Source organism: Amphiprion ocellaris, chromosome 3 (assembly GCF_022539595.1).
Source record: "Amphiprion ocellaris isolate individual 3 ecotype Okinawa chromosome 3, ASM2253959v1, whole genome shotgun sequence".
Lineage (NCBI taxonomy): Eukaryota > Metazoa > Chordata > Actinopteri > Pomacentridae > Amphiprion > Amphiprion ocellaris.
The window spans coordinates 17,355,837-17,416,784 of record NC_072768.1 but is presented as its reverse complement, the minus strand read 5'-3'; the positions used below and the strand labels follow the sequence as shown (position 1 = coordinate 17,416,784).

Sequence of the window (60,948 nt, the reverse complement as noted above, 5' to 3'; positions counted from 1 at the left end):
CCCTGCAGGAAACAGTCACATCACTGGGCAGCTCCTTCAGTGACAGACTGCTTCACCTGCGGTGTCTAAAGGAGAGATACTGCAGGTCCTTCGTTCCTACTGCAGTCAGATTGTTCAATTAAACCATGCAATAAAAATGTGAACAATACAGATATGTCCTATAAACTTTTATATTTCTTCTCTTAAAGAAGAAAGTAGCTATTTATATATTTGTGCATTGTGTGCTGCTCTTTTTTTTTTGCATGTTTTTTCTATCTGCTGCTGTAACATTGAAAGTTTCCCTGCTGCGGAATTAATAAAGGTTTAATCTATCTATCTATCTATCTATCTATCTATCTATCTATCTATCTATCTATCTATCTATCTATCTATCTATCTATCTATCTATCTATCTATCTATCTATCTATCTATCTATCTATCTATCTATCTATCTATTCTAATCTAAATCCAACCTTTGCATTAGCTCTCCGGCAAGAACAAATCATTGTGTTTGTTCAGTTTGTGCAGCAAAATTCTGAACTACAGCAACCAAATATCTAGCTCGTCACTTTGTCAAGGACGTGTCATAAATGCTCCAACAGTTTTCCACTCAAACTGTCCAGACCTGGTCCAGATATGTGGTCTGCGGTCTGTCCGGGTCCGTGTTGTCCAGCAGGGGTCGCTGCAGTCGTTGTTCTCGATCCGTCACTGTTTACGGAAGTCCGAGTGACGTGTCACTGTCCACCGAAGCATTGTGGGAAGGAAAGTGGAGCTGACACGGCCGCTGATGGCAGACTGCTCAATTTAGCAAATTTCTTCGCCAAGTGAGCAGCCGAGAGAAGCAAATATTCCGGCTAACGATGCTGCTCCGTGAAGCTAACGTCAATGGGCTTTGAGGAGGGGGACCGTATGCCGGTGTCATCGCTGCTCTGCTGCACGGCCGCTCGAAGCACACAAGTGGGATACCGTGTCAATGGACCGCGGCGTTTTTATTTTCTCCAAGGGAGGCGAATAAAGTAGCGACGGATTATATCCCCGCCGGTGGATGGGTGGGGGGCGACTGCGCTCCCGCATTCCTTAACGTTTAAAGTTTCGTGAGATTTCTGTCGAAGACGCCGTCAAAGATGTCGACGAGCAGTCCCGAAGCGGTGAAGAAATTGCTGGAGAACATGCAGACGGACCTGCGGTCTCTGTCTATGGAGTGCAAGAAGAAATTCCCTCCAGTCAAAGAGGTTAGCCGGCTAGTTAGCTGCACCGAGCCGCTGCCTCGGTGTTCAGCTGCTCGTCCCGTCTGTTAATATGCTTTTATGTCTCTAATAATGTCGCTTTTACACACTCGGTTGTTTCCCCACCGACTGCTGGGCCTCTGCTGTCTGCTGTGGACACTGACTGGTCCTCTTACTGTACGACTGAATTAAAAGTTGTGTCAGCTGCTGGGCCTTCATACCTACTAGGCGGTTAGATACAGGAGTAACCAATGCTTTTGTGTCACGTTTTGGTTAATTATGTTAAACTGGATAACAGCTAAGTAAACTCATTTGGCTCAGGTTTGTATTTACATAATAGCGCATATCTAGCTACCTGTTTTGACTGGCATCAAGTAATTTCTGAGATGCGTTCACTGGATCCAGTGTTTGGACTGGCTGTACCATAGATCAAGTGAGATTACATTTATTTTCACATGTGGCTGAACCAGCAATTAAGATTAGCTTGAAGCTTCATTTAAAATGTAAAGGAGTGTTTAAATGTCTGCCTTCAGGTCACAATGGATTAAATGATAGTTTAGTTAATAGTTTACACCTCCTACTTTGCACTGTGTGATCACCCATTATATGCAGTGAGCTGCAGAAATCATAAATACATGTATAAGCTTCACATTTAAAGCCAAACATGATATTAGCATGGCTACGTAGATTCCCCTTCTTAGAAGCCAGTTCTTGTGATTTGTGTGAACAAACATCTGATAAAGAATATATTTTAACATGCATCACCTCACAAAGAGAATGTGTGTTTTGCTTGAGGACTTTAGTCATAGAAGACCCCCACAGATGTGTCTGGGATCTGACCTTGCAAGTTGGTTTCACAACAGGCTTGCCAGTATTGACGGAGCCAAGAGCGATTTCATACAAGCGTTTTGTTTTTATTCCTTGAAATGACTTACTGTGCTCTTAGTGCCTGCTGACTAACTTTGTTGTGTTCCAGCCTGGGTGACATTTCTGATGACTTAATGACTTACTTGGAGAGCAGAATAGTACAAGGAGGTCCATTCACGGGGCTTATTACAGAAGTATGTGTATTGCCAGATTCACACTTAGAAGACAGTCAGCACAGCTTTCATGACTCCACTTCACCCCAGATACTGCTCTCTTTTTTACTTGCTCAGTGTTCAGCAGTCCATGGAGCTGGGTCACAGTTCATTTACATCTGTAATGTAATTATTTTCTTATAATATAAAGAAATAATATAATGAACATAATTGAAGTGTTAGGCTGATATTACTGGACAAACACAACCCCTATTCACTCTCTGTCATGGTTTGGTTGCATTGCATTTCCTGACTGTGTGGGTATATATTATATTCCATTATTTTACTTGTCACGGAAATGCACACAGAGAACGGCGGGTGTTTGCCAAAGTTGTCTAATTCAGCTGACGCCATCTCAGTCGGCCTTAACTCCCTGTAATTCCCAGGTATAGCATGTCCACTGTTTGCTTGCATATGTAACAGTGGTCACACAGGTCATTTGATGAAATGCTCTACTGCATGTGGGGCTTTTGTGGCGACAGAAATCAGCTCAGCTGGGCCATGCATATCAGGCAAGACCAGCTTGGTTTGTTTTACCTCAGGTCTCACCTTGGATAAAAGCAATGTTAAAATGAAAAAGAGAAAAAGCTCAGCAAGTGCTTCCAGTTCCTTTGTGTTCCTCTCACTACAGATTCAGTCCCTTGACTTCAGTGCTGAATGATTCAAAATGACAGATTAAAAAAAGCTTACAGCTGATATCACATCTTAGGCGGCTTGTTGGCCCACGCCCGTGGGCCTTATGAAGCATCTGCTTCAAATATTGATTTAGTATCACCTAGGTTTTCTGGTCCTGACCAGCATCCTTCCCTCAGGGATCAGAGCCGTGCAGAGATCCTCTTTGATGTTGCCCACAACCTGAGCTCACTCACGCTCTGATTGATGGTGTTGTGATACGAATAACCTTTCCATTCCAGACTGTCATGGGTATATTTGCTGAGATGTTATTGTGCAACAAATAAGCTGAGTGCTGGTGGTCACTGTTTGAATTTAAATTAATTGTTTGGCTGTTTCAGCCCACCAACGTAGACTATTAAGAATTTAAATTTATTTAACAGAGCTCCTTCATGTCATATGAAAAAAATGCATTTTTATTTGCCTTACCTACATTTTCTGCAAGTTTTTATTGGTTTAGTTGCATTTTTTTTTTTTAAGAGAATCATGTTTTTAGGTAACTTAACAAAACTAAATACTAAATTGTTGTATGCCTCTTGCAAAAGAAGAATGAAAAAGCTCTGGCATCTTTTCCCGGCCAATCGTCTCACCAATTCCTCCTCTTCCATTTCTCAGTTCATCTCCCACAGTGACACTGCACCACAGCCAGTGGTTTCTCAGGGTTAAGAACGGCCATGAAGAATCGTATTGATTTTTTTTTTGTATCATAACATCACACTCAGAACCCGTCTTCCATTGAGTTGCAGTCAGTGAAACCACATCAGCCAGCCAGCCCTCCACTCTCTGTACATGAGTCAGGTCCTGTATGTAGCTCACAGTTAAATGTGCCTGCTTGTGTGGGGGAAAACCTGCAGATTAATGAAAGGGCAACCTTTGTATAGACTGCTTAGCTCAACTCATTTGCTAGACAGGTCATGTAGGCTGCACAGACACAAAGTAACAGCAACAAGCAGGGATGATTTGGCGACATTGGAAATCTGACTGAATAAGCCCTTTTTCGCAACATGCAAAGTCAGTTCCAGAAAACTGCTGAGTTTAGACACTCTCACAGCATGTTTCTAAGGAAGTCAGTCTGTGATGAGCTTCACTAATGTTGCTTTTCAAAGACATGAGCTGGTTCGTGGACGTGGTCAGTTCCGCTTTGAGGGTCTCCACAAAAACACGGCTCTTGAGAAGAACTGAAAGTATTGAAGACTTCCTGATCTTTTCTTAGTTTTTCTTGGCACTGACATTTCTTGGATCCCAGAACCCAGTATTTAGTGTTACTTTCTACTCAGTGTTGTGATTTTTTCTGATATGTAGTGTATCTGCCTGCCACAGTTATTCCTGTCTTTTTTGGTACAGTTTTTGGACTTGATATTAAAATTATGTAGATGATCGCTATATTACTGGTTGCTAAAAGGTAACCAATGATTAAGGTGGCAAATATGTGTCTTTTTTAGAGTAAATGCACCGAAATTAATTTTGTTATGACTATATTTTGGGAAATTAATTATTTTATCAATCTGTAATTAGCAAAATTGTAAATTTAAATTCTGAGGCTTTAGTTTCCCAGTTCCTATGATTTATTTTGGTCAAAAACTGAGAAACAGTTATGTTTGCGGCCATCAATAACACATCTCAAGAGTCTTTCATGATGATTATGGCAAGTATTTTGTGCTATATACAAAATGATTTTGTAGCAATCATGCAGTAACTAATGAGTTTTGTCAAGATGCTGCTTGAATGCTAACAAAATAAAAATAATCACCTTTCTATTGTAGTTAAAATTATAAGGTTTAGAAACTTTATTGTATAGCAGAGCAGTATTTTAGATATATGACTACTTCACAATACAGACAAAACTCCAGAAACTCTAGCTCTTCTGAAAGACTGATGAAAGATATATTTTATACAATAACCCCGCTGCTGCTCTGTGTACATAATGACATCATCAGGACGGTGGTATTTCCTTCCACATGGCAGTGGTGACTTCATAATGCTGACACTTTTCAAAGAGAAGTAATAGATCTCAGGAACATGGAAGCTTAAACAGCACTTTCTATGAAGTAGGTGGAAATATGTGTTTACATGGAAAGAGAGATTTCACACTTTTCAGTCAGCAGTGCGAATCACCCAATGGGAGATTTTCTCTGTGGAGAGTTCCATGGTTTTGTGCAAAAGCACTGACATTTTTCATTTGGGAGCAGTCCTTGTAATGGGTTTGAAGTTGGAGCACATGGTTCTGCTGGAGGCTGAACTAAGGAAACACAATCTGCTACTAATTAGAGGCATTTATTGGTTTGCTGGTTCTTCTTGACTGAGTCACAGATTTTACGACGAGGAAAACAGAATTTTCAGGAGTTGCAGTAGATAGGTGAGACTTTTAAAATTATTTTTCAAGGAGCTTTTATGCATCTCATAATCCTCAGCCTCAAGAGATTTCAGAGAATTTTATCCCATTAAATCACAACTTAAAGTTATCACTTTTTATCATCATCAGGGTCAACAATCCTCGCGTATACTTTTAGTAGTCCTTCAGCCCAACCATGCAATTAATTTCATTTCTGCTTTTAGATATACATCTGTACAGTGGCAAAGCCTGGCCTTTTGATAGGTACAAAGAATTCTGTCATCATAACTACAGTGTTTGAATGGGACTTGAAACCCTTCTCATATCTTTGCGATTAAAGAAAGAATTCCTATCTTTCTCGCTGTCCTTGTGCTACAGGATGAAGAATTTCTGAGTGAGTCATTTTAGTCAACTAGATTGTCAGCTGGTATACATGTTGCAGATGTGTTGTGATATAAAATTGTTTGTAAAGCATCACAGGTTCAAAGGTGAAAAAATATATGAAAACCAGAAGCACAAGTCCTCACAATTATTTTAATTATTAATTTGTCCAGCCAGAAGTGATGCCTGTAAATACATTGTTTTATATGACCAACACTTTAAAGTCAAGTAAGCATTCAATTAACAGTATAATACTAACAGCGAGTCATATTTTGACATGCCCGCAAAATAGTGTCAGATTTTTAGTATTGCATTAATGTTCTGTTAATTGACTGATACATTTAATAGCTAATAATTCCAGCCAGAAACTCTTCAGGCCAAAGTGGGTGTATTTGACTTATATGACTTACGTGATTGACTGATATTGGGTGTACTAGACTTTGCAGTTCTGACTCTTGCCTTTTCACTTATAGCTCATAGCTCCAGCATATTATGGGCTCTGCCACTGGGAATATCAGAAGTAGCAACAGGAGGGTTGCAGTTATTCAGGACTGAAAATACGCTTCTCAGTGCCCTGTACAGACCTACAGCTCTGTTAGAGGAACAAAGGAGAAGAGGGAGGCTAGCATTGAAAGAGATTAACTTTTTAAGGAGCTGCAGGCTAATAGGCAGTTCAGTTTCTATGGAAAGCCCAACCCACTAACCTGTGGTTGCTTGGTTACTGGCAGTTTGGCAGGTTTTTAATTGCTGACCTCCACAGTGGCTCGACCTTGTGGCCGTTCCAGTGGTATGTTAAGGTGATACAATCATGTTGTTGATGAAATATTACAGCTGCTTCAATGTACCGGGCATTTGCATGGTTGCAAGCGTGTCTGATCCAAAGGAACTCAGTTGTAAATACAGTATGATTTAATATCATACACTTAGAGAATTTCTGAGTTGGAAGTTGTGTTGTTGTTTTTTTTTTCACTAATCTGCTAAGATCATTTTCACCGTGTTAGAGTAGAGATCATCACTTAATTAAAAAGGTGTTTAGAATTTGGGGTCATCCTTTATTTCTCTACAGACGCTTTGGGATGATGCAGTTCTTGAGAAGGGAGTCAAAGCTCCAGTCATTTGTAACACATGCAGACTCAGGATGTAGTCAGACCATGTAGTCAGTCCATAAAAAATGCATCAAGGTAATGCAGGCCCATTGGCCGCTCAGTTGAGAATGTTGGTCCTACTACTAATGTCAAATGCTGTGATTTTTCCAGAATGCAACACTAACTGACTACCATTGTTCATCTTTTGCTTCTTTCTTGCCACTTCTGGGCCTTTTACACAATGAAAAAAATAGCACATTGCATAATTTAGACAGGTTATGTGTAGGGCTAAAAGTGGTGTTTTCTTATGATAATGATGGGGAGAGAAGGAGAGCCGATGAAGGTAGAGTAAAACTGAGAATAGGTAGAACCGGTAAGGGGAGTACTGATGGGGAAGAATGCTGGGGAAAGGAGGAGCAGAGGTTGGCGAGAAACAGAGAAGATCTGGACAGGCTTGTTGTGGCTTGCGGTTGTGGTAGGGAGATAAGAACAGCCTCAGTTTTGACTGCTAAGATGTGTTTTTCGCACACTAACACAGAACAGGTTGCATTAAGTCTGTCGACATGTCATCCCCTATTCTTGCTCCTTCTCTCTCTCTGACAGTCCTCCTTCCCCATTTTCCATTTCTTAGCATCTCAGCACTGCAGGACACCTCACTGGGGAAATCACTTTCTCCTAGCACATCCCTCTCAAGCTGAAGCCCATTCTTAGCACATTCACCAGCCTTCCTGTTTCTCTGCAGCCATACCTTCCTGTTTCTCCCCTGTGGCCATCTTTACAAGAAACTGTGTATACCACCAGCAGTAGTAATCAGCACTTTTTGATATGTTACATCAAACAGTAACCTAAATGTCAAACCCCCCCCCTCTCTCTTTTCCTCCAGGCCGCAGAGTCTGGCATCGTGAAGATTAAGACCATTGCAGCCAGGAATACAGACATACTGGCAGGTGAGTGATAAGGGTGCTGTTTAACCACAACTGAGAGGTGTGATTTGCTCTCTCCAATTTGAAAATGATTGGAGATTAGTTTGTTTACAATCTCTTTTGAGCTGTTTAACTTTAGCATGATTATATTAGTTTATTTTCAGTTAATATGACTAATGATAACACTTAATCTTTTTGCTGTTGTGTTCACATTGACGTTATCACAATGTCGCTGTCCTCTAAAGTACATGGCTGCATAAGCAAACGGCAGAATGATATTGCCCGCTGTATTTTGATGTTATTGTGTTATTTTGTGTATGCAGTCAGCCCGTGGTGAGAAATGCCAATAGCTTTGGATTCCACAATACAAGTCATCGTGTCATATTGTTTGAAAGACGAATGAGGCCTGTATATTAATATGGTCGCAAGACTCGAATTGAAAATATTTTCAGTGCTGTCTTGACAAACAAGTCCAGCTTTTGGTAGCATTTGCCGAGTTGACACATTGTTGACATTTTCTAAGTTCCACTGATGACTGTCTACATCCAGCTGCCCTTCTGTGACTGTAAACTGTACACCAAGTCACTGCTGACAGGGCCATTTGTCTTTGTTTCTGTATTGGATTTGCTAGTTGTCACAGAGCTTAGTGAGTTATAAAAAGGCTGAATGGCGAAACCTGTTAATCAGGTGTAAATCACTGGAGAAACACCAAAACGATGGTGATACTGATATAGGTAGATGGATGCAACTCAATGGTTCAATGTGAGCTGATTACACAACACAACAAAACAATCCATGTTGGCTTTAAAATGTTGAAATCTAAAATGAGTCTTAAAATGTTATGTTGTGTTTTGCACCTGTATTTTTAATATTTTGCATTGATTTGAAGGCATTTTATTCGTTAATTTATTTAGTTTATATGTGATTAAGTGAATCACATGGCAGCGTCTTCCATTACATCCTGAAATGTGTTTCGCTTCGCAAGTTGTGTCTGTGGACATATATTAAAAAAAAAATCTACAGAGATGTTTAGTCTTTATCTGTGTTCTTTTCCTCCAGCACTGAAGGAGAACAGCTCAGAGGTTGTGCAGCCTTTTCTGATGGGCTGTGGCACCAAAGAGCCAAAGATCACTCAGCTGTGTCTGGCTGCCATCCAAAGACTCATGTCCCATGAGGTGGTATCTGAGGTGAGTACCATGAGCTGGCCGGGCATTTAAAATGCTGCTGCATACATACTGACACTATATGAAAACCTGTGTTCAGAGTTTAGATGTATACACATTAAAGTTGAGCATAATGTAAGATGAATTAGACAAAAATACATTAAAAATATTGCACTAATTCATTAAAAACAGTAGTGTGATTGCCAATATATTATGCTTTTGGGCTGTTCTTCATGCACGTTATTCATTTTGTTAGTCTTGTAAAATATTATTGAAGTCTTCTTTTTAGTGAGCTGGTTTGTTAACAGCTCAGTAAGACGTCTTTGCTCTCATCGGGATTCCTCACCATGTGTCATTGCACTTTACAAATGATACAAGGTGACTGTCATTTCCAAGAGTGCCAAGTCAATACTCATGTCCTTGTGGAGAATGTTGTTCCCTTGTAGGCGTTAAGAAAAGAAATTTCTAGAGAACAGGAATTTTTAAAAAAAAAACATCTCTATAGAGTTTGAGATGGGCTGTGTGCTTCAGGTAACAGAATGTATAAAAAACATTGTTTTGGTTTTTGTTTTGTCCTCGTCAATCTTGCTTTGTACCAAAGTTTAGCACCGTTTGGATCTGATGGGTTGTGAGCTACTGTTCATTTTCAACTGCCAGCCATCAAATAAGTGTATATTGATAAAGACCTCAGGGTTCTGTGTCCACTTTCAGTGTACACATACACAAATTTAAGTTCACCTGCCACCTAAGCCACCTTTTTTGATATCCCAAGGGGTAGTAAATAAAGATCAATGCAACTCATCAATAACCAATCAGACAATGTAAATATTAGAACGGCCAATTAATTCCTGTCACTGCTGGCTACATCTAAAAGGCACCAACCCCCTCTTCCATGACTCCTATTCATGGAGCCATCTACAGAATTTCTGCATTTGAGGAAACCATTGGCCTAGAAAATGTATTACTAAGCTGCTCGCACAGTTTTACGTGATCTGTATGAGCAGTGGCAGTTAAACGAACCTGAACAACAAGGTGAAATAAGGTATCCGTCTTAGGAAATTGGTGACTGTAATAACTTCTTAAATGGAAAGGTAGTTTTATATAAGCTTATGTGATGGGTGAAGTGATTTTGAGCCCTTTTAACAACGATGCTGATGTCAGACCTGAGATGAGAGCTGTTTCCAAACTGGTATTCTGGAGCTGCAGAGCTGCCTTGTTAATAAAAGTAAAAGACTGATATTAAGGGCTTATTGAGCTACCCCCGGCTTTCTATATTTCAATGTCAGTCATTTGTTTCATTATACCAAAATAAGTTTCAAAGGCTGTTCTTTTGGAAGAGGAGCTGTCGTGTTCTACACTACCAGAGTGGATGTGTTTTAAAAATGTCCTGACAGGCTACATGGTGTCATCCTAATCAAGTCTCTTTTCAGCCCATACTAAGCACATCTGTGTTTTTACAGATCCAAATTATTATTTAAAGATATTTCTGAATAATCAGTGAGCTATAACATATTAGAAAATATCTTATAAAAAGGCACATCTCAATTTCCCAGAGCCCAGTGCGGTATTTTAGCATTGCTTACACTTTTATTGTCTGCATTTATATACGAAACAAATAAAAAATATCCTCATATAATAGAATGATAAATCATTTTTGCCTATCTTCAAAGACACTGGCGATGATAAATGTAGTTTTCCTGTAGGTATATGAAGCAGATTTTCTCAGCAAGTCTGAAGTTTTAGAGTTTCTTTTGCGGTTTAAGATTGCACTTTGTCTTTGTTTAGTTTCACCCTCTTCTAGAGTTCTTTGTCCTTGTCTTGGAGTGGCTGTCGTCACACTTAGACCCAAGAAACATCTAGGACACACACTTCACATATTCTACGAAACACACGTTTCAGATCTATACAACATTGTATTTGTCTCTTTTTCTTTGCAAGCTGCACTCTGCCTCATACTCTGTACATCAGCATTTATAAGCTGAGGGCCACAAAACACAAAGCCAAACCTCTTTCTGATTCTTGCGGTGCCACTGGAGAGAACCCTGAAATATATTTTGTCATGTAGACAGAATGCAGCGATAGTCAAATGTCATTTTGTTTCCTTGGAGAAAAGAGAGAAATCTGTTTAAATGTCTTGAAAAGAAATACTGTAATAGGACAGAACAGACACTGAATTACTTCTGACTGATGGCACCGGTAACGACATCTGATGGTGCGAATCACCCCAAGAACAAAACTGTCAGCATTTCAAAATCCTGCCATCAACCTTTACAAAAACAAAGCAAAAACATTTCTGCATGGTAAAATGTGACAGAAAACAAGGTTGTTGTCACTGAATGATTCTTTGACATTCAAGAACTGAGTTAACTTTGAGGCAAACACCAACTGCATCCCGATAGAACTGTTAGCTGCAATGTAGAATAAAATCTCTGCACAAAGAGAAAAGGCCAGGTTAAATCCTGAAGTATCTTGAATGTAGCTGTGAAATAAAAAATATTATATAGAACATACATATACAACACTTGACAGATGAAATAGATTCACTGATAATATAAATCAATGTTATTTGCAAAGGATGGAAGTCAAAAGTTCACCTGTGACTCCAGCCAGTTAGTATAAATAAAAACAGCTCACGGCGGAATGCATGTAGAGTAGTTTTATTGTGGACAGCTTGACCCAAGGAAGGACATGTAGTGTCACTTGCGGTCAACATCAACATTAACTGGCAGCTAGATCTGTTGTTTTTGAACTCTGATGTTGTGACCCCTAAGCAGGCACCACCAGCTGGGCCCACAAGTGTGTGTTTATGTGCGTCTATGATTGAGGGCAGTGACTTCAGGCTGAACTCTCACTTGATTTTTTTTTTTTTTTGTTACAAGTTAGTAATTCTGGGACTGCCTCCCATATTCAGCCACAAGTGTGTGTCCATCATCACAGCAGTGAAGATGTACAAACACATTTTTGATAAAGATCAGTGCTTCACTCTAAAGAGTTCTTGTGTACATAACAGGCGGCGGCGGGGAACATCATCAACATGTTGTGGCAGCTGATGGAAAATGGTTTGGAGGAGTTGAAACTTCTACAGACGGTCCTGGTCCTGCTAACGACCAACACAGTTGTACACGATGAAGTACTTTCAAAGGTACAAGGCAGACACAGCAATGTATCAGACAGACTGTTAATATACAGTATATACATATGTCCTTCACTCTTGTATCTATGCTATATGTACACACTCAACACTGGCAGATATCAATGTAAGTCACTCATTTTCCTTAGTGAGTCATCTTCTCTGTATTATTTATCTTTTATTCCACCCAGCATTTTTGATGTGTGGTATCTTTGCTTCAGTGTGTGCAGCGTCTTAACTCATAGTCAAACTATGTAAACTATCTTCTTGTTAAATCATACTTCTCGTTAATATATTGAGAAACAAAACTTTAAAGACACCCTTTTGCTACATGAAGATACTTGGACCTAGAATAACTAAGGCGAAATAAATTTTTTTTTTACCTCTCTTAAAGATGGACCTCATCTGAAGCAGAAACTCACTTGGGTTCAGTTTATAATATATATAATATTCTTGTTTTTTCCTTGCCCAGGCTATTGTCCTGTGTTTCCGCCTCCACTTCACCAAGGACAACATCACCAACAACACAGCAGCTGCCACCGTCAGACAGGTCGTCACTGTGGTGTTTGAGAGGATGGTGGCTGAGGATGAGCGTTTTAAAGGTTAGACGGCATTGATGTTGTCTGAAGAAAATGCCCAATCTATATAGTGAGGGGAGGTTCACTGTGGCATTAAAGGGATGTTCAATATTTGCAGATAAATTCAAAGAACTTAAAAGCCACAGTTAAATTCTCACAGATTTAACTCATTTTAATCTTGTATTCTCACTTAGTTGCTTTATTATGTAATATATTAATTGTATTTAACCTCAAGGCATTGTGGAGCAGCCTCCTCCTGTCCAGGGAAACACCAACCGGAGGTCCGTTAGTACTCTGAGACCCAGCGCGAAGGATGCATACATGCTGTTCCAGGTACATCCACCAGGAGGCGATCACCCTCCACACATGCCCTTCTTTCATCAGCTTCTGTGGAACTTTTAACTAAGCTGGTTTTCAAACATTGCTCATGATCTCTTCATATGTAATCTAGAGATAAGAAATTCAAAACTAATATTATTGGCAGCCTTATTACCTTGGATTTTGTTGAAAATAAGAACGAACTAATAGTTTTTAATTCTGCAATGAACACAGATTAGCGCAAAGTGATTCAATGGTCCCTTGTGTCTAAGTCTCATGTTATTTATTTATTTTTTTTACCCACGCTGTACATTTGTGTGATGATGCTTATCCTCCCAGCAGAGCTCAGTGAATGTACTGTTTCAGCCACTGTAAGGACTGAACACTCCATTGTTTTGAATTCTGTTGTGTGCCTTCTTGCAGGACTTGTGCCAGCTGGTGAATGCTGATGCCCCCTACTGGCTGGTGGGGATGACAGAGATGACCCGGACATTTGGCCTGGAGCTGCTAGAATCTGTTCTGAATGATTTCCCTGGTGTTTTCCTTCAGGTGCACACATTCTTAAAATGTTGTGGTTGATGTTACGGACACAGTTATGCGCTTTAGTGCACTGATCCAAAATGGTCTTCAATGAATAATGAATCTTGATCTATGCTCGATCTTATCCCAATGTCCTTTGCTTTTTTTTTTTGTTTCCTACTCAGCACCAGGAGTTCAGTTTCCTGCTGAAGGAAAGAGTGTGTCCCCTTGTCATCAAGCTTTTCTCCCCCAACATCAAGTTCCGGCAGGGCAGCAGCAGCGCCGCCTCACCTGCCCCTGTGGAGAAACCTTACTTTCCCATCTGCATGAGGTTGCTGCGGGTGGTCTCAGTCCTCATCAAGCACTTCTACAGCTTACTGGTAAGGGACCAGTCTGCAGTGATGGTCGACAGGCCAAAACCCCTGTCCGATGGATGATTCATGTCTGAGGGATTTGCTCAAGCACAGAGCTGATACACTTAATTGATCTGGCCTGATTAGGATTGGATTAGCGTCGCAGTAGTTTTGTCTTAGTTCTGCACCAGGCACTTTAATGAGCTTAGCTGCATTTGAGTAATTCAGCATTGCAGCTGTTTTCATTTAGCGGTATTCTTTCAAGTCTTGAGATAGAAATTTGTCTTGTTGCCCATGTCTATGAAGAAGAACCCGCACATTGTGCGCCCTAGAATAGCTTCCTCAAAGCCTGAAAGGATTCAGGGATTTTGCCTGACAGTCTGTCTTTGTTTAGCTGGCCAAATTTTTTTCCCAGTCTTATATGTGTATGTTTGTTTTGCAGGTGACTGAATGTGAGATCTTCTTGTCTCTGCTGGTGAAGTTTTTGGATGGGGAGAAGCCGCAGTGGCTGAGAGCAGTGGCTGTAGAATCTGTCCATAGGCTATGTGTGCAGCCTCATTTATTACGGTAAGTAAAAATAACCTTTTTAAAAAAAATGGTACGCTTTTCAAATAAGGAGACTCAGAACTTTAAAATGTTGCTTTTCCTGTCTTGGTTACATATTACCTTATCTTGTACACATGCACTGATCAAAAAACTGGGATTGGTCCTAATATTGCCGGCAATCACTCCATAATGAATCCTCAATTAGAAGTCAAACAATGCAATTTATCTGGTCATGATACCTAATATTTTTGTAATTATTGCATTGTCTACTGTTAGACAAAACATCAGAAGCTAAGCTTAGCAGATCAACAGACTACAAATGGTTTAAATGGAATAAAAGATTTCTAACTGTGACACTAGCACAGTTCTATTAGTAATTAGTCAGTGACACAATCTATTTGTTGATAAAGTGTCTGCTAACTTTTTAGACTGGTGTGAAATTTGACAGATCTTTATGGTTGTGCAACATTAAGATGATATTTTCAGGTTATCATGCCAATATTTAACATGCAAAATTATTTTAAGTTACTGTAGTTAACAGCTACTATGTATAACAGAGACTGACAAAGTGAACCTGATGGATGTTGAGCCTTACAGTCTGACAGTATAGCTTAGTCTGATGAAATCTGAGTAGAGCATGATAGCATACACCTGAGCTTGAGCCAAGCAGAGTCTGAACTGTCTTAGAATGACATTTTTATATTGTAGTTCTGCACTATGTCAGACACTCATTTGGCCGATTCGTTGTTGTGTCTAATCTGGTATCACAAAGTTCAGAGTTCTTTCCTTTTTTCAGTTCTTTCTGCCAGTCATACGACATGAAACAGCACTCCACTAAGGTATTCAGAGACATTGTCAATGCCCTGGGATCCTTCATCCAGTCTCTCTTCATTGTCCCCAATGTGGGCAACGCTGCTGCTGTCAGCGCACCTGCAGGTCAGTTGACTGATTTTTAGAATTAAAAATGTTCAGGATTCCTGAAGCTGTTTTCACGGAGCATTAAGCCATATATAAAGTTCTGTACAGTAGATGTCAAAAAGATGTGTGTAAATGCATGTGAATTCCAGATCTGTGAGATAAATGAATAAAGATATTATCTTAAACGTACATATCGTGGTTGATAAGAAAACTCAAAATGTGATCAATATACCTTTTGTCATTTATAGTACTTTTTCTCATTCTATATCACCTTTCTGACTAGTGCACTCTTCCCGTACCTCATTCCTCTTTGATTTCTTCTCTAGGTGGGTCAGGTTTGGGGGCTCAGGGCACAGCACAAGGCGGCCCAGGGACAGGAGGAGTCAGCGGCACTCTGACCACCCAGGCAGCGTTTGAATACCGTGGAACCTGGATCCCTCTTATGACTGTCAGTGTTCAGGGCAGCGCCAAGGCGACATAGTAAGAACTGTTACTGCTTATGCTTCAAAAAGCTCCACTTTCCGACTTCCCTTTCTTTATTGTCTTCAGTGTGTCAACAAATATGTAATTCTTGTCTCATACTCAGAGCAGGTGAACAGTTGTAGGAATGACCTATTCTATGCTGCAAAGTAGCATAAATATAAGTAAGGTTGCAGGATTATTGTTAAGCTGTATTCTGCAAGCAGTGATAAAGACTTTTTCCCCAAAATGCAGGGGATCGTAGTCAGGCAGAGATCAAAGGCACTATTGTCATTAGTCTGTGGCATTTCACAGGGAAGTGAGGTTTAAAATACAGGGAGTCACATTAGCCAGAGGCCTTCCTCTAACAAAGACGTGTTGTTTAAATTATCCTCTCAGGCAGTAATGGTGTGTATTTGCTGTAATTAGGTTTCTTGCTGGTAGTTTCGAAGGCGGGATGGAGTGTAGCTTTAGAGAGAGGTGAGGCTCAGTAAAAAAGTATAAAAGTATACACCCAAGTTAAGTGAATACTTATGCAGTCAGTTATTTTACTCTTTATATTTTAATTAACTGAAATTAGATATTATTTCACTTTAACATGAGTCTTTTTTTTTTTTTGAAAATTATTGTCAGAAAAGTTAAATTCAGTTGACCAGTATTCAATGTTGACAAGAAATTAAAGGGGGAAACTTCATGCTAACACATACACTTAACTCACCTTTTTTCCTCTTTCCCTTTTCTCCCCAGTTTAGAGATGCTGGACAAGGTTGAGCCCCCATCCATCCCAGAGGGCTATGCCATGTCGGTGGCCTTCAGTGCTCTGCTTGACCTGGTGAGAGGCATCACCTCGATGATTGAAAGAGAATTGGCCGTGGAGGAGGAGGCAGCAGCTGAATTCAGGGAGGCGCACCCTGACCAGGAGTGGAAGCCACAGCCTGGTGAGAATGATCAGAGGGAAAGTGTAAGGAAGAAGAAAATCCTGTACTGAAAAAAACTGTCAAATTAAATATATACAGAGAAGTAGAGGTGTAGTTTGAACAGGTGCAGCAAACTAAAAAGCAGCATTTTTGAGGGAGATTTATGGGTTTGTGCAAACTGTACAAATGTATTTATAAAATATGTATTTTACTGCCTGATTGTCCAACCAGTTAGAATCCTGGGTGGTAGAGCTTCTATGACCCCTGGTGGTCGGGATTATGCATGTATATCTTTACATTTTCAGACAACGTATAAGAAATGGATGTCGTCCAAGTGGTACTGTCCAAACTGAAGTGAAATATTTCCTGAATAAAGCCAGTAATAGTCTGTTTCTCTGTCCCAGGAGCCCACCTGGTGTGGGAGGAGATGGTCAGTGCCTGCTGGTGTGGTCTCCTGGCTGCTCTGTCTCTGCTGCTGGATGCCAGGTAAATACACCCACTGCCTGTTCAGGGAGGGATGTTTTGTAGTCAGCAGTCGTGTTATGTGTTTACAACCAATGATTCAAGTAGGAGAGAGAGTTACCTTATGCTACACATAAGAAAAAAAAATCACCTACATAGTATGCAAAACAGTTGGCGCTGTGTATTGTGAGTGAGTAAAGTTTTATTTTGTGCTCCAATACTAAAAATTCCACAGGAGGTTAACTTGGATTTGAACTGTTTCCATACAGTGCAGTTTAGACCGAATGATTTAGGAGACTATGTGCTATAATATAAAAGCATTTTTTTAAAGTAGCAGTTTAAAAAATGTAGTTTACTAGCAAGTTTGCTATTTTCAATTAAAAATATATAGACTGAGTCTGGATATGTCACACATTTTCTTGTTTTTCTCCTCTGTGTTAAATAATCTCATCTTCCTTTGAATAAAGGTGTGAATCACCCCCAATGGCATTTATTAAGATATTACTACTTGTTTAATGCCACAATACACATGACATGAGAACATATAATACCACTGTGAGTAGCAGGCTACTTTTACTTTTTCTGTCTTCTCTCTTACTTCCCTTGTTGTCCTCCTCTGTCTTCAGCACTGATGAAACGGCCACAGAGAACATCCTGAAAGCGGAGCTGACCATGGCCTCGCTGTGTGGACGTCTAGGCCTGGTGACACCTCGTGATGCCTTCATCACGGCTATTTGCAAGGCCTCTCTGCCACCACACTACGCCCTGACTGTTCTCAGCAGCAACACCGCCAACCTCTCCAGCAAAGGTATTAGTCTGCAGTTGCCACTTAAAGCTACATGGAGATAATAATGTAAGCTATACCTCGCAAGTCTGATCTGATCACCTGCACACATGCACAAATACAATCAGAAATACCTGGAAAACAGTGCAAACCATTACAAATCCCCCCTCTATCACCCTGAGGATGGCCTCCAGTCATGTGAGTTTGTTATATTAATGAGCACTTCTGATCTCCTGTATGGTTAGATGTGCTCAACATGTAAACTGTTGGCATTCTGCCTGTCCCTGTTGCCCTTCTCTTATTGCATTAATCCATAACTTTTCACTGTGGCTTCTAATTAGAAACACCAAGGAGAATGTGTCTGGGGAATGTAGACGTGCACACACAGCTGCTCTCAAACCAACTGCTCAGACATTCACTATTTGCATATCAGCTTGTAGAGATAAAGCTGGCAAATTGGGTCTCGACTCACGATGGATGTTTGCCTTGGAGTTAATTAAGAAAGCTTTTCTTGCATGTCGTAAGCTTGTTACAAAATCTGTTTGTGTGTTTCACTGAGCCCCATGGAAAGACTAGACTCCTGTGTTTTTGTGTGCGTGTGTGTGTGCGCACATGTGTTTGTCTGGGTCTGTTCTCCACAGCCTACTCGATCCAGGGCCAGAGTGTGCAGATTATCAGCCCTTCCAGTGAATCCCATCAGCAGGTGGTGGCTGTGGGGCAGCCACTCACCGCCCAGCCCCAGGGCACTGTGGTGGTAAGGACGCACATTCACATACACACAGTTTTGAAGACTCAATGGTTACACTTGATATTTAACATTTTAATTCATATAGCAGTTTTCCAGAAAGAAGGCTTGCAATTATACAAACAATAATCTACTAGTAAAGCGACAATAGTTGCAAAAAGAAACCAAACTGTAGCTGTTGGAGAGGATACCCCCTCTCTAAAGCAGAACTCTAGTCGTGACCACAAAAGTCGAATACAGGACAAGACAAATTCAAAGTAAGTGGCGCCAAGTCAAGACAAAGTCCAAATGGGCTCCAGACCAAAGTCAAGACCAGAAAAACAGCTAAACAAATCAAACCCTGAACGATGACATGAGTGACACTAAATTCAATCCTGTAATTATTAATTTAATACTTGATTATATACCATAAAACAGTGTAATCAATATAGTATATTTTATCTACATTGAATCAGAATCACTTAAATGTTTAATTCACAAAAATGCAGTCCCATCTGAGCTGGTTTCTCTGAGCAGTTACACACATACTCAGGTAAAAGCGAAGCTATTTGTTTACCAGGCTGTTGGTGTTATTAATATGCATAATATGCACAACACCCACTAATAATACCCTCATAAAAACAGACGCTTTCTTTCTCAAGGCACCGTTCAGGTAAGGGACAACGGTTATTAACACAGGCACGTCAGGCATGCTTGTGAGTCTAATTTCCCTTGAGGGCAATAACATTTCAAAATACATGCGCAGTGACCTTGACCCTGACTTGGAATAATGATGCTGCAGTCAGAATTTTCCCCATAGTAATGTTAATATATTGTGTTTTTTTAGCTTTACGCTGCGCTCATGTATTCCCCCTCCCTCGGTTTGTAACTGCAATTCATATAGTTATGACCGATATCATATTGCATGACTAATGGATTATAATTATAGACAAACAGAACCTTTTAGCTTTTTCTACTATTTTAGTGGTCTGTTTTTGATCAAGTGTGTCAGCTAAATGCCTAATAATGTTTGCATTAAAATGTGCTGTATTATAACTGTTCCTGTGTCAGCTGACTGCCAAGAACATCCAGTGTATGCGAACCCTGTTGAACCTGGCACATTGCCACGGGGCAGTTCTGGGCACCTCCTGGCAGCTGGTACTGGCTACACTTCAGGTAATACAACCAGCTAGTACCACACATTAACTTGTAGCCGCACACAGCCATAACTAATTAGACAAGCCATATACTGTATAATATCCATTACATTTATACATGCGTTAATGTATACTTGCACAGTCTGTCAGGAAAGAAATGACCTCCAAAGAATAGCTCCTATAAACCAAACTATGAAATTCTATTATGTTGCTTGTTTTTAATACTTTTTTGTTTGTGTTTTTGCTTTGTGCAAATTTCTCATTTGCATATCTTCATATCAAGTGTGAGGAAAAACAAATATCTAGCAGCACGTTGGTGTACAAGTCGTGACCTTCTCAGTTGATGTGATTTTTAGTTTATATTCCAACTCTCCTTCATCTTCTCACTTTTCTCTCCCAGCACTTAGTGTGGATCCTGGGGCTTAAGCCAGGGGTGGGTGGTGCCCTGAAGCCTGGTCGAGCAGTGGAGGGACCCAGTACAGTGAGTCTTCTATATAAGCTCTGTATTTAGCATGCATTGTACTCTTTGCTTCTCAGCTCATTGTTTAAAGGGATCATCTAAGCGTCTGTGTTTGTGTCTTTAACCTAAACAGGTGCTGACCACAGCAGTGATGACAGACCTGCCCGTCATCTCCAACATCCTGTCCAGATTATTTGAGAGCTCCCAGTAAGGATCGATGTTTTATCTCTGAGAATGAGCACTCAGTATAGAAACTCCAATTACTTACTCTGAAGCTTTTAAATAGATATCTTTAAAAACGCTGTAAAGAATACTACGTGTTCAAATCTGACTTCTCAGCATTTTAATATCAAGTGAAATATGTATATGTGATCTATCTGTAATATCTTCTTTTTCTGTGGTCCAGGTACCTGGATGATGTGTCCCTGCATCACCTGATCAATGCTCTCTGTTCGCTCTCTCTGGAAGCCATGGAAATGGCTTATGGAAATAACAAGGTAAAGAGATTCTGCATTTCACTGATGTTCAGGATAATTTTTTTCATATGATTTTGTTAAAATCGCATAAAATTTTATTTGATCTTGCATTTGGTATACAAGGTGTCCAGTAATTGTCTACTTTTCTGTTACTGCACATATTTCAGGAACCGTCTCTATTTGCGGTTGCCAAGCTGCTGGAAACTGGCCTAGTGAACATGGATCGTATTGAGATCCTGTGGAGACCCCTGACAGGTCATTTATTGGAGGTAATTTCTAGTTACAACTAAAGCAAACGAGGTGTAGCTAAACTCGTATTTATAAAACAGCGTCATTGTGACTGCATTTCATTCAAATGCAGTAAAAAAGAAGATAGATACAATTCTTAGTAAATGAGGTATAATTCTGTCAGCGAAGGTTGCACAGTAATTTAACTTCTGTCACTTCGAACATGTAATTTATTTTTCTAGTTATGCATTGATCCGACATGAAGTTACTTCATTTTACCTTAGGTGATACAAATACACAGAATCTGATCTGCTACATTAGTGCTTGATAAATTTCCCACAGCTGATAGTCTCACTGGAAGTCTCGTTGAAGATTTCCGCCAAATCTCTCAAAATAATGAATGTCAGAAGTTAAAAGAATGTCAGAATGATGTAATTGCCCCTTTCACCCTTTTGGATTACTTTACCGAGTCATGAGGCTTGAATAATAACATTTTTCCATGGAGACTGGAGCACATGAACCCCTTAAGTAAAAATAAAATTGTTTCTCCAAGTGGTTTCAGTCTAGCGGTTAAGACTTGAACAAGAAAAATGTCTAAAAGTAATGAAAAGGTGAAAGTTATTAATTTGTGTTACAGTTTGTTAGAAATTCTGAGTGATGGACATAATTTGTGCTAGACTGAAGTGCATGATTTTTTTTTAGCTCATACATTTTATTGAAAGCTTTAGTATGTGATTGGTTTAGTATATTTGCACATTCATTAGCTACTAATGGGCTGCTCACACAAATGGATTTTAAAAGCAGAGCCAGCAGGAGGTCAAGGTGCTATTCACTGTGAATGAGACCCCTGTTTAGCTTAACAGACTCAAAATATTCCAGCTACAGTACAGAAGAGGGTTGAGAAAGAGTCAGCTTTATAAAAATTCACTGGTATAGAGCTAGTTGCAGCCAGGCAGGAACTAGTTGCCATAAATGATGCTGGTACCAGATCTGTTCCAGTACTGTCAGAGGACAGAAATGCCAGCCTGATTGAGAACTTTAACATCATTGTGCTTTTACAACTGTTTCTGCAATGTTAAAAGATTGACATGCTCAGCCCAGCACACAGAACTAGAGTCTTATTAGAGGCCAGATATTGCCAGTTGTTTGTATCCATATGTGTGAACTCACTGTAACAGATATAGGGTGCACTATGTACTTTTTGTAGTTGTAAATTCTCTTTTATGTATCTATAAAGGTGTGTTTGGAGGTTTTCTTCTCACTTTCTGTATCTATCTCCCCTCTCTTTGCACACGTGTTTGTTTTGCAGAAGGTAAGCTCAGATTCTCTCCCCCATAAACATCAGCTTCTCCCATCTCTCTCACAACATTCCAGTCTGTTCTCTTTTCCTCTCAATCTGACATTTACATGTTGGAGTTGAGAGTTCGCAGTGTCAGAATGTGTCCACACTACGTTTGCTCCGCTATCAGTGTTTGATCCTGCCTTATTGTGCGACGTTTGTCAATGTGAAGCCCTGATTTGTCAAAGAAGCAGAATCTAAAGCTGTACCTGCAAAGTATGCTTAGATAAAAATGCCGGGTATCTTTCTTTGCGTGCTTCTTCAAATTCAGTGCTTTCATATTTCAAAGAAAATGTGCATCGCCTTTATGTATGTTTTTTTTTTTTTTTTTTTACAGATATAGATTGTGATTAAAACTGTGATGAAAATGTGATTCTTTAAGTGGATACACATGGATCATATGAGTTCCAAAGCAGTACAACTACAGTGTCCATTCAGCAGTCTGTCTTTGTGCAAACCTATTTTTCCCCTGTAGAATTTAAAAGTATGATGCCATAAAAATTGTAATTAGTTGATGACGATGGATGATTGTGATCTTGGATGAGCTAAAATGTTTTTAGTGGGATTCTTCAGGTTTCGTACCAAACTGTTGTACTGGTTTCTGCTCAGCCTGGCCTCTCCATGTGTATCCATACTTCCATGATTACCACTGTCTGTCACAGCATAATCTGTTGTCACAGGGGATCCCAGTCTCGATCACACAGTTTGTGGTTTATTTCACCTACTTGTTTCACACCCACCCACTATGACCACTGCTGGGAAAAACTGTTCTGAGCAGCTTTTGCGTCAGATCTGTCATTGTGCGCACGTGTCTGCATTTGTGTATGTGATGTGTCCTGCAGGTGTGCCAGCACCCAAACTCCAGAATGAGAGAGTGGGGGGCTGAGGCTTTGACAGCGCTTATAAAAGCAGGGCTTGCCTACAAACATGACCCTCCACTAGCTCAAAATCAGGTAGGAAACAACACAATCAACACATGATCAACAATACAAAACAAGAAAAATGAAGTTCTGCTTTAGACAGTTGTATGACAATGTTGAGTACAAACTAAGTCAAAAGCAACATTTTATTGCTTCTAAGGTTTCTTTATTTTATTAACGTCATAGGGACACTGGACTATTTTGTTAGACAGAAGCACGGTTTGTCTTTACTGGGTATCACTATAGTGCTGACATTTGAGAAATGCCTTCCACCGTCACACTGTAAGTCAGAACAGATGAGTGTCTGCCAAATGCTTAAAATGTGAAAAACAGAAATGCTACAGTCGCTTTCTGCTGTCTTTCACAAACACAGAGCCCATGACCTTCACCTTAGTGAGACAGATAAAGGGAAATGCATAAAGCTTATCGAAAAGAGGACGGTGGAACTGTGTGGAGGTTAATAGAACGGCATAGAGCCATAAACATAATAGCTCTCCCACAGAAATGCACAATATTTCTTTAAGGCCTTTTCTACTGTGTGGGCTTGCCACTGCAAGTTGCTGTATTCCTAAGTGCAATGGCACAATATGTGAAACACGGTGTGTATAAAATAACTTTATTGTCTGCCAGATTTTGAATATATGTATTGTGCAGAGTGCAGCGCATTGTTGCGATAGCATAATTTACAAAGCAAGAATATACTGTTGTTTAACAAATCAATCAGTAACTCCCTCTTTTAATCCCCAAGCGGCTGCAGCTTCTGTTGCTGAACCCCCTGAAGGAGTTGTCCAACGTACTGCATGCAGACATTCGGCAGAAACAGCTGGAGTGTGTGCTGCAGATCCTACAGAGCCAGGGTGACAGCCTGGGGCCTGGCTGGCCCCTTGTTTTGGGTGTTATAGGAGCCATCCGCAATGATCAAGGGTAAGAGCAAAAGGAAGATTTTATTTTGCTTTTGTGTTATTGCTGATAATTCTTGTTTTAAGATAAATGCAAATACTTGACTTAATTATCTGTATATATCCACATACACTTCAAACAATTTAAGAAACTAAACCGAAGTGCGCCATGTGTCTCTTTCCCCTTCAGTGAGTCATTGATCCGAACAGCCTTCCAGTGCCTGCAGTTGGTGGTGACAGACTTCCTACCCACCATGCCTTGCACGTGCCTCCAGATCGTAGTGGATGTAGCCGGCAGCTTTGGCCTGCAGAACCAGGAGCTAAACATCAGCCTCACATCCATTGGCTTACTGGTGAGATTGCAGATGTCTTGTGCTGTAGGGTTTTATTTCAAGTGTTGTCTGAAACCGCAGGCAGTAGTCATGAAAATGGTGAATGCTCTGCTCTTGCGTAATGTAACTTTTGTTCAACAAGAGTTTTTGAGAGGCCACACATAGAATGATTAGGTCTAACTGGTAAATTAACAGATGTGAAACAATGACAGAAATATTAATTTTCCAATACAAATATGGTATTTTTTAGTGTGATTAAACAATTACAATGTACCATTTTTGTTTTTTTGTATGATTTTATCTAATTTACCAGCACTTCACTGCTCCACTGACATTTTATAGATGCTTCATAGAGTATTCAGGACATGAAAAACCTGATATTGATCTGTTGGTTTGCTGTACTATTTCTCTTGAGGTGTGGCAGTTCCTCAGAGATTACTTTATTGTAATAGATAGCCTAACCGCTAGAAGCATCTTACCAACTTTCCTGTTCAATTTACACCCCCATTCTCCATTCCCACTTCCCTTTCTGCCCACAGTGGAACATTTCGGACTACTTCTTCCAAAGGGGTGAAGCCATCACACAGGAGCTTGAGAGGGAGGAGGAGGCACTACAGAAGCAGGCTCAGGAGAGAGGAGAGACCCTCAACAGGCCATTCCACCCCGCCCCTCCCTTTGACTGCCTGTGGCTGTGCCTGTACGCCAAGCTGGGAGAGCTGTGTGTCGACCCGCGGCCTGCTGTGCGTAAAAGCGCTGGGCAAACATTGTTCTCCACCATCGCCGCCCACGGAACCCTGCTGCAGCAGCCAACATGGCATATTGTGGTCTGGAAGGTAACATGCTGGAATTTGTCCTTGTCATTAGATTTCGTTACACTGGAGAAGGTTCTCAACAATGTTATATATACCAAAAAAAAAAGCACATTTTCTGGCACTTTTAAATGAAAATTATTGCTGATTTACATATCATGGTGTCATCTTTAGGTACTGTTCCAGTTGCTAGATTGTGTGAGGACATCATCCACCACAGCAGACAAAGAGAAGATTGAATCTGGTGGTGGGAACATCCTTATCCACCACTCACGCGATACTGCTGAAAAACAGTGGGCAGAGACGTGGGTGCTGACGCTAGCAGGGGTGGCACGAATTTTTAACACAAGACGGTATCTCCTTCAGCAATTGGGTGAGCCCACACGTAATGTTTTGTGTTATTCAGTATGTCTGACATACATACTGAAACATACTGATAAATTTATGCCCAGTGTAGGAATAGTTCACAAACAGCCTGGCTGTTTTTCCTGTTATACTGCCTCCCATTTAGTTACACCTCATGTGGACAGGATTAATTTTCCAGGGAGATATGAATAATAGAACATGTGCTTCTCATTAACTGTGTTCGACTCACTCATTACAAGAAGTGGCTCATAACATACAACAACTTCCCAGCATACTACACATAAAAGCACCAACATGAAAACTGCTCTTCCTACATACAACATAGCTATAATAAATGACTGTCTGGCAATTGCAGATCATCAAATGGGCAACCTAGGATGGTTGTACGACATTCAAAATGTCAGGGCACAGTGGTAAAAGGCTTATATGCCTCCAGTTGTGACCATTATTATGGCTATGTGGCTCTTTTGAATTACTAGCTACCTCATGTTGGCTTGAAACCTCACATATCAAAGTGCTAAATGTCAGAATTATTTCCAGTTGACACATGCTGCTAATTGGCAGCCTCACACTGTGCCATCTTTTTGCTGTGTATCTGCAGGGGATTTCTTCGAGGCCTGGGAGGTGCTGCTGAACCACATTCAGTCGGCTGCTCTGAGCAAAAACAACGAGGTCTCCCTGGCTGCCCTCAAGAGCTTTCAAGAGATCCTACAGATTGTTACACCTGTTAAAGACTCAGACAAAGCAGGTGACGCACTCGCCGCCATGGGCGTCCCCCCTGTGCTCATCGACCCCCTGTCAGCATCAGGCCCTGGGAGACCCCTGGTGCGTTCGGATTCGCTAGTCGAACGGTTGACGCGGTACAACGGTGCTGAGCTGCAGGCACCTCCACCAGGGGAGGAGTCGGCATTAGAGGACTCGGCTTTGTGGTGGTCTGCGTGGAACACGTGGTATCGAACAGGAACGGACAGCACAAGGCCGCCCAGTGGCCCGACGGAGAAGCTGTCCTTCATACCTAGCCAGCCCTTCCTCACAGCATTGATCCAGATTTTCCCAGCACTCTACCAGCACATCAAAGCCAACTTTAGTATGGAGGATCTGAAAAAGCTAGGGGTCATCCTCCATGGGGCTGTGTCTGTGCCTATCAGCAGTGATGCCTCGCCCTTCATCCTCCCCTCCTACACTGAGGCAGTACTCACCAGCCTGCAGGAAGCTGTGCTCACTGCGCTGGATGTTTTGCAGAAGGTGGGAAAGGAAATTTTAAAATGTTTGGTGTCAAAGATGCTTTTCACATGTCAAATACAACACATTTTTACAGCCTGCAAAATCGCGTCTAAATAAGAGCAGAGTGGAGTGTCACATTGATTTAGTGGTGTCAAATATGTGCAAAATAATCCAGCAGGAGGACCTGTGTTGTCTTTCCTCTCGCTTTCTCCTTTCCATTTTTGATTATTCGGATAACTTTATTTATTCAGCCTTGAAATGTCAGAAATTGGTAAAAGGTGCCCATTGCAATTTCTCAAAGCCCAAGGTGACGTCTTTAGATTGCTTGTTTAACCAAGTCATCTTAAACTGTCCGCATTATACTATGAATTCAGTGTTTTTGAGAAAGCCTTTACTCTCCCTGCTAGTTATCTCTTCCCATTTTGTATCATCTCAGCCCAGGAAAGAATGTGTCAGTCTGCTAAATTATGCAATATGCAGTCCCGTGGTGGATGTCAGCAGTGTTTGTTCCTCCCTTCCCTCCCTGCTGCAGGCCATCTGTGTGGGCCCGGAGAACCTGCAGGTCATGTACCCAGCCATCTTTGAACAGCTGCTACTTTTCGTGGAGTTCTCCTGCAAGCCTCCTCAGTACGGCAGGATGGAAACCAAACACGTGGCCAATGCCAAATACAACCAGGTAGGAAATTAAACTGTTTGACTGCTTGGTTTTCATTTGCAATTTATTTCTTTTTATAGTTTTTTTCATTTAAATATTGGATGGCATACACTGTTATTCATCGTTCTCTTCAGCCATTCTCAGCAAAATCATGCCTCTTCTCTGATATTCATAAAGCGCCTCCTCTGCCTTGCCCCTTCAATAGAGTCCTTATGAAGCCCCTATCGTGGCTCTTCATTTTCTTCTGAACCCCCATTTGTAGCCCCAAGCCATTGCTTCCTCAAATTTCCTCCCTCATGATTCATCTTGCTGGCAGCATGCCAGAGAAATATTTCGCCACTTTTCAGTTCCAACGTAGTTCATATTTATTAAAGAAAACTTTAATTTCCAAGGCACCCAGTAATCTTGAGCAACATTGCTTGATTTATGAAAACAGTGGACTAATTTCACAATATTGTTCCGATATCGGTGTCATTTTATTTCCTGTTGTTCTCGGAAGCTACAAGCGGCTTGCCATCAGTCTATAACATCCAGCAGATGCTTTTCATGCACAGAATGCTGAGAGTTGTCTTTCATCTAACACTGGCAGACTGGTGTAGTTATGCTGAGAATTTTTTTCCCAACATACTTCATGTCTTAAATCCTGACTGATAGTCCTGCATGTGGGGTACAGTCTCAGCCCTATGGGACGTTGTTGTTTGTCTGAATCTGTTTAATTTGTTTAAGTGAGACGGTCAAACAAAATTCCCACGCAGCCAAACAGATGTTATGGGTGGTCTTTATTGCCTTTTTGGCTTTTATCCACTGTTGTCAGATTGCCTCTAAAGTGCTCGATGCTAGGACTGTTTTTATTTTCCCCAAATCGGTCCTGATTATTGAACCATCATTAGCCAACAAGCAACTGCAAATTCGATACAACTTTTAAAACATCGGTTTAATCGCACTCTTCTCTCATTCTGTTTCTTGGAACTACTCACTGGATAACCATTTTAGATCCAGCTGTTTGCACCGGTGAGTTTCATCATCTCTTTCAGCAACCTCTATAGTTGTACTAAGCTGTGCTGAATGGTGATGACCTACCCTCTGCGGCAGATGAGATATCACTCCGCATGGTAGGCTCTCGCGTCTCATCTGCGTCTCACTCACTCCATGCCCCCCCTCTCTGCCTGCCACTAACTGGTGGTTATGCCTTTGTGTGCCCAGTCCCTGTGGAGTTCATTTTCAGTTAATTTTTGTGATTTTTGTGATGTTCATATGCACACGTGTGATTCTGTTTTTACTACTTAAAGACACACTTTGTACTCTCAAGTCATTTGCGCATTTCAGTTGAGGTACTCCTATAAGCCTAACAAAACCCAGAGCAAACTAACAGTCCCTATCACTCTAAATACATTTGTGTGCTACTTGTATACTTAAATATATACAAAGTGTGTCTTTAAACCCTGCTTTGAATGTGGATCTGCCAAAAGCTAAAGGTAACAGTTTTCACATTTGTTTGACTAATGCACATTCCTGTTTTCTTCTTGTTTTAAATCTTTCTGCCCCCACAGGCCGAATGGGTTGCCTTAAACTATGTGCCCTTTGCTGAGCGCTCCTTGGAGGTGGTGGTGGACTTGTACCATAAAACAGCCTGTCACAAAGCTGTCATCAATGAGAAAGTTCTGCAGAATATCATCAAGGTATTTTCTAGTAAACTTTTGGAATTGGTAGAAATTCTTTGTGAAAACAATAAAAATGAGCAAAAAGCTTTTCAGATTGAATAACCTTCAAAACCTATTTTCAGAACCAAACCACTTGCAGTGTTTGTTTGTAATCTGCATTCTCTCTGTTGGTGGTTAACATTTCACAGTTAGACTGGGGGCAGCATAAAGCTATGCTTAATTTTTGTTTGGCCCAGTAAAGAAGAGGGGCATGTTAAGTTTACTTTTTAAAAGTGCTTCTGTACTGGCCACCTATTGAGTCCCAATTATTGTTGAACTCTGTACAGTCATAAAATGTGGTCGGATGGTTTTATAATTTAAACATTAAATTAATACAGAATTGAACAGGATAGAAAATTGCTTCCGAGTTGCTATCTGTAGGATGAAACTTTAAGTCAAGTTGTGGCATACTCGACCACTCGGGATTTATTTTTTCCACTAAGTTTTCTAAGGTGAAGCCCAAACTTTGGCCTTACAATGTGGCTTTTCTCTTAAAGCAACTGTTATTAAAAAATGTTATAACAATTGCCGGAGTTCCTCTGAGCTTTTTAGAATTTTATAACTCATTGATTTGTTTTTTTGGCCAACAGCTTGACAGTTGTCTTTGGCCCCAGCAGGCAGCTGCTTTCATTCATCTTGCTCTGTGTCTGCTGGAAGTATAAATGAGCCAGCGTCTGGTAACATGTTTTTCGTGTTAGCTTTATAAGGTAATAGTATGTCAGTGTGATGTTTACAGCTTGTTGTGGTGTCTGAAACTAGCCAGTAAGGAATAAAAGTTGTAAGTTACATTCCAGTAATATTGGGTGGGGGAAAAACAAGCCCAATTTCATGCAATAAGTTTGTTATATTTAAAAATCACTAGTTAATTAATCATCTCTGCACTTTTAAACTTTATTTTTATTTTTTCTGTTAAAAAATTTTGCCACCCTTGTATATATTGTAAATAAAGCTGCTGTAACAATGTAAATTTCCCCTGGAGTGGGGAGAAATAAAGAACTTTATCTTATCTTTATCTTTAATTGTGGGATTCTGTTCATCAGCTTCTGGGCAGATTTCACTTCCCTCTGACCTCATAGTGTTTATCCCAAGAGTAACATTGCAATATTTAATTTTTTTGGTAATATTGCAAATGAAATACAGGAACTTTGACAAGATGACTTGAATACCTGTTTTTGTTGGCTTGGTTGTGCTGATTTAAATGGTCAAACCAGTTTCTTGTGTTGCCTGGTGTGGTGGCAACAATTGCAAAAAAATGCCAACAGCATACCTGTTTTTGGTCAACACCATCCATTGTGTAGCCAAAATATTTTAATACAACTCATGTTGTGTTTCTTTTTGCAACTTAATCTTTCTTTTCAGTATTGCTGCTTCTTGCTCATTTTCCTGTGCACATGTAGAGGCTGCATCCCAACAAACTCTGTCTCGTGAATTGAGCTTGAAAAAAAAAAAAAGTAGTGTTTCCAAGAATATGACGTAAATTATGCTCTATCAGACAGACTTCTCTGGGGGATTAGTCATGGAAAATGAAATCTGAGCCTTCAGAAAAAGTTGTACAATGATGCATTTGAATTAATTTGTCGAACTTCATATTACTCTTCCTGCGATGTTATCACACGTGCGCATCGCTTTCTAAATGCTGAAATCATATACTGTGCAGCTGCAATGCAATGCGTGATGACCAGCATTTTCCAAACATTTTCTGAACGCAAGCTGTCAAACAGTGAAACATTTTATTGGTGAAATTCATTGAAAGGCTTCGCTTCTTAAAGCTGACAGACTTGATTTTTTTCTACTTTTTACACCTGCGTTTAACTGCTCTTTTCCCAAAGTGTGTTTATAGGAAACCCCAAACTGTGGAGAGTTAATTTGCCAAGGAACTATTAAGAAGGTTCCCTATGGACAGATCCAAATCTCACTCCCACCCTCATTGGCTCTACAGCAAGAAGGCAATTCTTGTAAAATCTCAACCTTGGGGGAATCCAGCTGTTCTCAAGAAAGTGGAGAAAGTTTATTATTTTGTTAGTTTTGAATGAAATTTCAAGAAGACCTCTGTTGGTGTGAAAATATCTTGAAATACTGCTTTAATGTTATGATGAATTTGTCTCACCGCATGACAGTATAAAGGAAACAAAGGCATTTGGGGTATTTATGCTAGTTTAAAAGATTTGTTTGAAGTCTTCCTCTGTGTTTCAATCTCATGATGTCGTGTTATTGCTGTCTTCTTTTTTCTGTCTCCTTTTGCCGTCAAGACTTTAAGAATGCCCTTAGGTCTGAAGTATGCCTGTCCATCGGAGAGCACCTGGAAGCTCGCGGTTTCATCTCTACTCAAGGTGCTGTCTATCGGACTGCCGGTGGCAAGGCAGCATGCCTCGTCTGGGAAGTTTGACACTATGTGGCCAGAGTTAGCCAATGCCTTTGAAGATTTTCTCTTTACCAAAAGGTACAAATTTTTAAAGCATTGATTTAGACTTTGCAAGTTTTAGAAGTTCGAAGCAGCAAGCTAATTATTTTCCTTTCACAGCACTCCTCCAGATAACCTGTCCATCCAGGAATTTCAGAAGAATGAAGCCATTGATGTGGAGGTAAATGTTTGTTCCTAGTATCGAGTAATATATGTGGAAAAAATGATTATGTAGATTTTCTCACATCCTGCTTTCTGTCTTCTTCATTTTAGGTGGTCCAGTTGATCAGCACAGAAATTTTACCGTTTGCCAATTTCATCCCCAAAGATTTTGTTGGGCAGATCATGACTATGCTCAATAAAGGCTCCATTCACTCACAGTCTCCCTCGTTCACAGGTACTATGGGATTTGGCAGCTAAATGAAGTTGACTTTAACAGTGTTGTTTACTTCTATTACTGACACTGGCGAGACAGCAGGGTGGCCAAGTATTGGAATAAATACTGTAACCATTAAGTGTCTGGTTTGTTGCAAAAGCCCTGTCTGTGGATTATCACCAACAATGCCTCATGTCAAACTCTTCATGTGCTGATTGAGACAGTAAATTCTTGTCGGTCCACTCACTGTAAATCACTCTGAAGTCAAATATGTATGTGTTTTTCTCTCAACAGAGGCAGAGATAGATGTGCGGATGAGAGAGGACTTTTCTAAGGTGTGTTTTGAGACATTGCTGCAGTTTTCCTTCAGCAACAAGGTGTCCACCCCGCAGGAGGGCTACATCTCTCGTATGGCGCTCTCTGTGCTCCTCAAGAGGTCCCAGGATGTTCTCCGACGCTACGTGGAGGATGAGAGATTGAGTGGACGATGCCCCCTGCCCAGGTAAAACCCTCTATACATGTGGATAAACTTGAACATAGTACGCTTACTTTTTTGGCAAAGAACGCTTTATTTTTACAAATCCTTCATCCTTTCATTACAAGAAAATTTCTAATAAGAAACCCAGGACCACCCCAGTTCTTTCCACACATCCATCATTGTTCTATTTCTGCATTATAAATAACACAAAACCACCAAACGAGGTGGAAGTGCGATTAAAATGTTCAGCGACTGCATGTGTAAAAAACATAAAAAGATACCTGTTTTCCATTGCTATCCACTTGAAAGTAGCGTTCTTGTGCCGTGATACACTGCTCCCAGCACTCCTGCTGCGCTCGGTGCACTCTCCGGAGGTCTGGTTCTATTAGCATGTCAAGCACCATCTGCAATGAGCACTGAATTTCTGCCGCTGTGTGGTAATGGTAGCTTGAATGTCATTTTGGGGAAGGGGAAGAGGAAGAAGTCACAGTCAGGCAATTATCGCAAGTTGGGAGCAGCAATTGTGTTGTTGTATCCAAACTCCCCGTTGATAGTGTGCTGCTCACCTGATGCACATTTTCCAATGTATGTTGTATAATGTCTGCTCCTCCACTGTGAAAACTGCTGTTTGCTCGCTGGGTCAGAGCTGCAGACACACCTCTCTTCACATCTTTGACTTGAAGGCTGGATCATCCCGTCTGCCGACTGACAGAGAATATATTGTTTGCTTTCTGCTGCAGTTCGAGGTCCATGATAAAATCTCAGCCATGTACCTGCCAGTGGCCACAAAAGCACATTCAACACAAGTCTCAAGAAGGAACCCTAACTCATGAGTGTGACTTTACCATATTCCATTGGACAGTCAAAAGAGGGACAGTCTCTCAACTTTTTGATGGCACCTCATATTTTTCCAGTTTTATACACTTGTACCACATTTTTTGGTTGCTATGCTAAACTGTAGGCTCATTCAGACAAGTTTCTAATAGGATATGATGATGAAGTGATGACGTTTTATATCCAGAAGGTCAAAGGTTAGCGTCGCTGTGACATTATAATAGTCTACAAAAACAGTTTTCTGGCCAGTATTCAACACCATGACACTGAAACTGAAGGAGAGAAAATGGCTGTATTTCACATTGGTTTGGATACTGAATTGGTGACGCTAATTGGGTGTCCACCTTGAAACTCGGACTTAGAAACCTTGATTGTACAGATCATTTGTGCCGCTGGTTTAGAGATGTGTGAAGCATCCACATTTTAAAATTTGAACGTCCAAATTCATGCTATTTGAAGCAACTTTGTGTTCCATGTGAACATATACAAGGAATTTGACTCAGTTTTTTTGTTTCTCTCAATGGACTTACACAGATCTTTACTACGTATATGATTCTGAACAGACATGGGCATGAAGTACAACCTAGTTTACATAAGCATGCAACTGTGAGGTGGAAATTCGAGCTTTCTAAGGCTCAGTAGGGGGGCCTAAAGAGCGAACAGAATGTTTGATACAGACGGGGAGAGGATTTGCTGCAATAATGTACTAGATCCCCAAAATACAATAATAAACCGGTAAATTAGCCTAATATTTGCACTTAAATTGTGACTCAACCAGTTATGAACAAGTGTATAGTTTCATTCACAACCATCATCTGAGATCTAAATTAATAGTTAGCGCTCACCCTCTGTGCTTGTCTTTTTCACTTTTCCCCTACTTCTGTGTCTTTGTAACTAATGAAACCTTTGGTCTTTTTCATTTTAGGCAACAAGTGACAGAGATTATCTTTGTCTTGAAAGCTATCAGCACTTTGATGGATTCGCTTAAAAAGACACAACCAGAAAATGGTGAGTATCAAACTGTGTCACTGATTAAATACATCTTGGAAGGACAAGGAGACATGATGAAAAAATAGAATTAACAAACGCAGTAATGCTGCCGTATCTATCATCCATGCATTCCTGATAAATATGTCAGAGGACAGTTGGGACCGTTTTTGAGATGAGTTTTATTTCCAATCTGGGTGGAGCTATTTACATTTCCAGCCAGGTCAATTACATGAAATGGTGTTTTTTTTTATTTTTTTTGTGCCTCCAATAGATTGGAGTGAGGCGTTCTGAAATTACGTTTTTGAAGTGCCCTTCAACATGTTTGCATTATATTGCCCTTTATTCTGAGGAAAACTCATTTCCATATGCCTGTGGGGAATTTTATAAAGCAAATTATTGCTTTGATTGCCTTCAATCACAATTCATATTGTCTTCCTTCCTCTCCCTCCCATCCCTGCTCCTCCTTTGTATTTTCCCCCTCTTGCTCCGCTGTTCTTTTGTTTACTGCCTGCAGTGGATGGCAACACATGGGCTCAGGTGATTGCCCTGTACCCCACGCTGGTAGAGTGCATTACATGCTCATCGTCTGAGGTGAGCTCAGCCCTGAAGGAGGCCCTGGGGCCCTTTAAAGACTTTATGCAGCCACCTGTCTCCAAAGTCCAGAATGGAGAGTCCTGACCAGGCTCACTCTCGGCTCCTTGTTTTTATAATGAAGAAATCTTGAATGTGTCTTCTCCACCCGAGTGCTTCGCAAGCGCACGGACATGAACTCCACATGAGCCTCATCTATGGTAACATGAAGCAACCAACGGCGAACAGAGATTCAAGGCCGCCTCAGACCACGCTGATGACCCCGACCGTCATACGCATCATCGTATGCTTCTCATGTGAGCTGATAACGCATTAGCCCCTTTCCATTCTCATACAGACTGGCTGCACTCGCCTGTTAACTACAGAGATTTAAAAAAAAGTAATTGCAGTGTTGCCTCTGGGTTTAGTTTGTTTCATTCTTCCTGAAGAGGCTGCGTCGATGTACAGTGTGTGGTGATAGTGTTGATGATGTAATTAAGAAAAAAAAGCAAAAACTGGGGCTTTATTGATCTTAAAAATGAACACTTACTTTTGCAACATTTTCAACAGTGAGGATTTTATGCAAGAAAACAAATCTTACTGTAACATTCCATGTCATCTTTAGCCAGCCATCTGAGAAGGGATGTATGTGTCTGTATAAAATAAATGGGACAGTTCTACAATCAGCTCTGTGATGTGAGTGTGCTCAATTATAGTGCATATTCAAGTTATAATAAATCATTTTATCTGTTCAAATGTCCCCTATATGTATAGGGTAGAATAATTTTAATATAATATGAGCTAAGCCTCCTTAACATGTCATCACCAGCATAGAAGAAGGTGGTCCATGTTTACGTTTGTTGTGATTCACGAACAAATACTCATTGAACATCCTAGTTTTTATTTTCAAATTTCCTTCTACTTTATTTTTCTAATGATTTTTTTAAATGCATTGGACACTGAACAGTCATAATATTAAAATCACATAATAATAATACTGTGTAGGTCCCATTTCTGCTGCCAAAAACAACTCTGGTCAACAGACACAGGACTTCTGGAGGTGTAGTGTGTTCTTTACTACTGGGACCTTGGCAGTGGATCGTTTGAGACCTGTGAGATGTGGAGCGAGGCCTTCATAGATCACTTTTTGGTTTTTCTCTCCAGAGCATCCTACGAATGCTCAACTAGAATGGAATCTGTGAAATTTTGAGACCGAGTCAGCTTCCTGTGCTCTTCGTTCATGCCGTGGGGCTGTGCTTCGTCTGCCACAGTACTCTAGCCTGGTGCTATGTGTCAAAGTAACATCTGCACAAATGCCAGGACTCGAGGTTTTCCAGCAAAATAGTGCATTGTAAAGAGATGATCAGCGTTATTCACCCTGTTTTTTTTAATGTTGGCTGGTCAGTGTATATTCATGATCGCTAGGTCTTATAAATGAACAAAAAACAGATTTATCTACAGGACTTTTTGCAGTTTCATGTTTGAAGTACAAACTCATGTTTTAAAATGTTAAAACCAAAAAGCTGACACGAAAAAGTGAACAAAGCAACTCTAGAAGTGCCAGTAGGTGGTGCAAGTGTTAAAAATGCAGCAGCTACAACTGCTTTTTTTGCCTGTAGGTGGCAACTTTGAGGCATCTACTTCTGCAGGTGTGCTGCCTTCTTGTCCCGTGGGCCACTTGGCATGTGAAGAACTGGTTTAATAGTAACTGAACAGCTCTCTTGTGGAAAGTATTCACCCTGCTAAATGAGAATTTGTGTGTGTGATATAGGAACTATGCAGCACTACCAATATTTTGAAACGGAATAATCCATTAGTCAAGCATCTGCTTTCAAAGAAAACGCATGTTTATTTAGTTTATCTTGTCAGATGTTCCGATTAAATGCTTTCCTTTGTCCTGCATGACAGTGAACTTAACATGCATGGACTGATTTGGAAAAAACGCTATTTGAAGACTATTCTTGGGCTTGTTTCCCCGTTGTCTAACACTTTATAGACAAAATGATTATCAAGGAAATAATCGGCAGAATAGCTGATGATAATCTAGGTCTGGGTGATACACGATAGTGATATTTAACAGCGATAGACTTAGCAATAACCAAACTGTTTGATAGAATGTTTCACTTAAATGCATTAGATGCAAGCCGCCATGAAATGTATGTGAAAAACGCAAAGTATGGTTGCATGATCAAACCCCAAGCGTGCTCTCTACCAGAAATATAAACAGCCTATCATATCTTTTGATAATGGAGCCACTTCAGCCTCCAACACTCTTCCTGTGGCCTACGTGCAGGTCTCCTGAGGTACGCTAGTCTGTTGCTGCCCGGGCCTCTCATCACCCCCGTCCATGACCACGGATCTGCTCTGTGGGTGATGTGGGCATAGCAAAGGCTGACATTTACTCCTGCTAGATGGACACAGTCAGAAAATGCAAATAACCTTAGGTTCCTTATGAGGGCTGATGGAGTCAATATTGGGGGCATGCATGGGGGCACATTCCCTTAGACCTATTTTTGTGTCTTTCATTCTTCTTGACATTGAAGTTCTTACCTATGTACATTAACACACAGGCTAAAGTAGTTAAGTTCACAACAAGAAAAGAACTCGGACAGCGCAGTACTCCGCCAAGGCTGCTCAGTCGTCGTATGATTTCCGATGGATGAAATCTTTCATAAAAAATTACCTTGCGGTGAGCACAGACGGGTGTTATGCATGTGTACGTTATGTACAGATACCGAATCGTGGGACCTAAATATGTAGTTCTGTGGATCCAGAATATAAGCTGCATCACTGCCAAAATCTAATCACTTGGTCCCTGTGTCATTTCTGACCTTCCCTGAAAATTTCATTAAAATCCATTAGTCCGTTTTTGAGTAATATTGTGCACAGACAGACAAACATACGCCGATCGTCACATAACTCGGACGCATTCCTTAGTGGAGTATTTAACCTTTATTTCCTTGCCTTTATTAAAAATACCATCGATAATTATTAACTAAAATATGTTTTATCTGCTAGACTTTTCAGCTCCATTGCCCAGCCTTATACTCTAATAATCATTAGCTACAATCCCATGTTGACAGATGATTATAATCCAGTAAAATGGCCAAATCTGCACAGTTTTATCACTTAGCATATTGATCCATATTGTTATAGATTAACATACTGAGAATCCCCCAAAAACACAGTTAATTTATCAGGATATTAACAAGGGTGTGATGTTGCAGAACTGTAAGATATGTTTAATCTTTGTAATATTGAATCAAGATGAGGGGCATTTCAAAGAGGATCTTTTGAGCACTGAGCCTCATGTCTGTGTGATGCGTCAGTGCTGTACAGTAGGTGGGGTTATAGTTTCAACGAGGGGAACGTGAGCAACAGAAAGCACCTCTCCACACTGAAAAAGCATTTCCAGGGAAAAAGCCGACCACGAATTTTGCAAACTAAAGCAGCAGTGCATGCCACGGGGACCCCCTGTGCTCCCTCTAAAGTGCTCCCGGAGGTCCCCGCGCCCCAGCTTTGGGATCATCCAGTGGGTCATATGAGGGGAAAGGAGCATTTTGTGGTTGAAGAAGACGAGGAAGGAGGGCGGGATGAGGGAGGGAGGAGAGCAGAGACGGGGGTAGAAGCAGGTCTGCTAGGGCGGGGTTTCCCTCTTATTTCAAGTCTGCACACTGGAGAGGAGCGAACCGGGAGAAGGACGGAACAGCCTCAGCTGCGTGGAAACGTCGCCGGAGTCTTTGCATTTTTCTTTTCGGTATTTAAAAAAAAATTTTGCACTGTTTTCTTCTCGCCTGTTCAAAAACCACGTACTGGCTGAGGTAGTAGTTTGTGCTGTTGGTTGGGTTGTGACACTGCCCGCTATGGAGATGACTGCGCAAGCTACTGCCTTGCTAGTGCTGGTGCCTCCGCTCCAGCCGAAGGAGAAATCCTCCCTCATCGGTCCCCGACGCTCTTTTACGGGTATTCGCAGGTAATGCACGCCGCCAGTGTTGCATTCGAAGCTGTATTTTCAGTGTAATCTAAATCGAGGTCGCATTTTGTGACTTTGTATCATGTTTCATGTAATAAAACAGTCTGAACGTGAGGAGGGGGTGAGAAAAAAAACACTTTGCCTGTAGTTTTCATTTAATCAGCTTATTTGATCTTTTCTTTGCAGGATGGGTGCATGCATCGGATATGCAAGTTTGAATAATTTGCTATGCACGTGTTAAAATGTGCAGGGGTGATGTGTGGATTTGCTTAAGGTTTTTTTTTTTTTCCAGCGGCAGCAGCTCGGGCGGACTGTAGAAAAGCATGTAGGTCAACAGGACTGTTGCTATGAGCAGAAGGGTGACGTGGCTCCTGCTGCCCACAGAGGTGTCCTACAATACATCTGCTCTGATACGCACAGCCTGGCTCCGCGGCTTCGTGGCTCCGTGTCCTTTGTTAATGCCGCTGCTGCATACCATCGGATGCTCCTCCTGCACTTGAACGCTTCTTTTTACGCAGCGCGCGGACCATCAGTCTGCGCGCACTCATCATCTGCTTATCATGCTAAATGTGCTGCTGCTTCTTCTTCTTATGTGTGTGTGTGTCTGTGTCCACAAACACATGACCTGACCCCCCTAACAGGCGTGTGGAGCAGCGGTGTCCTCCTCCTCCTCCTCTCAGAGCTGATGTCGGTCATGCGTTTGTGAGTTAACCTTTTGAAAGCGTCCCTCGGCTGCCCGGCAGCATCTGGCTGCTCTGGAGCGCATTAAGGATGGAGCCGTCAGGGGGTCTCGTGATGGGGGGGTGGCGACCAGAATATACAATGAGCTTTGATTGGCTGGCAGCACTGAGTCGATGAGATCGTGCAGGGGGGCTGCAGCAGCAGTCCTGCCCCACAGCCCTGGCTCCGAGCAGGCAGCTCACTCACTCCCTGACTGAAGATTGAATCCTGCTTTGACCTTCCAAGAAGGCTCCCATGAAATATTTATGAGTTCACACTTGATAGTGTGTTATGATGGAGTTATGTTCATCCTGGGCCACAGTTCTGCCCACTAGCATCTGTGCTGAGATTACACAATACATTCTACTCCTGCTACTCATCATAGGTTGCAAAGAAAGAGTGTCTTTCCTTTGCAAAAGAAAAAAAAAGCAGCTAGTAAATAAACCGCTGATTGTTGTCATTCCTATTGAGCAGAGCAGCTCCTACAGGTCTGCATTATATTCAAATCAGTGTCTGTCCAGTGTAAGAAATACAAGTAATCCGGCCTCACGGGCAAAGCCAAACATCGTTTATCATATCCTGACTGTAAGGAGAGCCAGCCTATGGATCAGTGAGCAGCGCACCGGCAGCCCACACTGTCCTCCCATCCATCTTGTGTCGAAGCTCTCATTTGCAGATAAATCATACTTGAGGCAGCCGAAGCCCCGGAGCAGTAAATTAGAGCCTCTTGTGGAAAATCTGCCCCTTCAGATGGGTATCACAGCTGCACCATTGTCCTGACAGGACAGTCGACCCGCATGTGTGCGTTCTGTCGTCAAGTAGCTTCACACAACGCTGCCAAAGCTTCCCTTTTGTTTATCTGACTCTGAATAGTTCAAATGTAAAAACACAGAAATGCAGCCAGTTCTCACATTTAACATCCAAACCCAATCAAATGTTTGGGACTGTTACTTAAGAAACAACTCAATAAATTTGTCAAACTGCTGCTGATTCATATTTGTTTAAAGCAACCTGCCAGTAATAGCTATACTTGTAAATGTTATTTTTTTTTCAGAATTTCACTACTAATTGACTGAGCAGTCTGAAAATAATTAACACCAACAAGCACAGTAGAAATAATTAACAAGAAATTATTTGGCAACTGTTTTGAAAATTGATTAATCATTTTAGTCATTTGTTTTTTTTTCCCAGCAAACACTTTTATTTCTTCACATGTGAGGATTTGCTGTTTCTATTTTATGTCTGGCATTATATAAATGTAATATCCTTTGGTTTTGGATCACTAATGAACAGTTTCACTCATTTATTTATTTTTGCATGGCATAGATTTGAACGCCAGGAATGAAACCTATGTAAAAAGTAATATCTAAGAAAAAGCAACGTTTGTCCTCCTCTGAAAGGAGGCTTCAAGGCTGTGGCCTCGGTTATCCCATGTTGCATTGCAGCGAAGTGCCGCGCCACCTTTCCATTACAAGAGATGAGTATCTCGGTCCAAGCCTGCTCAGCATCTCCCTCAGATCTATCCATGGGTGGGGTGGGAGTGCTGTGACCTTGGAAAAACAAGCCACCCACAGGAATGATTGTTTCATCATTGCCGTCATCCAATCTGGACCACACACACACACACACACACACACACACACACACACACATGCGTGTGGAGAGTGGGAGTGGAGTGCCAGATCAGTGCTGGCCTGCCTGAAGGAGGATGCGACGCTGGCCTGTGGGGACCAGATGGCCCTGCAGCTCCTGCAGAGGACCCAGAAGTGTGAGGCTCCTACGACAGCACTTTATCATCCTCTAAATGTGTGTTAAAGCGTTCACAAAGGTAGACATGTATGTAATGCTCAAATCTCCTCGCCTTTCCGTTTGCAATGGACAACATTAATGATAAAAATGATTAAAAATGTTGTGATGGATAAACCTTTCCTGGCTCACTGCTCTGTTATCCCTCACACTGTTTATTTCCCATCCACTCACTCATTCAGCTTTATTTTAGATACTGTATCATCCAAATCTGAAAAATACATGAGAAATATCAGGAAGTAACAGAAAACGAGCATTGGTAGGAGTTAAAACTGATAATAAAAATAAAGCACTTGATTTTATGAGTTGAAAAAGCCACAGGACCTTGTTTACTTTTCAAAATGAAATCAGAATTCCCTGTAAATAATAAATGCTATTGTGCAGCAGTGCTTATGAATTGGTCTCGGGTGCAAACAGCCTCACGCATTAAGCTCATTGATACCAATTAAATGTGTGTGGACTGCGTGAAACCTGGGCTTAGTGCACATTAAAATGTGAAAGCAAAACAACTGAAGTGCTATCAGGAGCACACCTAACCAGCACGCAGTCTTATATCCTTAACACCAAAGCAATGCTGGCCAATAAGCCTGGAAAGAAGTTCACCAGTTCTGGTAGATTACCAACAATAGTGCATTAAGGGAAGGTGAAATCATGTGTTGACTGATTCCAATGCATCTGGTCCAGTACAGTGTAAATATATAAATTAAGCTTAGCAGCAGCACTATTTTGGCCGTTTCACAAAATTGCCTGATGTAAACAAAGAAGACAACTGTGCACACTCTGACATACAAGTCAACAGTGCAAAGAGAGTTTCTGAATGTCTTCTCCCTGGTATGAGTTTTCCACAAGGTCATTTTTCAGTGAACTGAAACTGTTCACACGAAGGCAAAAGGCCAAAATGCAAAGAAGAATAGTGCTCATATTTCTATAGGGCCCTGGTCTTTTCAACTTTGCCTGCCCAGCAATTAAGCTATCAATGCTTCATATGCCTTTATCTGTCATTTTCAAGACAAGAGTTAGAAACTGTTTCTTAAGCCCCATATAGAGGCCATTTTGACATGTTAGGCCAGAAAAAGATGGAAACTAGAAAAGCACTGGGAGAGTTCTGTCCTGTGCTAAGGCTAACGCTGTGTCTTGATCCAAATCTGCCACAAAATTTAATTAATTCTTTTTATTTTGGTCATGCTTCATCTCCCCAGTAAGTTTCAGGAAATTCGTGCTGGTAGTTTTTGTGTAATCTTGCTGACAGACAGACGAACGGCACTTTTAAAACATTTCCGTCACTGCAGAGGAACAATTAGGTTAAAGATGTCTGTAGTACATTATGCTGCCTCAGTTTCAGGGGAATAGTCAGTAAAACACTATTAACCAATCCAGAGACTTTAAATCCACCATAAAGTAGTAAAACTGACATGCAGATCCACACTTAACATTTGAGAACAGTAGATGCATACACACTGGGCTTTTTATTAGGTACACCTGTAAAATGAAAAGCAATCCAATGCAACAGCTCTGCCATGTAATTCTCTACATATCATATGTTTATTATTGAGGCCATAGTGGTTTATGAGTGGGCTGCATTTCCCTTGAAAGTGTTCCTAACACATTGTCACCTCTCTTGTGTGTTTATTTGGTAAGTCGTCTTGTGCCAAAGAACCTCAGATCAGATCTCCTCGTCCTTCTCACTCTGGAATGCATCTCTTTCCATCAGATTCTCCTGTCATGTTGAACCATGAAGGCTTTATCCTGAGGTTTGATTTACATCTTTGGTCTCTCAGGTATTCCAAGTATTTGGTATTGTATCATTTCAGCAGGACTCTAGTATTGCACAAGTCTCACTTAATAGCGAGGGGGCTATTCCTTTTCATTCCCCACCTGCATTTCTTCGCCTACCATGAACATACTTGTACTTATTTATGTGACACATTAAAGTGAAAGAACAATTAAAATGGGAGACGTGCAGTTTTCTTTTGTCAGGCTACCAAGTTTCTTGTGTCACTTGTGCGTGTGTGTGTGTGTCTTCGGTGTCGAATTATACCCCTCGGAGCAGCTTCCACCGTGAAATCTATCATTCTATCAGGCTATTCTGTGAACTAATGCCCTTCATCCACATTTCGCTTCAGGACTAACTTGACACAGTTCGTCAGACTGGTGATGGTCTTATTCTGCACAGCTGCTGTAGTGAATGAGAGTTTGCTGCCATTCAAGCCAACAGTTCCTGTAACATTTTTGGGATTTTACATACAAATACTTGCACACAGATACAGAATTTAATAGCAGTTTAATGGCAATTTCAACTGAGTGTTGGCCAATCATTTGATTATTAGTAGACCAGTCTATGGGGAAGACACTACAGGTAAATAGGGTAAAAAAATATAACTAATTAATATCACCATGAAACTTTCCCAGCTGATTACTTCCAGTAGAACAAATATTCATTTTGCTTTTGCTTTTTCCACACTAATTTTCTGAGTTTTTAGGTTTAATAATGCAAATTAGCCACTTTCCAAATTCTTCTTTGATTTTGCTGATGAAGTAGTTTTTTTTTTTACATACGGGGTTTTGGATTTCGCTTTTTATTACTTCATATATCAGAAAATACTGCCAAAAAGCGAAAAAATCCATTTCAGCCATGTTTTTTCGGAATAAAACGTTACATAACAGAGTGATATATGAACAAAACCCTCTTTATAAACATCTAGAATATACTGTACTGTAGATAGGAATATAACTTGAAATGTAAGTGTATGTAAGAGAGCTCAAGTTCATGAAAAGTTTGAGGTAATGATATGCACTGTAAAATTCTATACATTTTTATTGGAAACCACTATATCCTCCTGAGACCATTCATTTCTGTCCTCTGCAGTGGACATTTGTTTTTGATCTATATCTTTTGACTCATTTGAGCCCTGTTAAATCCTGATGTGTTTAATAGAGAACACCTTGGCCTTTCTAATGATATCACAAATGATTGGGTGGGATGAGGGGAACTTTGTTTTCATGCTGAGACAAAATGGTGACGGCACCAAAATGCGAATGCCAGGAAAGGAGAAAAGTTCAGTCAAAAATGGTGAAGATGTCATTGTTTTACCTATGCTAATCATATATTTTCTTGTTTGTGAACATGTCAGGAATTATAAATTGGGGTTAGAGTTCAGTTAAACTTTTTGTCAGGAAAAATAATAGCCTCTATTAATTCTCAGCTGTTATGGACATGAGAACGTTTTAATGGGGTTAGCTAACAGCCAAATAGCTGGCTAGTTCTTTGTTTACATTCAAATTTCTGCCCCAAAACACATTTCTTTGTGGGGTAATAAACAAGTTGAATGTAAAGTAATTAATGTAATAAATAAATAGTTATTACTATGTTTCATTCAACCTCTTCAATTTTTACACTATTGTAATTTCATTTAGTTTCTTAAAGTTTCATTAGAAATTGGATTGACATTCTTGTTTTCTTGTTGACCTATTTTGATTTCGAAGTGTTGTTGTTTTTTTTTTAATTGTTCTGTTGTCTCTAAAATAAAAATATTTTTATAAAATTCTAAATTGTGAGTTGTTGTTTTAGCTCCAAAAAGGCAGGAAATCACAAAAAAGATTGAAAGACACTTTTTTCCCCTCAGTTCTCTGGAAGACATGACACAAATGAAACATGCACAGTTAATCAGCCCCACAAAGGGTCCGTGTACGGATCTGGTAATTTGATTTTCCGTTCTGAAACGGGTATTGAAAAACAAAAAACGAGTGGTTATTTGATTTTCGTTTTAAAATACAAAAATTAAAATTGAAATACAAGGCTTTTTTTCCTTTTCATGATCAAAAAGGGATATACGATTTTTTTTAAATGGTTTGATTTTCGTTTTATATTTAGAATAACAAGAAAGTAAAATCAGTAAGAGACAGAAACGAAAAAAGGTCCGTTTTTTCATTTTCTGAGACAGGAAGTGGTCATCAGCAAGTGTGGAGCAAAACAGAGTACGGTGCATAGACTGTACATAGATTTTTTTTTTGTGAGTTTTCATGGTTAAAATGAGAGATCAGCTGGCCGATCTTAAAATAAATCAAAACTGATTTTTTTTAATATAGCGTTAAAGTTTTGAGAAGCCAGAAGGCGGGGTTACTTGATTGACAGGCTGGTCTGGAATGATTGACAGGTCTCATGGAGGAAGCAGAGACTCTGCTCTCCTCCTTTGGATTAATTCTGATATAATAACTGTTGATTTATTTATCGGTGGAGCAGCAGAACATTTTCCACAGACAGTTTTCCTGCCCGTTGGCTTGTTTTAACCAGTTTTCTACCTTCGGCTGATTCTACCAGCAGACACTGAAAGGACTCTGATAGTTCGGTAAGTAAATGTTTATTTTCGTATCGGTGCCGCTTTTAATGCACTTTATATACAGCTTTAGTGTCAGATGTAATGTGTGCCATGCACTCCAGATGTTGGTGGAGTTTGTTTCAGTGTGTTGACCAGAGAAGAAAGTTAGCATAGTAAAACTTAGCTTTTATGTTAGCGATGCTAACCGAGCTAGCTGCTCAGTCGTAGTCTGATTAAAGCTAACGTAGCATCAAGCTAATGTGTTGAGTTTCATGTAAACAGCTGAAGTGTGTTGTGTTCCTGTAATGTGGTTCATTAAGTTCATAAAACTGTGGCTGGTTGACATTAATGTAACGTTCAGGAAACTTAAATGTGATTAAAACAGTAACGTTAATGTTCTAGTTGTCAGTAATCAGCTTTAATTTGACACTAAAACAGACTCTGATAGTTTTAAATGACATCAGTTTCATTAATTTGTTGAAAATTGTCTCATTTGTTGTGATGTTGCTGCTGATTCATTAAAAGCAGATGATCCGTGTTGAAGATACGTTTAGTTCTAGTATCAGAAGTACAAGAAGGAAAATGGAAGTTTAGTTCTGCTACATCAAAGATTTCAGGATTAAAATAACTAAATGAGTCTTTCTGCCTCAAACTTTATTTTTACAATAAAGAAATAATGAAATAATCACAGATAATAAAAATATAAATAGCAGAGAAAACCTGAGAGAATAATTTCCTGAAAAGTCTGTGAAGGAAAAGCAGCTTTTTTATCCTGAAAGATCAGAATCAGCTCCAACATCTGCATCTGACAGCATCAAGTCAACCAGAAAGAAAAGAAAAAAGAAAATGACTTCTTTCTGATCACATTCCGCTGCTCACAGTCTGCTGCTGCTCACATTCTTCACATTTATAGTCCACTTTTAAAAGTTCAGCAGACAGGTGCTCTGCTTTGGAGTGTAACGATGTCGTCGGTGATGTGGAGAGTGAAGTTTCCGTTTCACCCACAGTGTGCTTTAGGGCAGCCGGGTCGGACTTGATGTTTGAAATTCTGACCGACAGCTCAGATTTAACTGTCTGTAGTTCTGTTTTGATGGGTGTTAAACTTTCACTCAAAGCCGCCAGGAGCTGGGTCTTTAAAATAACCGCTGTCTCGTTACAGAGTGAAAGTAGCAATTCCTCCTTAAGGTCAGAGATTGCAGCATCTGAGGGCCTCTTCAAAAGAAGACGTAGTTGATGAAGGCATTCTGGAGCAGGACCAGAAAGACCACGACCAAGCAGCCTTGAGATCTTAGGCAGCGTCTCCCTCAGGTGGGTGTCAACGGTGTTCACGGTCAGGTCTGTGGTAATCCCGTCAAAAAACAAAACAGAAAAAAATCTAGAATATAAATCAACATGTAACCAAAGCACTCTGTGTATAATGCCATAGTATAGGATGTAGTTCAGAAAATGTCAAAGTATAGTATACTTTTCAAGAATAACATAGTATGGCCTGTAGTTCATAGTATAGCATGTTGGCAAAAACACCCCAACTGATTATTATGTGGTTCAAAAAGTGCAAAATAATAGGATGTTGCCTAAAATTGTCATGTATGATATGTGGTTCAAAAAATGTCATAGTGCAGTATATTTCAGCGTCTTTGAGTTTTTGGAAAAGCGCTTTATAAATAAAAATTATTATTATTATTATTATTATTATTATTATTATTATTATTATTATTATTATTATTATTATTATTATTATTATTATTATATTGTCAAAATAGTATGTTTTTCAAGAAAACATCAGAGTATGTGTCGTCTAAAAAAATGCCATAGAATAATATTTCATTGCACAGGTAAAAGTATAGTAATTTTTAAAACTGTTCAAATTCTTATATGTTGCTAAAAAACAAAAAAAAAAACTAAAACAAAAAAACGTCAGTAATATGTCAACTTAAAAAGCCTATAGTATAGAGTGTCGCCCAAAAAACGTCATCGTATAGCATGTCACTCTAAAAATGTCATAGTATAGCATGTCGCTCTAAAAACATAGTATATCCTTTGGTCCAAAAAACGTCATAGCATAGTATGTCGTCCAAAAAACATCATAGTATAGCTTTTGGTCCAGCAAACGTCATAGTATAGCATGTCATTCAACAAAATATCATAGTATAGCATGTCACTCTAAAAATGTCATAGTATAGCCTTTGGTCTAAAAACGTCATAGTATAGCCTTTCATCCAACAAACATCATAGTTTAGCATGCCACTCTAAAAATGTCATAGAATAGCATGTCACCCCAAAAAACGTCATAGTATAGCATGTGGCTCAAAAAACATCATAGTATAGCATGTCGTCCAAAAAACGTCATCATATAGCATGTCACTCTTGAAACGTCACAGTATAGCATGTCGCTCTAAAAACGTCACCGTATAGCATGTCACTCTAAAAACATCATAGTATAGTCTTTGGTCCACAAAACGTTGTTTTGTCCCGGCTGTCTGAAGTAGGTGAGGAGCAACACCAAAACAGTCCAAACGCTGGTTTCCAGAGGGTTAGATGAGTATTTATTTGAAAGAGGAAGTTCACAACAACACAACATGTGAGGGGGTTAAAAGCAAATGGGTGTTAGTAAAATAAAAATAAATAAACAGAACTAAAAGTGAACTTCATGTTGACATTGATGGGCATTCCAACCAGGAACAAAGTACAAGATAATCAATATGAAAAAAACTCTTCCTTTTCACCTCTTAAAACCCAAAAACACACCGCAGTAGCACCCTAAACTAAAACTACCAATGGGTTTCCTGTTTTCCTTTCTGAACAAGTCAAAGGTCCCTCTCTATCTCCCCACACATCCACCAACCACTGGAACACATCTCCAAAGTTCTGCCGGGCCAGCTCAGCTTCCCCTCAGAAGAAGTTCCACCAGATGAAGGAGCCTTTTGAGAGGCAGCTGGCATCGTGATTGGACTGTACTTTGGTCTGTTCCAATCCAGCTTCAGCTCCAGAGACGGCAGGTGGGACGAGTCAACGGAGGCCTGGTGGACGAAGGCATGCAGCTGAGTACAATCCAGAAAACAACAGAGGAGGAGTGCAGTGGCCCAGGGCCAGAACAAGCAGAGTAGCATCATATGTCTCTTAGAAAACATCATAGTATAGCCTTTGGTATGAAAAAACGCCATCATATACATCGTATATTGTACAAATAACAAGTCAAAGGAAAGAGACATACATTGTAGAATTGTAGTAATTGTGGGCTGAGTGATTTACTGATTATCAGTATTTTATTTTTTACTGATTTACGGTAATAAATACATTTAAAAATGGTGCTACTTTGGCTCTGAACCTTTATCTACCTGTGGTCGCTCTGTCTTCTGGAGTGATTTGATTGGTTATATGTCACGAATAAAACTCCTTTAACTTAACATCCGTAAACAAAACAAAAATGTCTCAACAAAGTTTCCTGTTAGAGTTTGTGTTCTTCTAAGTTTAACTCCAAGATTTTAAATACTTTCATTTACTGCAAATGAATATCGACTCCAAATGTCTCACTAATAATCATTATCAGCCTTAAAAACCCACAAAACACCCCTCTATACTCGACCACACTTAGTACAGTCCGGTTCCCCCTTCTATAAATCTGCTTGGAATCGTCCACTTCCTGTTTGTCAAAGTGGCCTTCTACCTGGACAGGTTTTGTTGGAGCTCATGCAACAAACATTTTGGGTAACTGCACTTTAATATGGATGGATGACACTGAATTAGAGTCTGTTTTCATGAGACTGAGTTAAGATATGTAGCTCTGTCATTAAATAGTAAATTATTTCTCAGAATTCACAGAGAAAAGTCTGAAATGTTTGCTAGGTTAGCGTCCCACATGTTCTTTGGCTCAGCTAAAGCTAACTCTCTCCAACTTCTGGATCTCTTGAGTTGCTTGTTGTTAAAATATCTTGCTGTAGGTGCTGAAGCTCAGAAAGTCTGAGATGTTTGTTCAAAATAAGCTCATTCTCAAGTCTTATCTGAACTGTCCTCTTTTGTTTGAACTTTCCCTAAACTTAGGAGTTAATGACAGAGCAGCACATCCAGACTCAGTCTCATTTATGTAGAGATTAAACTTCAGTGTCATTCATTGATGTTAAAGTGCAGTTTTTCAAATGTTTGTTGCACATGCTCCCGACCAAACCAGTCCAGGTGGAAGACGATGTGAAGAGAAAGCTCCAGAGGATGAATATCACACATTTACGTTGGAAATAAATGTCCTTTAATTTGACATTGTCATGCAAATGATGTTCAAATCTTTGAGTGTTTTGTTGATGTTGGTTTCTAAATGTTTTTTGACACTCTGCCCCAAAGATTAAAACCTTCTACGGCTCACAAGCTGCAACAATTCACACATTATCAACTATCTTTCTGACTAAACTAAGATAAAAAGTGAAAAACTGCCTGATTCCTGCATCATGAATGTAAATCTTTTTGGTTTTTATGACAGTAAATTGAATATATTTGGGTTTGACATTTTATTAACCAAAACAAGAAATGAATTACTGGAGAAAACAATCAACAGATTAATGGACAAAGAAAATGTGTTTTCCAACATATATGGCTGAATTACTCCAACATTACAAGATACATACAATTTGAATTCAATTTTACTTATATAACGCCAAATACAGGTCAAATTGTCTCAAGACGCTTTATTTTTATATTTTTTGTCATATTTAAAATATGACAAAGTAAGAAATTTAAACCTCTCAACTAATCCAATTTATTATTTGGTTTTTAAGAGACTAATCGACAACTAAAATAACTTTCTCCACTAAAACTAATAAACATGAGGTCAAATAGAAGGAACAGTTTTAAATACTGCAGTCCCACAATGACAAGAATAAAGTTTGTCAACAAAAATTAAATTTGCTGGTGGATTCCATTAAAGTCCTAATAAATGATAATAAAATGTGATACTAAAGGTTTGTGGTGCTAAAAATGTCAAAGTAAAAATATCAAGTTGAACATCTGGATGGAGGTTGATAAAAGTTGACCTTCTTTCATTTCTCTGGAGCGACTCCATGGATTTTATGGATGGTGGTTAAAGACCTGCTCTTCTAGTCGTCTTCCTTCTAGTCGCTGTAAAAAGTCAGTCCATCCTGACCGACTTCAACACCTCTTCATGACAGCTTGTTCTGCCTCCGACCTGGTGGAAACTCAAGAAACTCGGGAAAACCCGTGGAGACTCGAAGAACTCGTGGAGACTCGAAGAACTCGTTGGGCGGGGGAAGGTGTGGTGGGTGGTGGGGGGAGGTGGGGGAGTAGAGGGGGGGAGGCCGCCACCCACCTCCCCACCTACTCTCCGCCCTGACTCCACCCAGACTCCGCCTTGGCCCTGCCCATGTGGTCACTTCAGGAACTACGATGCCAAAGGGACGACGAATTTATTTCTTTTCATCTGATCTGTAGCTCAGTGAGTTAAGGATTTGCCTATGGAGCTGCAGGTCGCTGGTTCAAGACCAGACGCTTCTTAAATTTTTATCAAAATCCTGACAAAGACAAAGAAAGAAAATTGCCGGTGGTGGGTCTTGAACCTGCAACCTTCCAGTTGGTAGTCTGTCTTCTTATCCCCTGAGCTATCCGCTCAGATACTAATTCTTCTTTTTTTTGCGCATTTATCATCTATTTTTTGCCAATTTCGAGTTTTTTTTTAACTCGAGTCTCGACTCGACCGTTTTTCTCAGGAGGTTGGACTTCACCCTTTGTGCTGGAGGGTGGAACCCTCAGTTCCAAGACTTTCCAAAGCCTCCACACCTCCCGAGTCCTCAGGACCTGAGCTTTCACACAGTCTGAGGGCTGAAATTTTCTAAGTTCCACAGTAGTTCTCTGTTATATTGAACTTTCACACAGTCCAAGCACTGGTATCTTCTAAGTTCCTGAGTACTTCTCTGTTAGTTTGAACCTTCAGACAGTCTGAGGGCTGAAATTTTCTAAGTCCCACAGTAGTTCTCTGTTAGATTTAACTTTCAGACAGCCCAAGCACTGGTATCTTCTAAGTTCCTGAGTAGTTCTCTGTTAGTTTGAACCTTTCCACAGTCTGATGACTGAAATCTTAAAAGTTCTTGAGTAGTTCTCTGTTAGTTTGAACCTTCAGACAGTCTGAGGACTGAAATTTTAAAAGTTTCTCAGTACTTCTCTGTTAGTTTGAACTTTCTGGTGAACAGAAGCCTTAAATCTTGTGACCATGAGTCTTGATTTCACATTTAGACCATCCATCTGAGTTCTTCTCAGACTTTCACCTGTGGGTTTTTTAGAAATCCTCAACAAACTTTGATTCTCTTCACTGAACAGTAAAGTTTGTGGAGATCAGAAGGTAACATTAGTTTGATAAATGCCTTCAACTACTAGTAGACTTTATCTGGAAAGCAGTTTTCTGAAATGAGTTCTTAGTAAATCTGTCCACAATCAAACCAAGAACATAGAAAAAGGAAATATTTGAAGAAACAACTTGATGTTTTCGTTTCAGACTAGAAAACGCTTTAAGACCTTCATCTGTTTTTGATCTTTTTGATCATTTTATTGTCTCTTCTGTTTAATTTGATCTTCTAAAGTCTAACTGGTGTCTTTTCAAATGTTTTGTCTTTAGTTTGATTCTTCTTAAACGTTTAGTTTTGCACTTTTCTCACCTTTTATTCTTTTCTAATGTCTGATTTGATTTCCATATGTTTTGTCTTTTTTATGTTTAATTGTTTTTTCAAATGTTTTATCAGCTTGTTTGAGTTTCTTTTTCTTTCCCAATATTTAATGTTTCGATTAAATCTTTAAGGTTTTTCTTTTTAAATGTTTTACCACCTTTTAATGTTTAATTTTCTTTTTGAATGCTTCATTGTATTTTCTGTTTAATTCCTATTAGAAGTTTTATTGTCTTTGAGATGTAATTTTCTAATTAAACATTTAATTTTTTAATTAAATGTTTTGTCTTTTTAAAGGTTTAATAATCTAATTAAATGTTTTGCATTTTTTAAAATGTTTAATATTCTTCTTGTTTAATTGTATTTTTTAAATGTTTAATTATGGAAAATATTTTATCTGTAATTTTTAATATTTGTATTTAAAAAATTTTGTTTAATTTCATAATGACATGTATTGTATCTTGTTGAAGTATCTAATTCAATATTTTGTCTGTTTAATATAATTTAATTGTATTTAATGTTTAACTCTATTAAACCTATTAACCTTTTAAAATGAAATAAACCCTTAAATCACAATGAAAATACTTCTGTTGTCACAATCGAGTGAATCAATTATTCAGTTTATCAATTCAACTTTATTTGTTTAGCACCTTTTACACAGATGACAAAACTAAACAAGCAAAGAGAAAAAAAAACTATGCTAAAACTGTGATTAAAACTCAAAAACATTTCAAAAAAAAGATTTAACATGGTAATAAAATAGTTTGTGTCCAGGGGATGGAGGGAGTTTATTGAAGTCTTCTTGGGCTCACATGGGAAATCATTTAACTTGATATTCAGTCTAAGGAAACTGCAGAGCGACAGAGGAACCAACAATATCTCCTATTTTCTTCTTTAATGAGTCGACTCTTCTTGTGCTTTCAGACCAAAGAACTACAGACTCTTCACAACCTGCTCAAACTCTTGATACAGGACCTCACCACACGGGTCAAGAAGGTTTCCTTCTCCTCATTTCTACTCTGAAGCTCACCTTCTCCTGCTCAAACTGCTGACAAATGTTTCTGCTGCTCTAAAGTCTGGTCTCCAGAACTTCCTAAAAACTCTCAGTCTCTTCTGCTGCAGGTTGCTTTGTAGAACTGTTGCAGAAAACCTCACTAAACCACATGGAGGGGCCTCAAGATAGTCGTCCAAATGAAACCGTACAAAAACCAAACTAGCAAAACCCAAACGCTAAAGTCTCCTGCAGCCTACCAGAGAACCTCTGAGAACAGAGAATCAGGACAGGAACTCTTACCTTCTGGACAACCAACGATGGTTCACAAACAAGAATACAGAATGTATCTGACCAGAAACCTCTGAAGACTCACTACAGCCAAGATAAAGACACAACTGCACCAAATCTACTAATCACTGCACACATTAGCACCATGTGCTAACTGTGGCTAAAGAACCACATTTACCAAGACAACTATCCAGTACAAAGCCCTAAAACACACCAAGAAACACATTAAAGACCATTTTACTGCTGGAAGCTGGAAGCTGCAAGCCAAGACCTAAAGAACGAACTAAAGCAACAGAGCCAAACCCGGTTCTGTGGTGAAGAGAAGCAGAGGAAATGTTTGTCTGCAGCTAAATAAAGCAGGAAGACACTGAGCTGCTCAGGTGTTCCTGATAATACCAAGCAGCCACCTGGACAGCCAATAGGAACACAGCTTACTGGAAGTCCAGAGGGCTGGGTTAGTGAAGGAAATTTAGTTTTAAGTTGAGGCAGAAAGTTAACAAAGAAAGTTGAAAACCATCTTCTGATACCTGAAATCTGAGTTTTCACACAAAGAACACCTGAACATGTCAAACTGGTTCTATAGTAGAACCATCATTGTAAAAACGTCATAGTATGGTGTGTTGCTCAAAAAACATTATGACCCGGCTGTCTAGGGTCGCAGAGGAGCAACACAAAAACAGGACAAACGCTGGTTTCCAGGGGGTTAGGCAGCTATTTATGTGAAAGAGTAAGTTTACAACAACACATGTGAGCAGTAAAATCACAAAGTCTGTCTTTAGTTCAGCTGAAAATATTAGTTTTTGTCTTTTTTATTGACCAAACTTTTCAGGAAGTAGATGAAGAATAATTCAAGCTCTCATGTAAAAGTCCAACTTATTTTGGATCCTTGTGGAGAGTTTAATCGTAGAGTTTGTACAGCTGTTGAGTTTTTAGAGTCATATGGATTGTTTTGACATTTAATAACCGAGTCCTGAAATAAAATTATAGTTGTGGATTTCTGTCATTTCGTCTGGACTAAACAAGTAACAGCAGCATAAATCTCAAACGTCATTATGAGGAGTCTGGATTGAGGTTTCTCACTTGATAATGATCAAAACATGAAATTTAGGTTGGTTTAAAGGAATATTCCACCTTAAATCTTTGAATGTTGACCTAAAAGGTTGGTTTCAGGAAGTATTCCACCTACAAGGTCCTCAAACATCCACCTTAAAGGAACATTCCACCAAAAATCCTCGGACATGCACCTAAAATGTTAGTTTAACAGAGTATTCCATCCAAAATCCTCAAAGAGACCTGAGGGGCTGGTTAAAAGGAATATTCCACCTAAAACCTCAAATATAGACCCGAAAGGGTGGTTTAGAAAAAATCCTTCAATGTAGACCAAAAAAGTTAGAATGGAGGAATATTCCACCTGAAATGTAGACCTGAGAAGTTGGTTCGGAAGAATATACCATCCTAAACATCCTTAAATGTAGATTAAAAGACGGTTTGGAAGAAAATTCCACCTAAAATCCTCCAATGTAGACCTAAAAGGTGAGTTTAATGACATAGTCCACCTAAAATTCAGTACTGTAGACCTCGGAGGTTGGTCTGATGGTATATTCCACCCAACATCCTTGAACATAAACTTAAAAAGTTCAAAGGAATATTCCACCTAAAATCCTTCAATGTAGACCAAAAAATCTTGGTGTAAAGGAGTATTCCACCGTAAATGTAGACCTAAAGGATGGTTTGGAGTAATATCCTACTGTAAAATCTTCCAATGTAGACCTAAAAGGTTGATCTGATGGTATATTCTACTCAACATCCTGGAACATTTACCTAAAAGGTTGGTTTAATGGTATATTCCCAGAAGAACCCTTGAACATCAGGCTTATTGGTATATTCCACCCAAAATACTTGTACATATACCAAGAAGTCAGTGTAATGTAGACCTAAAAGGATTGATTAAAGGAATATTTAAACGATTATTTTCATTATTTAATCATCTGTTATCAGTCAGAACCCTGGCAAACTTATTTTCTTCAGTTTTTTAGTGGAAGTCACAAATAAAGGAGCTCTTGGTTTTTCCCGGCGTTAGTGAGTCCAAAGCTGCTGTTTCAACACAGACACGTTCACATGCATCCACAAACCTCTCAGCACTGAAACACCCACAGACAGGAGGCCGGCTGGACCGAGGCTCGGCAGCGTCCTCAGACCCACGAGTCGGGGAGTCGCTGAACTTGTTGGTCCGGTTTGAAGGCCTCCGTGTGGTCCAGTAGAAGTCCACGTAGTCGGTGTTGGCTTTGAACCACAGCGACTGGCCTCCATCAGGTGGACCGGCTCGTCCTCGTAGGGCTCCTCCTGTAGCCTTGAGGGGACCACAGGAACATTCAGTAGCTGTTGGAGTTCTTCCTGTCAGGCTCGTGATAGAACGGCTCTGAAGAATCTTGTACTTGTCTTATCTGGAACAATGTAACAGCCTAAACTGTTAACAGCAATGTAAAGAAGCAAACACACAGGCATAGATTAGGACTCAACCTAGATTTATTTTAGAAAACAAATCAGCTTAGAGGCATTTGTTCACACATGTGGCTTAATAGGAGGTCGTCCAATCAGATTGGAGGTCTTCACTCTGTAGGTTGTTTGTTTGGTGAGACTCTTGGACCTCCATCAGCTGACGTGGATGTTTGATGGTCTTCTTCTCTAGTGCCAGATGATTCATCCATGAATTCAGCAGCTACAGACTGAAATGAAGCTCATGCTGCCGTTATTGAATTCCTGTTCCAGATCAAATGTTCAGAGCTCACCTTGAATGCAGCCGTCTGCTGTCTGATAGTTTTTCTCATTGTAGTCTTCAATAAAGTCTTTTTCCCCATGTCAGGATGTGGTGAGACTCATTCTCAGTCTCTGCAGACGTCCCTCATTGTGCATCTCCAGAGAAGAAACAGAAAAACTGGTCACTGCTTCAGCATCACAAACGCTCTCCAGCATTGAGAGTGTTTTAGGAATTAATTCATTGTGTTGTGAACTTTGAAGGAGCAGAAACTTTACAGCTGCCAAAGATATGAGCTCCAATTCTGGATGTTTTAGGAAATGAAGTTCATCAAATGAACACTTGATTTTTGCTGATAACACTCATTAAATTACTGAAGAAATCCAACATAAAAACCTGTAAACTCTCAGGCAGCTTTTGTTAAAGTTTGTCTTTAATTCTATCATCATGTTTTGGAACCAGGACTCTGCAGAAGTTCCTTCAATCAGATACTTGTGTGTTTCTATTTAAGGCCTCAGGTTTGAAAGTATAGCAGAGGATTAGAAAGGAGTGATTTTAATATTTAAATCAGTCCAGTAAATGTTTGGCGTGAAAATTATTAAAATTTTGATTTAGATAGATTTGTGTCAAATAATATTGTAGAGTCTCACTTAAATATATCCAAATGAGTTCAGTGTATTTACATTTTATAGAATATTTGATTTCTTAATCTCAATACTGTAGGGTCTGACCCTAAATATTATAATAATGATGTCAATTTAAATAATATTTTAGTGCAGAGTCATAAACTTTAATCAGCTAAACTTACATTATAAATATCACTGTACAATCTTAACCTGAACATTCATATTATTGAGATAAAGTTACATAAATCATGATATTCTAGAGTCTTAACTGGAATATTTTTTTTTTTGTCTGCATTTGTTCTCATTGTTTAACTCCACAAAAGAGGTGTCAACAATGTATGAGATTGATGCATATTTTAGTCTTGCAGCCAAATATTTTAATATTTAGTGCATGTGTGTGAAAATCACCGGCCCTCCCTGAAAGCTAAGCAGATATTCTTTATTAGAATTCCCTATTATAAGCCAGGGAGGGCAGTGCTACACCTCAGTGATGTGTGGGGGAAACAAAGACTGGACAGGACGAACAGGACGAACAGGGATAGAAATTAACAGGCGGTGCCATTAGCAATTAAAGATTGTAAGGTGGTGTGTTATTCCCAACTACTAACTGTCCATCAATAAAAAAAAAAAAATTGAAAAAAGAAAAGAAAACCAAACCAACACAAAAGAAAAAGAGATTCAATAAATAAATAATTAAACAAACGGTACTGAGCACCATAATTGTGGATGTCTTGATAGTATAGAATAGAATAGAACAGGCCAGAAGAGGATACTAGTGAAACAGAGAATGAGTTTAGGGTAGAGACCTGGAGAGATTCTCAGCACATTCTGGCGGGTCCCATAATTCTGGAATATTTCTACCATTAATCTTTTTGTATTGTGCTGATAAACAACATTAACCCGACTTTCAGATAATATTTGTTGTCTGTGATTGTGATACTAAATTCCTCCACATTCTGGAACTGGACTGCATTTCCCAAAATGGAAACATGGACAGAATTTAACACTCATATATCCATGGCAACGCTAACGTTTCTGCTTCTTACCAAAGTTCACAACACAAGTAAAGATTTTAATGTAAAACTTCAGGGATGACTGCTGACCATAAGTATTCTGATCAATACTTCATGATCAATATCAGGACAGATGTTACAACTCCAGCTGTTGCATTAGACTGCAGTTATTCACAGAGAAATTAAAACAACACATTCCTCATAAAAACTAGATGGGACTTTTATTAAATAAAGTGTTGGTGAATAAACAGTGTAAAAAGTGCAAAGCAGCTCCATTAAATCAGGAGATGTGAGACTTCCACAGCATGGATCACCATCTGCTGTGTTGATTCATAGCTGAATGTCAGAATGAACTGAGATAGAAAAGCTGCTTTGAGCTGCAACATTACGGTCTGACAATCCAACACCATCACAGTTTTCATCTGGTTGTTTTGCTCCAACATGCTGTGAAGTTCAGTTTTTACCTGAATCAATACAGAGATTCTATTTCCAACCAAGACTGGAATAAAAATTAGAATGTTATGAGGTTATTAATGCAACTAAATCCTTTCAGATGGAAGGATTTACTTTTAAGTTCTAATTCAAGTTTCAGTTGGAGCACATTGCATTCACAAAGAAAAACAGCGAAACCTTCATAGCAACATTTAATAAACCTAAAGCTTCCCTGTTGGCTCATTGGTGGAGTTTGTTACTGAACATCTGAACCTTAAATCCAGTGAGACGACCATCTTCAGTCGAGGCCAGTCAGAGAACTTCAAGACTTTCCATCAGCTGGACCAGATGTGGCATCATCTCCCTCTGAACATCTGGATGACAGGAGAAAAGACAGAAATCAAACACGGATCACAGAAATACAATTTATTCACTTTCATCATTTTATAAAAGTAGCATGAACTTTATTAAAACTTGACAACATCAGTAATGAAAGTAAATGTTTTTATCTCGTGTTGAAGCTAAATTTAAAGTCAATTTTAATGACAATTCATCCTGAGAGGAGTGAGAATGGAGCTTTTCTTTCCTTTTTAGAATATTCCCTCAAAATATTCTGTTTATTATTGGCTTTAGAAGCATTTTTCTTTACTTATTTATTTTTAGATACCTCAGACTGATACACTTTGCTGGTTTGCAGATAATTTCATGTACAATGACAATAAAGATCTTCTATTATAACATATTTTGCTGAAACAAGAACTGCAAACCTTCTCAACCATCTCTCAGGCTGCAAAATTCCAACTGCGACCAAGAATTATCTGATGTAGTTATTATTATAATCTTTACTGAACCAGCCCTGGAATTAATAAAAATCTGTATATGGATATGATTTTCTCTGATGGGACCACTATGGAAGCTGTAGCAATTATTAACTATCCTTTGAAGGGAAACATTGGGTCTTCTTCAGGTGGATAAAAAAAATGCTCTCCCTTAAAAAAAAAAAAAAAAAAAACTGCATACAATAAAGTAAATCTCTTCTGCACTGCACACATACTACACTTTTGTATAACTCTGGATGTCAGAGTAAAGGCAGACAGATCCACCAATCAGCCACAACATTCTGACCACTGACAGCTGAAGAGAACAACATCCATCATCTTGTTCTAATGTAACGTTCTGCTGGGAAACCTTGACGTTCATGTGGATGTTTGACATGTACCACCACCTAAACACTGCAAGACAAACAACCCCCTCGTCTCCATGGCAACAGCAGTCCTTGATGCCAGCTGCCTCCCTCAGCAGGACAAATTAAACTGCTCAGGAGTGGTCCGAGGAACACGACAGAGCTAAGCTGTTCACCTGGGTTCCACACTCCCCACATCCAGATCTGATTGAGCATCTGTGGGATGGTCCAGGATCAGCCTGGTCTAGGTAGGACCCACCCTGCAACCCACAGGATCCACAGAATCCACAGGACATCCCCAGAGGTTCTGATGAATCACTGGGTCAGAGGAGTTTTAGCAGCATAAAGGGACCAACACAGTATTAGTCAGGTGGTCAGAATGTTATACTGTTATATTGTCATGCTGATTATATGATCAGTAAATGTTACCATCAATTATAACGTCCACATTGATCAGGAAAAAAAAACAAACCATCAGTTCATTCAGAAACTGTGGAGTTAAACCTAAAAACACAGACCTCAACAGCAGTTTGTTTCAAAGCAGAACACCAGCTGGTTTTCACTAAAGAAGCTTTCAAAGCAACAATTAAATGACAGTTTTGTTCTCATTAAGTTCAGTCAGCCAAAAATAATGTACACACATCAGGAAAAGAAAAACTTTTATAAATATTTCATTTGTATAAGTACTTCTATACATATTGATACCTCTTTCTAAGTTTGATCAAATCACGATAACTCTGTGTCCTGTTGTACGATGTTTTCCCAACAGATGGCGCTACCCTCATGAATGGAGCATCAACAAGTGACGTCTACAACACAACAGAAATGTCTGGAAGCCAGTGGCCACCACTTTGAGCACCTCCTGTAATTGTAGAGGCCAAAGATAACTTTTAGTAATCTCCTGATGTCTGAATAAATTTGGTATTGAAATATTTATGCAAGTTTTTCTTTTCCTGATGTGTGTAAACATTATTTTGGCTGACTCTGTATGACGGGTTTCTGACAGGTCACCAGGCAACATCTTTTTATAATAATGACAAACATACCTGCATTCTACAGGAGTGATTTTCCTCATGTGCAGGTAAAGATGTGTGAGGAGCTTAGAGATGACAGGAGCAGGAGTCATCCTCACTAATTCAGCTTCCACCTAGAAACAGAAAGACCATAAACAAACACACTGATATACTCTCAAACGTTCAACCTCACAGCCTCAAAATATCTGTTTAGGTAGTGTTGTGTTTCTAAATTCTGCTGAAAGCATTGACAGACATTCTCTTACAAGGTTGTGTAAAAAGCAGCCTGTCCTCTGAGCTACTGAGAAACTTTCCTGAACAAAGTTTCTACGTGTAAATCAGCTCAACAAAAACTAAAGCCTCAGTCAGAGATAACAGGTATCACAAATTATAAAGAACTTTCTTTG

At 39.7% G+C, this 60,948-nt stretch overlaps 1 protein-coding gene and 2 long non-coding RNA genes across 4 annotated transcripts; all 3 read left to right on the top strand.

Annotated features, from left to right (window-relative positions):
- The first annotated feature begins 720 nt into the window (after positions 1-720).
- Positions 721-35,449, top strand: mon2 (MON2 homolog, regulator of endosome-to-Golgi trafficking). 2 transcript variants are annotated; one of them, XM_023284196.3, is made up of 35 exons: positions 721-1,212; positions 7,639-7,702; positions 8,738-8,865; positions 11,852-11,983; positions 12,444-12,573; positions 12,785-12,882; positions 13,291-13,416; positions 13,572-13,766; positions 14,182-14,306; positions 15,082-15,221; positions 15,530-15,683; positions 16,410-16,600; positions 16,984-17,065; positions 17,668-17,849; positions 18,467-18,579; positions 19,621-19,725; positions 20,107-20,187; positions 20,300-20,373; positions 20,573-20,663; positions 20,810-20,911; positions 23,052-23,162; positions 23,878-24,053; positions 24,219-24,381; positions 24,900-25,193; positions 25,344-25,542; positions 26,137-26,780; positions 27,292-27,435; positions 28,408-28,425; positions 28,965-29,093; positions 31,364-31,554; positions 31,636-31,696; positions 31,789-31,912; positions 32,186-32,393; positions 34,129-34,211; positions 34,708-35,449. In XM_023284196.3, the coding sequence occupies exons 1-35, from the start codon at positions 1,105-1,107 to the stop codon at positions 34,869-34,871; spliced, it is 5,130 nt and encodes a 1,709-aa protein (XP_023139964.2). In that variant the 5' UTR covers positions 721-1,104; the 3' UTR covers positions 34,872-35,449. The 2 variants fall into 2 exon arrangements, with proteins under 2 accessions (XP_023139964.2, XP_023139966.2); XM_023284198.3 differs by lacking the exon at positions 28,408-28,425.
- A 2,871-nt stretch (positions 35,450-38,320) lies between these two features.
- Positions 38,321-41,383, top strand: LOC129347925 (uncharacterized). Its single transcript, XR_008600275.1, has 2 exons — positions 38,321-38,736; positions 39,029-41,383. It is a non-coding gene; the product is annotated as an uncharacterized LOC129347925 (long non-coding RNA).
- A 4,054-nt stretch (positions 41,384-45,437) lies between these two features.
- On the top strand, positions 45,438-48,887 carry LOC129348271 (uncharacterized). Its single transcript, XR_008600769.1, has 3 exons — positions 45,438-45,608; positions 46,738-46,886; positions 48,392-48,887. It is a non-coding gene; the product is annotated as an uncharacterized LOC129348271 (long non-coding RNA).
- Positions 48,888-60,948: the final 12,061 nt, after the last annotated feature.

Excerpts from the sequence above, each read along its gene's own strand:
- mon2 (XM_023284196.3), top strand. The coding sequence starts at position 1,105 with ATGTCGACGAGCAGTCCCGAAGCGGTGAAGAAATTGCTGGAGAACATG. Across the intron at positions 12,883-13,290 it reads ATGCATACATGCTGTTCCAG|GACTTGTGCCAGCTGGTGAA; the intron begins GTACATCCACCA and ends GCCTTCTTGCAG. Across the intron at positions 20,188-20,299 it reads CAGTGGAGGGACCCAGTACA|GTGCTGACCACAGCAGTGAT; the intron begins GTGAGTCTTCTA and ends TAACCTAAACAG.